The 72089-nt window shown below is 38.5% G+C and overlaps 1 protein-coding gene across 3 annotated transcripts; it reads right to left on the bottom strand.

Moving 5' to 3' along the window:
* Positions 1-26803: 26803 nt before the first annotated feature.
* sfswap (splicing factor SWAP) lies at positions 26804-63203 on the bottom strand. 3 transcript variants are annotated; one of them, XM_077542233.1, is made up of 19 exons: positions 62851-63203; positions 61575-61738; positions 58549-58680; positions 57773-57852; positions 56673-56898; positions 56478-56578; positions 55806-55956; positions 50658-50907; positions 50328-50486; positions 50095-50188; positions 46949-47009; positions 45744-45847; positions 45526-45655; positions 43326-43522; positions 37742-38085; positions 36259-36390; positions 32562-32699; positions 31533-31605; positions 26804-27305 (listed from the first exon to the last, which is right to left on the bottom strand). In XM_077542233.1, the coding sequence occupies exons 1-19, from the start codon at positions 63045-63047 to the stop codon at positions 27240-27242; spliced, it is 2799 nt and encodes a 932-aa protein (XP_077398359.1). In that variant the 5' UTR covers positions 63048-63203; the 3' UTR covers positions 26804-27239. The 3 variants fall into 3 exon arrangements, with proteins under 3 accessions (XP_077398359.1, XP_077398361.1, XP_077398360.1); XM_077542235.1 differs by having other exon boundaries at positions 37742-38010; XM_077542234.1 differs by having other exon boundaries at positions 57773-57849.
* Between the last annotated feature and the right edge of the window lie 8886 nt (positions 63204-72089).

Genomic DNA, 72089 nt, shown 5'->3' with positions numbered 1-72089 from the left:
CTGTCACGTCACGCTCCGTTCCAGTCATGGCGACCAGTCTACTCACGTCCTGTCCAGTCATGGCGACCAGTTTACTCACGTCCTGTCCGGTCATCATTGAACAGTTTTTTTTTGTACCACCTATCCATCCATTTTATCTAGCATGCATCCTTAGTTCGAGCCCATCATACCTGATTTTGGGCAGTAACTGATTTTAGCATGTTAACTAAAGCCTTTTGCTTTTTCTGTCTGCGGTCCTTGGAAGAAAACGTAAACTAGTCAAAAATCAATTTGCAACAAAGTACAAAGAGTCATACATCAAACAGAGGCTCATGATGAGAGCGCACCATATATGTAATTATTTTGTCAATATACCCATTCATACCGACAAAATGACTGCTAAAAAGTATTTTTCTTGAAAATGTCATTGAATGTCAAATATAACTGGACGACAGGGTGTTGTTTGTTTCTCAGTTCAATCCCTCTGCAATTTTTTTTCTCTCTTGGACACATCCTCTCTTTCCTCTCCGTGTGTATCCATCCTTTCACATCCGTCCAATCTCTAGAATTAATCTGGTTAATGGGCCTGGCCTCTGTGCAGTCGTGTCAAAGACGAACACGCACCAAGCTGCTAACATGCGTAGCGCGCACACACAAACATATCACCATTAGAATGTAGCTTTGCAGAAAACGTGTTAACAAACGTAAGCGGCCACATCCTCTCGCCGGCCCGGACCTTATTTTATCTCTTGGCTGAGCCGCCCCCCAAAGGAGAAGGAAGTGTTTGATTTATGACTCCACTGATTTGATTATGTAATGCTTTAGGTAGTAACCAGTAACTGGAAGAGGCGCGGAGCACCAGAAGTGACTCAAGGCGACGGGAGAGGGGCACAGTTGGGGCTTTTTCCTTAATTGCACTGCCAAATAGAACACGTGGCCAGCTGTGAAGGGTGTCAAAGAGCAAGTGGAAAACAAAAAAAAAAAAGACATCATTGAGATTTTTTTCCATGAACTGGCCTTTTTTATCATCATGATGTCGCTCTTTTCCTATTCGTATGCCCCAATGAACCTGCCCCCAGCAGACATTTTTAGGTAATTGGGGTCAAACTCCCTGTTGAATGTATAGCCGGGTATAATCGCAAAGGTCAAGAGAGGATTCCAATCCCCCCCCCCCCCCCTCCCCTCCCTGACGGCAAATAAGGAAAGTCACTCAATGACAAGATATTCCCCCGAATGTGAAATGTGATTAAATACCCAGCGGGGGCAGCAACATCTCTGACGGGTTGGAGTGGCTGTCTTACAAATGGATGATGGTTCGTTTGACTTTCGGTTGGTCTGGACACGTCTAAAGTACAGTTAATTGTTGTCAACCGACGTACAATACGTACGCACGTACGTACGATACATATGAAAGTGCCACCCAAGGCGGCAAAATAAATAAATTGTACACCATATTTAATAGCACAACACACAATAAATTCTACTACAAATAAAACAAATAAAAAAGTATGCCCTTTACTATTTATTTGTTTACATTAAACCAGCACACAATTCTTATCTTGAATAAATTAATGTAGTTATAGTAATCAAGTTACAAGCAACCTAGCTAAGAAGCTAACGCTATTTTTACGTGTATTTTTTTATAGACAATGATGATTGACTGACATGCATGCCTCTACTGGGCCCGCTTTCTTAATGCAGCACCTGAGTGCTTGGACCTTTTCATTGTAAATGTTTTTTTTTTTTTTATCTTTAATTTTTTTTGCCCTGCTTTTTGGCACCCCCTCCACTAGAAGGCGCCCAACCTAGTTTGCCTATGCCCAGGGCTCGGGCCTGCATATGTCCGTGCCACACATCTGCCCATCCATCCATTAATACAGTTTACTCTCACATACGGACAAAAAGAGAAACAATGATTCGCATTAACACCTAAAAATTGTTTATAGTCTTCATTTTATGGAAAATGTACTTTTTAGTAGTGTTTTTAATGCTGTCAAGCGATTACAATTTTTCAACCAATTATTCGCATAATTTTCTGTAATTAACACATTTTTCTGCTTCTGCTTTTTCTTCAAAGCTTGTAATAGATATTTACTTGAGTAAAATATTGGAATGAGTAAAATATTGGAATGAATGTAAAATCATCAAATGGAAAGTTTATTTAGAATCAAAGACTGTTAAAAATATCTTTCTTTGATCCTTGTATAGAATACTTTACTACATAACAGGAAGTTAAATGCTTGAAATGCTTGAATGAATTGAAAGTAATCTCCAAATAGTTAACCCTTTATTTTTGACAGCCCTAATTGTTTTATTCATAGTTTTTTTCCAGTGTAGTAGTGGTTAAATAGTAAAATCCTAATAATATTTGCATACGTTTTGTATTGAAGTGATTAATTGATTATGTGTCCATTTGACCACATTACTTCCTGGTTTCCTTTTATTGCTGTGTTGGAATTTGAATGCAAGATGAACTTGAGTGTGGTCTTCCACACGTTGACTATCTGAACTGTCCTCGGCCAATTTATGGAAGTTTGTCTTATTGCCGGTGGCATTTTCATGAGTAAATGAATATTTGATTTGAAATTCATCAGACTTATTGGACTTAAATGAACTTTCAGATGCAGAAGATGAACCGTGTGTGTGTGTTATATACTGCAGTTAGATTGGTATAAGTGTGAACGTCGGCTTGTTTATAAAAACGTGAAGCAATAAGAAGCAATAATGATTTGATTTGAATTGATTATTTGTCACGCACAAAATGTCTTTTGATTAAAATGTGTCAAAACCACAAAAGAATTTACAAACAAAGAAAATGTGCCCTTGGTTGATGATTATTGCGTGGGCCATATATTTGTCAAGTCTTATCACAAAAAAAAAACACGTTCATGTCTACAGACAATTAACTCATTCACTCCCAGCCATTTTCACTGAAGCAACCCCCTTCGCTCCCCGGCTGTTTTATTGGATTTTGACTGATTTTGCAAGGCCAATATTGTGTTCTATTGCTATAAAAACATGGAACTTACCAAAAGAAATATTAGAGTCTCTTTTTTCATCAGGAAAAAAAAAGTATATTTCTATCTGTTTCCATTTTGCAGCAATTAGCATTAGAATTAGCATTAGAATATAGCTACGTTTGAAAGCACAGGGGGAAGGAGCCTTTTTGCAACATGGCCCTGATTGATCTCTGTTATGGAAAACTGCCGGCCCTTTTTCGTATTAACTACCATTGCTTTAAGCGTTCTCTTCAGTTCAGAGGCTGCATCAAAGCCTTCTGTACACTCTAAAAACATTTGGGTCAAAAGTAACCCAATTATGGATCGATCCACTTTATGGGTCAATTTGACCCAAATTTCTGAGTTGTTTTATACAAAATGACCCAATTTTTTTTTTTACTTAAGTAAAGGATCTGCCCAGTATTTATGAGTTGTTTTACACTAAATGAGCCATTTCTTGACTAAAAGTTGGGTCAAATTGACCTAAGTAGAGGATCGGTCCATTTTTTACCCATAGTTGGCTTATTTTTGATCCAACTCTTTTTTATAGTGTATTCTCCAGCATAAAAAAACATTAAGAATATATATAACAAAAAAAATTAATAATAATAATTTTTTTTAAAAAAAGAAATGTTTTTGGGACCATGGCAATATTTAAAATAGAACGTTTTTATACGTTTTTGGGAGCAACTGAGTTAAGAGTCTTCAATTAATTGTAATTAATATTTTGAAATGTGGAAGGACAATTGAGTACCTGAAAAAAAAAAAACTGTGAGGCACACATGCTAACCGCTAGTCCACCATGCTGCTTATATAACTCAACAATAATAAAAAAAAAAAAAGTTTGAATTAGTATGGCAACGATTGCCAAGTAATAATCTGGAAAACAGCTGCCAGCACATACTTTTGTGAATAATAGATGTGCGGGGTCTCAGCACCAGTTTAGCCTCACTGGCAATGGGAGCAGCGACACGCAGATACAAGAAAAAAAAGAGGAGCTTCAACAAACGCTCCAACAGCCTTTCCCCTTATCTCTCCTTCCTCGACAATGAAATACGGAGGTGATAGTCAGATCTGACGAGTGCAAGCTTGGCACCGGCCGGCGCAGGGTTAGGAGCACGCGTAGTCAAAAACATGCTATCAAGCGCAAACACACAACCTTTGAGCCCTTAAGCCTTTAATCCGGAGATGAGTTGCAGCCTGCTCGACCGGACGGCTTCTTTGATTTGCGGCACGTGTCAATGATGTGTCGGCGTGCTTGTTAACTACTTGACTTTGACTACAAATAAGCAAGGCCCCTGATTACGTCTCTCTCGGAACGTCGTGCACTCCGCCGATATTGGCAGCACCGCGAGCGGCCTATTTTGTGCTAATTTCGTCTTGATGAAGTCCTTTTGTACATGCTGCGCGCTAGTCTGGCTTCCAGCTGCAAGAATGAGTGCAAATCACTTACTGCCACTTTTTATTTAATCACACATGAATTCCCTGAGAATTTCTTGTGGTGAGCTTTCTGTTTCAGTCAACACAGTGACTATACTTTTTTTTTTTTTTGCACCATTTGGCAGCATACCCAATTAAGCTTTTATCTAATGTTTGAAGTACGGTAATCCCCCTCCATTACAGGGTTACATTCCAGACCACCACTGATGAAATCCACAATATAAAAATACCCTATTTAAAAACTCCCTATGCATGTTTTTATAGCATTTTTTGTTAAAAGGATTAAAACACACTTTTAAAATACACATTTAATCACATAAGGGCTGTCACGTGATTTATTTTTTTTTTTAAAGAATCGATTATTCTATTTATTATTTATTCCATCAATTAATGGGATAAGTTAAGTGTATTACAAAACCTTTTTTCCCCTAGACTACTAATTATTAACCAGATATTGTTGTTTATTTGGATTAATAATAAAAATTAAGCAATAACACCAACTTTTTTTTTTTAATTTATTCAGTTCATATTTTGGTCATTATTTTTTTTTAAATAAAAGCAGATGTTTGCAAATGTCTAATGCTAGTTGCTGAATTTTTTTTTGGGGGGGGGGGGGGTAGTTTCCATGTTTTTATAGCAATAGAACAGAATATTCTGTGGGCCTTGCAAAATCAGTCCAAATCCAGTAAAACAGCCGGGAGCGAAGGGGGTTGCTTCAGTGAAAATGGCCGGAGTTGTTAAACAATGATTCTAAACAATTACTCGATTATTAAAATAGTCGTCTATTAATTAGATAATAATTACTTGTTGATTAATCAACTTTTTTTATTTTATTTATTCAGTTCATATTTTGGTCATTATTTTTTTTTAAATAAAAGCAGATGTTTGCAAATGTCTAATGCTAGTTGCTGAATTTTTTTTTTTTGGGGGGGGGGGGGTAGTTTCCATGTTTTTATAGCAATAGAACAGAATATTCTGTGGGCCTTGCAAAATCAGTCCAAATCCAGTAAAACTGCCGGGAGCGAAGGGGGTTGCTTCAGTGAAAATGGCCGGAGTTGTTAAGCAATGATTCTAAACAATTACTCGATTATTAAAATAGTCGTCTATTAATTCGATAATAATTACTTGTTGATTAATCAACTTTTTTTATTTTATTTATTCAGTTCATATTTTGGTCTTTTTTTTTTTTTTTTTAAATAAAAGCAGATGTTTGCAAATGTCTAATGCTAGTTGCTGAATTTTTTTTTTTGGGGGGGGGGGGGTAGTTTCCATGTTTTTATAGCAATAGAACAGAATATTCTGTGGGCCTTGCAAAATCAGTCCAAATCCAGTAAAACAGCCGGGAGCGAAGGGGGTTGCTTCAGTGAAAATGGCCGGAGTTGTTAAACAATGATTCTAAACAATTACTCGATTATTAAAATAGTCGTCTATTAATTCAATAATAATTACTTGTTGATTAATCGATTCATTTCGACAGTTCTATGCGTTCCTGAGTTTGGCTTTGGGACTCCTAGAATACATTATACATTATTCTCGTAATACACACGTTTGCAGAAATAGGTGAGGCGAATCATTCATCAGCTATACCATGAGGGCAACCGGCTGGTTAAAAAGGTCGGCCGACCGACTCAAGGCATGAACCCGAGCAAAGGCATCACGCTTGCCTGTGAGTAAATGCACTATCATTAATAAGTGTGAGCATTTCATTTGACCTCAGCAGTAAACAGAACAAGCACCTATTCATTTTCTAAAATGCATCGATCCGTCCACTCCCAGCAGTCGAACCCGCTGATCAATGAAGAAGTCATTGAGGGTTATTCCCTCTAAAGTGATCCTTTAAAAGATGACTGCAGGACATCGGGGGAGTACGAGGCATCATTTCCAGCTCAGTGGGAGCTGCTTAAGTGAGTGATAGGAGGGGAGGGCTAGGGTGTGTGTGTGTGTGTGTGTGTGGGGGGGGGATAACAGGGCACTTCGTCAATTAGGGTTAAGATGAAACACCGATGGGATCAGCGTAAAGGATTGGGCGACGCCCCCTGATAGAGCAGACAAGAGCCGTTGTCAAACGGGCTATTAAGCAGTCTCATTTGCAAGGGCGGTCTAAGGACGACACGTGCAAAAGAACTGCATTAAAACCAACGTAGTCAGCTCTGCCCCCCCCACCTGAAAAAAGAAAAAAAAAACTTAATTTAATGCTTAGTTCCAAGAGCTTCCTCTTCTCATAAAACTGTTTATAAGTCAATTTATACGACGACGCAATTAAACCGCTTCACCTTGAACACAACATTTGTAATGTGTTCATCATCGTTTGATTGGATTTGCTTTTAAAAGCGAAAATGATTACAAACTTTTTGCCTGCCGGCAACCGAAGCCAACTCTTAAATGGAAGCAATCTTCCCATCCCCGGTGATGAGATAGACATTTGGGATGTGCGTTAAGAGTTGCAACGCACACTCCCCCCAAGAAAAAATATAATAATAATAATAATAATAAATAAAGAGAGCGAGAGCAATGATGATGACATGTCAAATCGGTAAAATTACCGGATGAACAATACTGAGCTCTCCAGAAAAAAAAATAATAATAAAAAAATTAATTAAAAAAAAATAAAAAAATAAAAGAGAGAGAGAGAGCAATGATGATGACATGTCAAATCGGTAAAATTTCCAAATGAACAATACTGAGCTCTCTAGAAAAAATAAATAAAATATTTTTTTTTATAAAAAAAATAAATAAATAAAAGAGAGAGAGAGCAATGATGATGACATGTCAAATCGGTAAAATAATCGAATGAACAATACTGAGCTCTCCAGAATTTTATTTATTTTTTTAAATAAATAAATAAAAGAAAGAGAGAACAATGATGATGACATGTCAAATCGGTAAAATTACCGAATGAGCAATACTGAGCTCTCCAGAAAAAAAAAAAAAAATAAATAAAAAAAATAATTAAAAAAATAAATAAATAAAAGAGAGAGAGAGCAATGATGATGACATGTCAAATCTGTAAAATTACCGAATGAACAATACTGAGCTCTCTAGAAAAAAAAAAATAATAATAAAAATATGCACACAACGCAGTAGTAGCAATTTGCCATTTGTAAAATGACAAAACTTCATATTTGACATGCAACTAAATTATTCCTGATCCGAACTTCATGCATGGCGCATTCAGGACTGCAAGAGAAACGCTTTGGTTTGATATTCTGCTGAAATGAGAGGAAGAGTGTCAGGAATCGTTGAACACATTGCAGTCTCCGTGGACGACTGTGCTTGGAATTGTTAGATCCAATAGGTTCCCTGTAGAGTTCTGTAGAATGTTGAGGATGCAAGACAGTCGTGTTCCTTTTGTTTGTTTGTTTGACCGTAACGCTTTGAAGTGGCCCTGGTGAGCTCATATTGGGAACTTTCTGGCTTCTCACCGGTCTCAAGTGTAGCATATGACCTAGATTACTTGGCCAATTGAAGTGAGGCTTGTTTTCTGGCTAAATATGTTTTGGGGGTTCCTGACTTGCCCCACGAATGAACTTAAAGCACATAAAGTGAGTCAAGGTGAGAGTTCCATCCATTTCAACAAGGTGGCACATATGTTGTTTAGTGAAAAACTACTATGGTGAATATTATTTTTAAAAGTTAGTAAATTTGTAAAAGTAAATTTGGCTACTAGAGGGCAGAGGCAGTAAATAACGACAGGAACCGAATGTTAGTCCTTTTTTCCACTTAGCATTAGCATTGTGGCTACTGCTAATACTAACTTATGTTAATGCTAGCATGTGTTGCCAGGATACAGTTTTTCTGTGGATTTGGATTTGTTTGTCTGGTTACAATTATTAGGCAGCAAGTTAGATAAATTTAGACCCCAAATTAGGTTTAGAATGTGTTGATCTTTAGACTTTTAACTGGTTCGGCAATATCAGATTTTTTGCTGATTAAATAAAGCTTTAAAACAAGTCGTTTTCAAGATAGCACACTTTGATGGGCACCCAATTTTAGAGCCCCCGGTTGTTTCCTTTAAGCGTAAACTGCACTTTTAAGATTTCTGTCACAATCAGATGGGCTCCTGCAAATGTTACATTCTCGACTTTCGATTAAATGAAACTCTTTCTCGAGAGGGCTGATGTTCCCGTTGTCCCCTTTGAGACAATTTGTACATCCTCTCCAATTGTATTACTTCAACTCCAGACACTCCCCTTTCAGTTCCTCAAGAACCCTCGCAGGGTTCGTCTTAACGCTGCTCCGCACGTGTACATTTTCTTCATTGGCCACTCGTGTTAAGTTGAGACTGACATGCATTCACAATCACGCGGCCTATGGAGATCTCTCTTACCCCGACATGTGATTGGCCACTCGTCTTGTGATGAACTGATCAGTCGGCTTCCCCTCAGACGCGTCAGCGGAGATGGAACCTTACCACTTGATCACAGCGGCTCCTCGTAGCCTGCAATTTGTGAAGACGTTTGACAAGTTCCATACTCTTGGGGAAGACAAAAAAAAAAAATCATCATCCGGTATACTTTCAATTTTTTTGTGAATTATTTGCAGTGATGACTAGTGATGGACAAATGAAGCTTCATGAAGCACTTGTGATATTTTTTGACTCCTCTAGATGGCACTATTGGTTTAAAAAGGCAGTGGAAATGTAATACGTTTTCATTGCACTAGCCTTTGTAATGGAACCAAGAGCACCATCTAGAGGAGTAATAAAAATAGTAAAAGTGCTTCATGAAGCTTCATGAGGCTTCATTTTCCCATGATGACAGTAACTCGTTACTCCAAACGTGCACATTTTTGCGTGACAACTAATTTAACACATTACTTTTTACAGTCAAACAATCTACACTTACTCTTATGATATCACAAAGTATTACTTTGCAGACTGCTTTAATTTCCACAAGCAGGTTACATCCGTTTTTCTGAAAGTGGCATCTTTCACCACCACAGGCAGTTTCAGTTAAACGCCTGCGGGATGCAGCAGTGACAAGAATTGACGAGACATAAATAAACAACACACGGTGCCTCCCTCACGCACAGTTAATGAATAAAAAAAATATAGAGGACACCTATTCTTAACACTATAGTATGCATTAGCCACTAAACCATTATCTATACATTACAGAAAACTGTGATATTTACCGTTTGAACGCGGTGAAATGCATTGTGGGAGTATTCCAATTCATATTCCTGTCTGAGAGAGAGCGACATCGTTGTTTTCAGCGCATTGACGATTCAAGCGCTCATAAACAGCAAGGGGGCCAATAAATAGACTTTAAAAAAAATAAAAAATAATTATGAGTCAAAAAGGTTGTCATTTCATTAAAAAAAAAAGTTATTTAAAAAAAAAATATATATATTCTTACCAGCTTTCATTTTTATGCTAAGTACGGTTGTCGGTATCTGATAACTATAACTATTAAAATAATTTAGTTACTTTTAAAATTACATAATCAGAAAAATAACTAAGTTACTTTTTAAAGGAAGCAATTAGTAAAGTAACTAAGGTACTTTTCCAAGTCTTAGTCGTCTGGGATAGGATCCAATTTACCAGGGAACCTAATGAAGACAAGCACAATAGAGCAAGAATGGCTTTTTTTTTTTGATAGCTCAGTATGATTTATTCGACAGCCTTCCCAAGTCAACATGTCATGATCATTGCTCTTTTTTTTTTTTGGTGCATGTGCGTGTCTGTGCGTGCGAGCTTGTGCTCTTCAATTCACCTGCAACCTGTTAAAAATCCCAAACCCTTTACCTCAACCGGATAGTTCAGAGTCGTGAAGTTGTCAGGAGACCAGAGGAAGGACCAAAGGAAAGAAAGATGAGAAAAAAAAAAAGTGAAATCCAGCACCAACCAGACACCCCCTACCACCCACAGTTGCAAAACCAGAATCTTTTCACCAACCCTAGAAACATCTAAATTCCAACAGATTAGGGAAACCTCAAGAGACCGTTGAAAAGACTAAAAAAAAGGAACGGTTCTTTTTTTTCTCTAACTTTCTTTAACACTACTTATGTACTAATGGGTAGTCTAGCATTTGACTTATAAAAACATCTCATAGCGAAGATTTTAGAACGTAAAGTTGATCTATGGCTGTGTTGATAATGGCATGCGATTATGACCAATATCTGTTCCATCGACAGATTTTGGGAGAATATAGTACAGTTTACAGTAGCATGTGGATATACTCGTAAATAAGAGATTTAACAGGGGGGGAAAAAACAATTTAAAAATATAAATATAAAATATAAATCTCATGGAAATATTAATGATGTTATAGGGCAGCAGAAAATTGAGTTGTAATTCAATTTTGGTCATATTAAAACGTCTCTAGAGGAGGTTATGGTGGTGGTGGTGGTGGTGGGGGGGGGTGGGGTTGACATCCTTCAGCAGAAGCAAGACAATTCACCCTAAGGTATTTTTCCAAATGATTTGCTTTTGTCTGGCACATTCACATGAACCGCACTGTGCACTCCATCATGCTGGTCAAACACTGCATGTAAAAAGACGGCGCTGGTTCAGTCGGGCCCACGGAACTGTGACTCATTACACACAATATTAGTCTTGTGGACCACGAGGTTACAGTAGAGGAGTGCTATTTAAATAATGAACTCCTCCATTTATGATTTATGATTCGGCTTCGAACTCTTATGCCAGCTAAATGCAGATAAAAGTGAAATATTAACGTTGCAATGCATATATTTGGGCAGTTTATTCTCGCTTCACGGTTACCGCCACTGGCACATTGACGGAATAGTCACGGCTGCACTGTGTCATTTATTGATGGACAAGAAGGAACATTAACAGTCAGGGCTAAATTTGAAAAAATAAATAAATAAATAAGTCTCAATAAGTGTTACAAAGATAAGAGAAGTTGAACATTATGTTAGATAACACAAGAGCTTTTTTTTTTCAGTTTTGAGAGTGCAGCCCTGTCTCATAAGCAACCGGTAACCATGCCCTACTCTTCTTCTTGCCATATATGGACACAACATGGACATGAGTAGTGATGTGAAAATGAAGCTTCATGAAGCTTCATGCTATTTTTTTTTTTTTTACTCCTCTAGATTGTGCTCTTGTTTTAAATATAAAGGCTAGTGCAATGAAACTTTATTACATATCCACTGCATCTTTAAACCAAGAGTGCCATCTAGAGGAGTCAAAAAAATAGCACAAGTGCTTCATGAAGCTTCATTTGTCCATCACGAGACATGAGTTGTCATTGCGCCGAAAACGATGATGTTACCGTCAGACGGGAACGCAATTTGTTTGCTCGCCTGACAATCCCGCTTAACGATTCTTCCTGCTAATCAAGTGCTTCACGAGAATGCAGACATGACGTAAGTTTTTCACTAACATAATATGCAGACACTTCATCAGGAAGCTTCACCACCAGCCGGGGACCCGTTGACCCTCAGACGCGCTGTTCGTATGGCCTTCGGCATGTTTAACAAGGAACATGAGACTCTTCTTTTTGGTCTGGCGTTCTAATTAAGCGCCACCATGGCGGTTCAAGTCTCAGCGGTCCTGCTCATATGAAAGGCTGCTCTTGCTGCGGGGCACTGATAATACCTCGTCTCACTCTGAGGACGTCTCATGAGGAGATTAGACAACAATATTGTGACTGCAGACGTCATCATCGCTTTAGGTCCACAAGATGACGTATTGCAATCATTTTTCAAAGAACAAATTTCCAGCACCTTGAATGGTGTTTTTAAAATTCTCTCTCTTTTAACTGGAACACACATTTTCAGGATGTAAAGCATATGCCAGAGCAACAGGTGGCACTGTATCCCAAGTTGTACCTTATCTGTGTCTACCTTACTCGAGTAGTCATTTTTTTCACCACTTTTTACGTATAGTCCCGACATTTTTCTCACCACTTTTTACCCGACATCTGAAAACAAAACAGGGCATGTTAAACATTTTTAACCTCTGCGGATAACGACACACTGTTAAAGACGTAAATAAAGAGAGGGAAAGTGGTATGAGATTTTGACTAGTGATTGACAAATGAAGCTTCATGAAGCAATGGAAATGTAATCAACTTTCATTGCACTATCCTTTATATTTAAACCAAGAGCACCATCTAGAGGAGTAAAAAAAAATGGTGCACGTGCTTCATGAAGCGTCATGAAGCTTCATTTTCCCATCACTTATTTTGACTGACATTAGGGATTTATAAGCCGGGTAAAACAGGGACAAAAGCAACATGGCGGACCATGATGGCATTATGATGGCAACAGATTCAGAAATGCAATATATTGCCCAGTGATATAATCTGTAATAAACACCTATAAGTAAGGTGTCATTATCATTCAGTTGTCATAGAGGTCTTATTACACTCCCTAGGCATGTTTTTTTTAGGACATTTAAAATACCTTTAAAATAATCATCCCATATTTTCCAAAATAATAACCTTATCTCTAAATATACATCAATATTCATGCTCAAAGATGTACATCATAATACAAACCTAAAGCCATCACTTTCTGTAGGCATAAAAATCAGGATGGAAGAGGATTTGACACAGCAAAATCTATGCTGACTTCAAATACTTCCTGTTTTCATTCTTTTTTTAACCGCCAAATTTACAGTGTCAAATAAAATATTGTCGACAGTTGAATTATACCCCATATAAATGGGAGGCCGAACAAAATAGAGCTATAAAATGTACTGAAAATTTTTCTCTCCAATAGCAGGACCAAAAATGCGGTACCTGTGATGGATGAAGGATTACTGTTTTCTGCCCCTTAAAGAAACCTTCTGATGTTTGAAAGAAGAAAATGTAATTTTTGCTGTTGTTGTGGCCAAGTTACCAATACAAGTATTGCAGAGAATTGACGGTAAAATTTTAATTTGACCTTTACTGAAGTACAGGAATTTAATCAGTACTTCTATATTTACCAGCCTGTTGGTTCACCTCTGTATAAATTAAACTAATTTGTAGGGGGAAAAAACAGCATTACAAGTGGTATTATACATGTGGACGAATAGCGCCGTTATTCTACACCACACTTGAATATAACGGTACCAAAAGCTTTGAATTTGTGTGGCTTTAAAGGGACAGCAGGATGTGAAGCAGATCGACAGCTATTGACAAGTTACAGAAGTAAAAAAAAAAAATCCTCTCTGGGTATTAAGCACACAGAGGGGCGTCGGTGTCACGTCTCTCTTATTGCTTTGCCGCCTCGTAGGTGGCAGGTAAAGCCGCTATTGACTCATATTGCTGCTTGGTCAAAAACATCAACATACACAAGCCTTTCTGGAAACCCAGCAGGAAGGTAATAGTCACCTGTTTGAATGAAATACAAATGATGCTATTTCCTTCATCTTTGGTAAATGGGGAAAGATGCCCGACTGCAATACGCCACGGCGCTGTGTACTGACATTTGCTTTAGATTCTCTCGGAATTGCATTTTTTCTTCCTTCCACTTTAATTCCCACAGAGAAGTGACAATCATTTTTTTTTTCTCATTAGTTCACCTATTAAAACCTATTAAAAAAATCCCATACCGTTCACCTAAACCGAACACTTCCAGCCAGAGTCGTGAGGCCGTCAGGAGACCCGAGGAAGGACCAAAGAAAAGAAAGGAAAGTGAAATCCAGACAATTATTTTTCAACCAATCAATGGACGTGTATGACGCTCCACCAATCACAGCCTAATGCTACGGTAAACAGTACACGAGATGTTTCTGGTGGCGCGTACGTGACCGTGGGAATGTGTGTGAAACATTGCCTCTTTCTATAAATAGCCTGTGATTAATTACTGACCAGTCCATAGTCCAGATCAAGGTGAAGTCTGCCTTTTTGCCCAAAGTCAGCTAGCTGGGATGCACTCCAGCTTCCTGTCACGCCGAACGGGATAAGCATTGAGGATGGACGGATGGGTGGACGACTGACTTTAGTGCAAATACAAACGAGGCAAAACCAAAGGATTGGATGGACATTGCGGAAATGACTTGCTCGCCAAAATGAATATTCTCGTACGACAATGCCAATCTGGTCCGATCCGAAGCCTCCAGAGGAGAAAGACAATACCGACTTGGAGGCTTTAGCTCAGAGGCCCGTGGTCAGCCATTCAGCATCGCTCATTAGAGGCTTTACAAATTACAGTGAAGCTGCCTGTTTCTTTTCCAATGTCACACTTATTCCAGAGGCTTTTGTTTAGAGAGCTGTGCTCCATAGTTTAGAGCCTACTGGGATGGATATGAAGGATTTTACGCTCTCAGGGAACAATGGATGTCCTTCCCGGAGTGGAGAGCAGGAGGAAACAGGGACGGCTGCCTGTGAGAAGAAGCCAAGAGACCGAATCAGACAGCAGCAGGACAGAGGATGGACGCAGGCTTCAAATCACAACAACATTGCAGCTGTTTATCTTGCTGCCGTATTCTCACCTTGGCAAAAACCCAAGTGTTTCTGTATTCTCGTAGAGAGAGAGGAGAAGAAGGAAGACGATAAGGAGAACGACAACAAAAAAATTTGCAGCAGGTTGGTATCGGGCTGCGACTGTAACAAGAAACTTTAAGATAAAGAAAGCGCCGCAGCAATAAATCACAGCGAGATGGATTGGAATGCGTCTGCTGTTGGAATACAAAAGGAGCGAGACTAAGGTAGTGAATGATGCGATGGTACAGGAAAGTCAAAGTTCCACACAGAAACAAATAATCAGAAAAAGGGGGCGGGGGCGGCAACAAATAGAAAAAGGAGACAAAAGTCAGAGGCGTTAGGGTGCACGATAAGACAGAGGTTCATTCATAAGAGCTCGACAAAGGCTGAATATAAAAGGTTGAAAACGTGTTTGTTTGTTTTTTTTTACCACTAGCGCAACACACTAAACCAGGGATCTGCAACCTGCAACCTTAGTCTCTTTACTGTGGCTCCCTGTGGATCTCTAAATTAGTAGAAATTATTTTTTGTACATATTCATTTTTTTTTCTTTTTAGGTAAAATATTCTTTAAATGAATTAATGAATTTGATTTAAAAAAATAATAATTATTATATATTTAAAAAATCCAGTCAGAGTCCAAATTTGTAAGTTATTTGTAAGGGTTTAGAGACAAAAGGTAGATGAAATTTTTTTTTTTTAAAAACTAAAAATGTCCAAAAAGGAAGAGGAGAACAGAACATTACCACGTACAGAAAATTTACCCCCCACAAAAAAAAGTTAATTTAAAAAAAAAAAAAAAATTAATGCAGGAAACAAAATGTTCAAAAAGTAACCATAAAATGTCCAAAAACAAAAGAAATACCATAACATGTTTTTGTAATTGCCCAAAAAAAGTCAGAAAATGTATTTTAAAAAGAAAAGAAAATGTTCAAAAATTAACTTTTAAAAGAAAAAAATCCAGAAAATTACCGTATAATGTACACAAAATTGCCCAAAAAATGTCAGAAAATGTATTTGAACAAAGACAGAAAAGAAAACATATAAAAACGTAACTATAACAGCCCCCCAAATTACCATGAAATGTCCGCAAAATTGCCAAAAATGTCAGAAAATTAATAGCAAAGAAGGCAGAAGAAAATGTTTAAAAAAAAGTCATAAAATGTCCCAAAAAGGAAGAAGAGAGGCCGAAAATTACCATATGTCCATGAATGTATGAAAAACTACGTCTGAAATTTTTGTTTAAAAAAATGGTAATCCAAAAACGGAAGACGAAAGGTAGAAGAAAATGAATCTCAAAATACTGTATTGGATGCTGCACATTTTCTGTTATGTTAGTTCTCTTCCCTCAGTACATTAACTAACACAGACAGATTTTTTGTCATTTATTTGGCCTTAAAATGGCTCTTGACAGGAAAGGTTACTGACCCCAGGACTAAACCAACCAAGACACTGTAGTTTCTACGCGTTTACATTGAAATTGCATCTCATTCTCACTACTTCACAGAAGTGTGTGTAATATTACAGTGGCCTTAACTTTTCTTTTTTTTTTTTTTTTAAATAAAGCACAGTACATTTGAATTCTAAAATTCAGGTGCATTTTGGTGACTCGTAGGCGGACATTATAAAACTGGCATGCAACCTAAGCCAAAGTTATCCTGCACCTCTCCCAAAAGAAAGTGACAGGCGCAGCATGCAAGGACACCCACATCGCCAATCCACACCTCAAGAAGTAACTGCCGTGTCCTCGCAGCAGGAACGAAGGAGCCCCACTTTGCTGGCAACTAAAGGCATCATCAGCGCTGGGGATTGCTTCATGCTTCAGGTAAGCAAAGCTGCTGGCTCCCCCCTCCCTCATCCGAAAGTGGCTTTGGGGAAATGAAAAGCTCTGTGGGAGGGAAGGATGGCAATCATTGGCTCCATACCATGTGTGTACTTTTTTTTTGGGGGGGGGAGTTCTGAAATCCTCACTGAGTGACAAGGATGTCACCTCACAGCAGACGCTCCCACCGGCTGACATCTGGAAAGCAACCGCAAGTTGGATTTCACAGCTCAATCTATGTTTGCGTATATAATTAGATGAGTGATTATATGTACTGTATATATATATTAGGGGTGTCAAAATTCGTGCGTTCATTTTCAAGTTAATTTAAAGTTCCTTTAATGCCACAATTATTTTTACCTCACGATTAATGACCGCCCCATACTTGGGAAGCCCGCAGCAGACACGTCCACGTCAAAATTTAGCAGCAATAAATGTAACAATAATGCATATACTTGGGGAAACTGGGGTAAAGTTGTATTTTACCATTTTTAAAATGTGCAGAATTTTGAAGTTACTTCATGTTAAAAGATTAGATAGCTCTTAATATGAAAATAAAAATGCACTGAGTGACTGAGCTGTCACCGTCTTATAAATACAATTATGCCATCTAGTGGCAGAAAAATGACCTCAACACAAATCAATATCTCACTCGTTTTTTTTTTTTTTTACAGTAGAGTACATCTTTTTAATTTGATCTCAATTTGATGAATTATTATGAAATTACTGTATCAGTGACTAAAAGATGCAGCCATATTTCTAGTAAACATTTTTTCCACTTTAATGTTAACAAGAGAATGAAAATTTCTTGGATTGTACATCTAGAACAGATTAAAATTTGTGATTAATCATGAGTCAACTATTGAAGACATGCGATTAATTATGATTAAAAAAATAATCACCTGACACCCCTAATATATATATATATATATATATATATATACATACATTCTTGAGAATTTTTATCTAAAATGGCTGTTGTGGATTTAAAAAAAATCCCTCACTCAATCCAGAAAGAGCTTGGCACAAATCTGCACACAACTTCAAAAGATAAAAAGGCAAGCACTGTCCTTACATTGACAGCTTTCAAAGAAAAAAAAAGTTTTAGCATTATAAACATCCATGCAGCAATATTAATAAATAATGAAGTGGTTTAAACTTAACTTTTGAAGAGCTTCCCAATAGCGGGCAGCCTCGGGTGCCTCCGGGTGGGTGCTAAGAGGCGTCTGTCAAACTCATTTAAATGGATATTTGACCAAAATAAAAGGCGTTTCCCAACTCAGTCCTTTTCAATTTGGCTCTCGAAAAGTCTCTTTCTGTCTTCTCCATTACCTCGCACAATGCCTAGGGTGCAACCGGTTTTATAAGACTAATAGCAGCCAGGATATTGAGCAGCTCAGCAGCGGGACCTGAGGACAAGCACATCATCTGGGGACCAGAAGTGTCATTATTTCGACCAAGTCCAACAGTGTAATATGAGGATGTTTGATTCGAGTCACAGTTTTCTTTGGTCAGAGGAAGCAGGTTATAAAAAAAAAAATAAAAAAAAGAACCAATAACATCCACCATTTATCCAGAGCAGGAACCCATGCACACATAATTGCTTCACGTTTTTTAAATGGCAACCCAGGATTGCCTAGGGTCAGTCAGTCAGTTTTATATGATAGTTTTATATACGCATTCCTGTTCTGTCACAACACGTTGTAAACGCATGTTTTTAAAGGTGCAATATGAGTGTATTAAGCGAACAATTAAAGGTCTGGAGTTCACCCGTTAAGTGCTTTAAATGATCAGGTATGATTTGATATGGATGGCCGCATTTTACAAGTGAATTTTGCCCTTAGAGCTTCTGTTAACTAATTCCCTCCCAGCCATTTTCACTGAAGCAACCACCTTTGCTCTCAGCTGTTTTACTGGATTTTGACTGATTTTGCAAGGTCCACATAATATTCTGTTCTATTGCTATAAAAAAACATGGACCAAAAGAAATATTTTGTATCTGTTTCCATTTTGCAGCAATTAGCATTAAATATAGCTATAGCTTTCATCATTATTCACAAACCTGTTGAAAACACTGTCACGAAAAGCTTGTTGCAACATGGCCCTGGCTGATCTCTTATACTCTGCTGCCTGTTTCTTGTAATAACTAATGCTTTAAGCGACCTCTTCATGTCAGAAGCTGTATCAAAGCCCTCTAGTTCAGTGTGCTCTAGCATAAATAAATAAAAACGTATAATTGTTTTTGGAGTCAAGGACAAAGTATTAAAAAACATATTTATATGTTTTTGGGTTTGAATGAGTTAAAGCCTCACATCACGTTATAATTTGACCTGAAAAAAAAAAATGCCAAAGAAACTACAAATAAGAGATGAATGAGCAGACAAACCAACCAACCTGCACAAATAGATGAAGCACAATATTCCGCGCTACTTTCATTTGCGTACACGAAAACAATGGCATATTTTTTAGCTCAACATGGATATAGAAAAAAAAAAACTTTCAAATAACCTTGTCCTCTCAATACACATCCACCTTGGTATACAATTGATTTTGCTAACGAGTGTTATATAAAGCAGGCATCCCAAAGACAGATCGAACATTCATTTTGGATCCCGGAACCCAACAATTTCAAGGATGAGGTATCTTCAAGTGTCAAACTATCGAGCTGCAATCTTCTGCGGGCTGTTGTGAAAAGGTCAAACATGAGCTGAATGTTGGGGGCTAGTGTTTTAATAAAGATCACCTGCTGCTCAAGCTCAACAAGACTTGCTAAAAAGAGATGAATTGAGGACTAGAAAGCTTTACACAAATCACAGTAGTCGACACATAACATGAAATACCGCATTGCACCCTGATGTCTTTCTTTAGGCAGCATAGCCAAATCTGGGCACGGGTGTGTTTTCAGACAATGCATTATTGCCAGATCATTTGTTATTTTTAGCATTAACAAAGTAGAAGCAGCAAAAAACCTTGGCCGTGACTCCCATCTGGGGACGGCTGTAGCCGACGGATGAGTTAAGACAAGTGAGCTGTAAAGGAGTTGACACTGACAGTAGCTGCTAACTGTACGTCCCCAATGGAGCCAAGATTAGATCTAAGGATTTAGGACACAAGTCAATTTAAGGTAATAAACGCTTTACAATCCAATGATGAAAGCCCTCCAAATCCCCGACTCAAAGATAAGAATGGAGACTTGGCACACATTGCATTTTGCTATTTTCAGTCTTACCATCTAAATAAAAGATCTGTTTGGCCCAAGAGGCTGTCATGTTTCTGGAAGACGATTACAATATATAGATGGCAGAAAAACTTTGGTTTGAATTCTTTATGATCATTCAACAACAGACAATACACCACTGAGCCCTGGAAATAACTCGGATCTGTTTCAAAAGTCTGAAATTAATATGATAGCGGGAGATCATGTATAAGAGCGTAAAGAATGCAAATAATCTGCGTTATCTGCTTCGACATTGGGCCATGACGTTTGAGGGTCCTTATCAAGGAAAGCAACTATTAGCTAACAAAATACATACAACCTTCATTTAGGGAAGAAGCACGATGGAGCACAGACAATGACAAAGTGCTGCAATTCAAAGCAGTGCTCCCGGGACAAAGATGAATGTTAGCCCGTTTTGGTGAGATGATCATGGATTAAGAGTCTGAAGCGACAAAGTTATGGATGGCTTGGCTGGGCGGGTTTGGACAGTTCAAGTCTGGTGTCTGTTGGTCACACAGATAAGTAGGCAAGGGTTTGTTGGGTTAGTTGGTGTGTTGGAGTTGGTTCGGCAATGGTTTAACACTTAACTCATTTGCTCCCCAAAACGTATAAAAACGTTCTATCTTTAATATTGCCATGGTCCCAAAAACGTATTTATACGTTTTTTAATGCTAGCGCATACAGAAGGTTTTGATGCAGCCTCTCAACTGCAGAGAACGGTTGAAGAAATGGTAGTTATTACAAAAACGGCCAGCAGGTGGCAACAGAGTATAAGAGATCAACCAAGGCCATGTTGCAACAAGCTTTTCCCCCCCAGTGTTTTCAACAGGTTTGTGATAAATGATGAAACTTGAAGCTATATGAAGCTATATTCACATGCACAGCTCTTCCTTTTTGGACATTTTTAGTTAATTCTTCATCCACCTTTCATCTCTTTTTCTGACAACTTAAATTATTATTTTTTTTAACCCTTAATCAATTTATTTAAAGAATATTTTATCTATAAAAAAAAGTAAGTATGTAAAAAAATAAATAATAATTTCTACAATTTTTTTTTACATACCCACATGGAGCCACATGAGAGGGACTTTAACTCTTTGACTGCCAGACGTTTTCAGAAAAGGGATGCCATGGGTGCCAGCCGATTTAAGCATTTTGACTGATCTTTTGACTGATCTTTCAAGGTCCACAGAAAATTATGTGTTTGGACTATGGAAACACACATACTACCAAATGAAAGATTGGACTCTCATCTTTCATCAGAAAATAAAAGTTGTTTCTACCTTATTCCGTTTTTGAGTAATCAACAATAGAAAATGGTTAGTTTCACCTCTGTTTTGAAACAAACGTCTTTTAACGTCTTTGGCACTCCTCCATAGGATTTTACTAAACGTTATTTAACGTTTTTGGCAGTCAAAGAGTTAAGAGTCCCATGTGGCTCCAGAGCTGCAGGTTGAAGACCCCTGGTTCAGTCGAGCTGACTTTGTTTGTTGACGAAGACTGGACAGTGAGACAGTAGGTAGGTTGGTATGCTTTTGTATAGCCGGTCAAAGTATGTTAATGCTGTGTTGATTATGGATGTTTATTCATCAAGACGAATAGGAATTCAAGGGGTCCTTTGGGTTTTGCTGAGGTAAGATCGGTCACTTAGATAAGAAATTAGGCAGATATTGTTCACGCAGGGATCTAAGCGTCCTTCACTGTGGACTAAATGTTTATCTCCCCTGTAACTACTTTCGAGAGTCACTTCCCTCGGCAAGGCCAATTCAACCACTCCGCCTCCAGTGACTTAACATGCACGCAATCTCTCTCTACGCTCTCCAAGAAGTTAATGAAGTTGCAAATGTCAGGCACAATTGCATCCTGAGTCGCTTTGTGCAGATGCGATGGGATTACTTTCATTACAAATAAAACTGCGACTTAATATTTGGCCCATTGTTTTACGATCAAAGAGGGGTATAACCAGGTAAGGTGTGGATTAGGACTTTTTAGGTAAAAGAGCAAGACATGCAAGTTAACACATTACTGGGCCCCTGAAGGGTCAATGTTGCTCGTGTTATTCTACTGTTGCCGTTTGGTCTCTGGATAAATGTCCTAAGCGGTTCGGAAGCAAGTTTATGGAAACATTTAAAGAACAACTTAAAAAAACAGAAATTACTAAAGCTGTTAAAACTTAGCAAGTTATGTTTTCTAAGAATGTGACAGTGATGGAAACGTATTGGTTTTCAGTAGTGATGGACAAATGAAGCTTCATGAAGCACTTGTGATATTTTTTGACTCCTCTAGATGGCACTATTGGTTTAAAAAGGCAGTGGAAATGTAATACATTTTCATTGCACTAGCCTTTATATTTGAACCAAGAGCACCATCTAGAGGAGTAAAAAAAATAGTAAAAGTGCTTCATGAAGCTTCATGAGGCTTCATTTTCCCATCACTAGTTTTCAGCATGATAAAACAGTAAGGGAACAAAAACATTTTTATGGCACTGGAAGTAATTTGATCAGACACTGTTCAAGGGTTGAGCACTTAAAAGAATAGTCATAAGTTAAAAGTCTGACACTGCCATAATATATCTTGTTTGAACAAGCGGGCCTTAAATATTACAAACCGCCCTCACTAAAGAAAAAGCAGACATTATCACATGACTTTACCTTTTATTTCCAAGTTCCTTGCCATCTCCGTACACTTATTTGACCATTTGCCTCTTCTTGGGAATTCTGTTATGAGAATCTATTAAGAATGCAGAGCAAAATCAAGTAAAGCTGATCCAAGACGAGCAACCAATGGAACTGCAAAGCAATCTGCGGATATATCTCAAATTCATACATCGGTCCAACTTCAGACACTTTCATCAGCAGTAACAATACAAGTGGCTTCTCTTAGACGTTAACAGTTCCCTGAAAAGGTCGAACTGAAGAGGCTAACAAGTAGAAAAGTCACCAAGTATTAGTATGCGGCAACAGAGACTTTGCTGAGTCATCAAGTCCACCATGCAAGCGGCAGAGGACCTCTAGGTGGTTTTGGATCCCACTTCTACCAACCCTGAGTTAACCAAGTTTCAACAGTCAATCCTTAACTTCAGTAAAAATGTGAAACTAATGTGAAAACGCTGTGTGGACTCCCGTCTTTTCAGCAGGGTCAGAGTTTGTTTGGCATGTTTACATTATGCGTGGAAAAATGCTGATTTAATTGCTTACCTGAGCCAGTAAGTGCGCTGACAAAGCCAGAAAATGGGAGTTCAAATCTCAAAGATAACGGGATGTTTGTTTAAATGGCCTTGATCTTCACTTTGCCTTCAAAACACATTTTAACCGTGCAGGTCACTGCATCTTATTCATACTTGCAGCTATTATTAGCATGCATTAACATGCCACTTGCATAAACAGGAAAAGTGATATAACTGACACTTTTACATGTTTGAATTCTTAAATATAGGTGAAAACAGAATATTCCAGACTTTAGATATACTTAACCTTGGAGAACCCTTTTCTTCTTTGGAAAATTATGAATTATACATTAAATGACTGCTATAAGTTCACTGAACACCAAAATATATGTTTTTTCAATTTTAACCCTTTTTTTTAAACTAGCTCAGAGTTGCTAATTTATCAAAATATGTATATAAAACATACTCCTAGGCATTCTGCAACATGATATGAAATAGATTAACAAAAAAAAAAAATAATAATAAATTTACCATCTGATGGCTTGCTGAGAAGATGGTTTCGTTTGGATTGATTTCCAGCTCAACAAAACAGCATGTTGCCAGCCATCTTGTCACCACCACTCTGGCTCATGTAAGCGCAATATTCATCCACTAGATGGCCCCATGCAGGGGTCAGAAGAGGCACTCTGGACTTTTGAAGTTAAATTTGTAAAAAAAAAAAAGGTCTTTGTTATCTGAGTGGCAGAATTTATAGGGGCCAAATTTGACCCCGGGGTTCCCGGACTCCAGGGTTAAAGTGTGTGCTTGTGCTGTATGCGCTTTGCTAATAAAGAACTATGTCTCAATTCCATGTTTAAATCTCTTACTAAACTCCAATAGTGTCATACTTAGGGATTCCTCCATAGTGGCAAACAATTAGCGAATTTGAAAAGAAGCTGCATAGCTCTCCTTATCAAAGCTGGTGCAGCTCTACAGGCAGATAAAGGCCAAAAATAATCAAATAAGTGCCTTTTCTTTGTATTGGCCCAGATGAAGTGCTTGCTGAATTTTTGACCCACATGCCACACTGCCTCAAGGGAAGTCTTTTGCTGATCTGAAGAGAAAAGCAAAGCAAAAACCTGAACCATTTATCGGCACAGAGCCGGATTAGAACTGCCTCGCCTAACAAATCTAGCAGTCATCCAATAGATGGGCTTCATTTGCAACCTGCTCAACCTAGCCATGATAAACATACAGTATTTGGGGAAACATTTATGTGTACATTAATTTTTTTGTGGAAACGCAAGTTTGTTAAGTACACTTGCCTTTTCTTTCTTTTCTTTTCTTTGGATTTCCTTTCTTTTCTTTGGTCCTTCCTTGGGTCTCCTGACGGCCTCACGACTCTGGCTGGAAGTGTTCGGTTTAGGTGAATGGTATGGGATTTTTTAATAGGTTTTAGGTGAACTAATGAATACACACACACATACACATACTCACCCACATACAAAAAAAAAAAGAAAGCAATGATGATGACATGTCAAATCGGTAAAATTACCGAATGAACAATACTGAGCTCTCCAGGCAGGAGAGGAAGGAAAAAAAAAAGTACACTTGCTAACTTTCTTTCATTCTGAGCCCAAACATAATATACTGTACTATAAAAAAAATAAAAAAATACAGCCATATATACAGTGCACTGGAAAATAAAGCCTTTCACTGCTGTTGAATAAACTGTTTCAATAGTGGAGACTTCTCATACAATATAGTTATTATTGCCCTCAATACTTTTCAGCTCACCTTATTTAACTGATGGGGGGCTTTTCATTTCTTACAATAGAAATGCTTGGAATTGGGTCAAGAACTCAGGGACGCATGGGAGACAATCTTATTCTTAAAAAAAAAAAAAAAAAAAAAACTGCCCAGAAATGAAAATCCTTGAACCTTTGTGAGAGACAATAGTAAAATAATAATAGCGTAATGGTGAGAATATGCGTATTTCCACAAGCATAGTACACAGAAAATGAAAATCAATTACCGGTAATAGTTTATATAGAAAGTGAAAACTAACCATAAAAAAACCAGCATGAGGGTATCTCTTGTGTACGGTCATTCTAAGATATCTGATGTGAAATTCCTCTCAGGATTCAGTTTTCTAGCAGACAATTTGAAAGTGAAAAAAAATCCCTCCATCTTGACTAAAGCCTGTTTCAGCCGAGAAAAAGGGGGGGAAAAACAAGCATGATACTTGTCCTATATTTCACTTTTGCTATAGTGTTGTTTTCGCAGCAAACATACATCTTTAAATTACCCCATTAAATCTTAGCTCACGTGATTTTGAGAGCCTTCATGTACTGTATGTTTCTGTCTTCACTGAATGTTATACTGCAGCTAATGCCTTACAAATGACTTTGTACCCTCCTCCAGACTTTTCCAAGCTGTATTACAGTCCCAGGTGAATAACTACGATGCTTTACTGTACATAGATGGAGACTTGCATCAATAGGTCAGGTCAAGGTTCAGCAATGTTATGTGAGGTCCAAAAAGGGGGGGAAATCCGGCGTTCTGACTAAACTACAGAAGTGGGCATTCCGTCATTATTGACGGAAGGTCTGTCAATGACGAACGCCCATTTTCCTGACGATTAACAATTGACGAGAAACTTAGAAGAATGGATGGACGAAGCGTTGCCTGATGTGAGTTTACGTTTGTCAATGTAATCTATCAAAAATAGGCATTACCTCTTGTAAATTTTTCATTACTGCTAAGTTTACATGAAAGTATTAGTTTAGTGCTCAGTTCGTTTATTTGACATTAGGCACGCTATTAAGACAGCCATGGGTCTTTTGGTGCATCATTTTAAGTCAGGCAAGTTACTGAACAGCTAAGTTTCCTAAAAAGGGGAAGTACTGAGTCCGATGGCCGTGTGCAGCAGAATTTTGCGGCAGTTACGAACGTGCGCACGTGTCAGCAAAAGACACATGACGAAAACATTGGCCATTTCGCTGAGACATTGACAGATTGACGATTACTATTTGGTTCGGCTCAAAAATATTGACTGTTGATGATTGACAGACGCTCAAAATTCATTGATGCGTCCACCTCTAGTAGTTTCTGTGGCCTAAACTGTTAAAAAATAATAATAAAAAAAAATTTTAAAGGCATGGTTACATAGAAATTGGTCCAATATTTGTTTACAAACTGCTTGCTGAAGAACCATCAATGAATGTGATGTATTAGTGTAAGATGGTCAATAATAATCTCATGATAGTTTAATTGAATAAAAATATATTTTGGGAGTTGTAAAAACAGGAAAACGCCAGTGTGTTGCTGGCAGACAGACAGCACCACATCTGTGTTTTAGGGTCTCTTTATGGCTTGTCTATAAGAGAATTTATTGCTGATCATCTTATGGCTCTATGGGGTCTTAAACAGGCTATCTTTCGGAACATTTACTCTTTTATGAGCTTATACTCTGCCTGAGGTTGTTGAGGAAAAGTCAGAAAAAGATTTCTGCACCCCGGTTTCACTGCATAGTTGGCCACCAGTGCCATCTTAGACCCAAACACCCGGAGGACAGACAATGAATGGATTGGCTTGCGGGGTTTTATCCCCAACATCACAGTACAGTTAATGATATTTAGGTTTAAAGGCAAGAAGAATGAAGACAATGAAGAAACCAACCTGTGGTTCGGTTATTTGAACCCGTTCCAGCTATAGATATAAATATGGACAGCAGCCAACAATTAAAAGACAGTCTGCACCACACAAAAGCCTTTAGTTTGGGTTGGGATGAAGAATGAAAACTCACTTCAAGGCTGGGCAATGACAAGAATTATTCAACTTTATTAACAGTTTGGATCAGGAACAGAAATACAAGGCCACACAAACACTGAGGGTAAGTATAAAATTAAAATATAGAAAGGTATGTTGTGGAAGTGACAGATGTGAATACTTAATATCCTTCATGGAAGGAGCTTCACAACTTTTGGATAAATTCCAACGTAAGTACTTGCAAAAGAACAAATTTATTTGATACTGGGGGGGGGGGGGACTGTGGACATGATCCATCAACGGCTGCTGAGCACTTTCTAAAGTAGGCGGTCAAACTAAATACTTCATCTTCAGCAGGTGACTGTGGGCAATCTGACTTTCAAATTAAGATGAACCAATGATAAACAAAAAAAAAATAGCTCAAACAGACTCCAGCTGCGTAATTTCCTGGAAATTGCTGGGTGTTCTCAGGTTAGCAGACGTCTTCAGGAAGTGGGAGGCTGGAAAACCTTTGACGAGGCAAGCATAGCACGTACTTTTGCCATTAAATCCTAAACACAGACAAACAGAAACAAAACAAGGTTTAAGCTCAGTGAGGAAAATGTCTCCAATAGCCTTGGCATGCTTATTTATAATGAGGGCAAAATAATGATGTGTGCCTTCTGGGGCTGGCTTGGACCCTCTTATGCATCTTTCCACTGCAAAGTATCTGCTCTGCTTAAAACTGCTCTGCTTAAAACTGCTCTCCTCTATTGATGCTTTCCCACTGCTGGTTTGTCAATCTATTTGCTGTTGTCGCAACATTGGAAAATTTGAAGATACAAGATGATGCAGGAAATTACAAAAACGACCATTCATGCTAACGTGCTAGCTTACCCTGTTGCTGTGCCTTAGCCTTGGACGCTGCACTCCGCAGTCTTCATTTTTCTGCAGTGGTCCATTTTCTTGCTGCACTCATATCTTTCTAACCTTAACCAACAGCTACGTGTCGAGAAGAAAATATAAATGGTGCGCCTCCCTTGTATTTTGTCTCTTTTCAATGGAAGCATTCTATGCAATGTTTTTTTTTTCTTGGCATTTCCAGGGGTTATTATGTTGAAGTGGAAAACCATCTTCTGGATTAACGGACAAGTAAGAGATCCGGAGTCCTGCAGGTTTGAGATGTTTCCGCCAACCAACACACCTGATACTAAAGATCAGGCTCGTTATCAGGCATGCTGATGAGCTGATTATATGGATCAGGTGTGTTAGTTGGCGGAAACATCTAAAACCTGCAGTACTCCGGACCTCGAGGACAGGAATTGGTGAACCCCAGTCCATTCATTTTAACCATAGACTGCCAAAAGATAAAGGTTGATAATCATCTAATGATGCATAGTATGTATGAAGACGAGTTTATACAGAGTTTTTCACAGTTACAACTTGCCCACTGAAGGCAAGCATAAATCTGCTGTGATGGAAATTAATTTGACATCTTTTTTTTTTTTTTAAGCCGTGTACGTCTTGGACAAGCTCCACTTTCTCCTTAAAAAAAAAAAATTAAAAAAATTATTTGACATCCTTAATGTAGGAGCTCTCTTGTCAACAGTCTACCAAGTTTGGATGTCCTTGGCTGTTGGACCTCCTTCCGGACAAAGCTTTGCGCAAGCTAACTGGGCTTTTACCAAAATGGATGTAAAGGGCAGAAACACTCATATTACAAACGTGCGAAGCACTTCACACGCCAATGAGAGACATGTTTTTACAGATGTTGCCCATTTCTTCTATTGGAACGCACTTCCTGCCTTTTTTGAGGCACACACAAACATGAATTATGTTCCCAAACCCTTTTATAGACGGCTACCACATTCACGGCAGTCAAAAGACTGGCTTTAGTTTGCGCTTTCATTTCCCTTCCTCCGGGGATGCGCTAGCTCACTTCCCGGGAGTGATTCATTCACACATGGACAAAATATCCACCTCATGAGCTCTGCTGACAGAAGAGACAAATTAACAGCTGTAATCACACAGGGGGTGGAACTGTCAAATCACATCACTCAAACGGCTATTTCATTTCATTTTTGCCCCCCCGTGACTAGAAATGTACACTAAACACACACTTGTCAGTGATGTCTCGGGCTGACATGGTGACTGTGCAGCGCCTGTAGCCACACTTTCTTCCTCTCAGTATGAGCGCTCGGTGTCGAGGTGTGCACGAGTCAGGCCACCAGCCACCGTTAGTCTGCCATAAAGAGCTGCTTGCAGGCTTTTATATTCTCATTCCTTATTCTGCCTTTGATTATCATTTTGCCTACGCCTGCAGCTGGCGCCACCTCGACAGTCGTCTCATGTCACGCTTCAACCTTCTTCGCCGGTTCCTGGAAGATCTGATTTATATTTGCTAGAATGCTTGAACTACCAATTGTTGACACGGTTTAAGACAATTGTTGAGACATATCACAAAGTTATTAGGCTATAAGGCAGAGGTCCCCAACGTGGTGCCTGAGACACCAGATAGCCAAGGAACACTTCAACACTTGGTTCCCAAATAGCTCACCAGTGATATTTCTTAGGAATGTTATAAAAGTGATCATTGGAAAATCGGCAGATTTAAAGAAAAGTGTTGCATATTGATATTCATCTGTTAATTATTGTGAGGGAGCATTAAAATGATCAGTGTCTTCACAAAAATGAATATCCTTAATTATTAATAATAATACTAATTAAAGGTAATTTGAGCAAATCAAACTGGTGGTAGCCCTTCACATTAAAAGGTACCCAATAAGTAGCCCTAGGTTTCAAAAAGCTTGCTGACCTTTAGAGGAGCAAGGAATTTGGTTCCTAAAACTCGAGTCACTATGGGGGCATTAGAAGCCAATTGCCAATATATGACAAAGACTAGGGATGGGTGAGTACTAGCGACGCAACGGATCACAAAAGTCACACGCACACACACAAAGATTACTTGTGGGGACCCTGTAAACTCTGCTTATCAGCCTGATTAATAACTAACAAAACCACCAATTCTGTCTGAAAGGCGCAGGCGAATAAATGTCGGCTCCACTTCTCGCGTCTCTCGTGCCAATTTAGCGGCGAGCTGGTGTGAAGAGGTGTGAGAAGTGAGGTTTCTTTAGGGTATAGTTGTACTATAACAACAGAGACTCACTTTGTGATAACGATACATAGTTTGTACACCAGCCCAGTTCCTTCTCAACTCATTAAAATCCTGTCAAAACACCTTTTTTTTTTCCCCGTTCACCAGCCTGGCCTTAAACCCAGCTATGTCAGGGATAAAAAATACTCTAAAAAGGAAAAAATAATAATAATAAAATTGATTAAGTGCTGCGCATGTAAGACAAAATGCTGCAGGATGGGTGCATAACACTGTATATGAAACAAACTAACAGCAGAGAGGATGAGCAGAAGGGAAAGGAACGGCAAGCTCGACAGCGACCAGGCAGGCAGGATGAGCGACTTAGCAACAAGGCTATTAGAAGGTGTTGAATTATTCAGGGTGTGTTTGTAAAACATCACAGGTGGGGGTTTAAGTTGTAATAAGTGGCTGTGACTACAATCACTCGGCAGAGAACAGCAGGAGTTAGGGAGCCGTGGTGTGATACAGGCAAGAGGAGCGCTGAGTTGGAGAAACAAACAAATGTGTTTTGCCTCCATCAGTAGGCCTGAAATGTGTGGTTTTGTAACAGTGTTGCAGCTACGCAATCATCACCCAAAACGGCGACATAAACGCCCAACTAACCAGCTACCCCTTTCTCCCCAGCACGCATTCCACTTTATAGCCTTTTACAATCATACAATACATTTTTCTTTCAGGAACGATGCATGCGTGCGCATCCGATTATGGAGAGCAGCTTGATGAGCGCCATAAATTTGACACTGTAATGTTAAACAGGGCGGAGAGGAGCGAGTGTTGACCAAGGTCAGAGTATATTTGGGTGAGTGAGAGCGCGATTACACTGACTAATGTGCTGTGCTTTCAGAGAAGGACTATAGTGAGCATTACACGTACACAGAAAGTTCCACAATTTAAAAGATGCCCGTTTCTAACGGAGCTTTTCCACCGGACCGGTTCCACGCCGAAGCGTCATTTTTTTGTCTCCGGATGTTCGCGTCTCTATGGGACTTTTTCAGGGCTGAGCGGCATTAGTGAGGAACTCCCCAGGTGATATGTTTTCCTTAGTGATAGAGTGGTAGCCGAATATTCGGCCACCGAAAATGTTCGGTCGAAAATGGCAAAAATGTGCATTTTCAGCATTTGGCCGAAATAAAATTCAAGCCGAAAGAATATGTTGTGGTGACGTAAGCAAAAAAAATGCTTTGTAAAAATGCTCATGCTAAATGAACAAAATATTTTACTATAATATTATAATTGTAATTCATTATAATAAATGCAATGATAATTTAAAAAATGGCATAATTTTTTTTCGCCGTTTCGGCCAAAATATGTCATTTCAGTGCATCCCTAGTTTTCTTGTTAACATTTTCTAACTATAGGAAGTGTAAGTGTCACTCTTGTCACTATTCCAATGAAAACAATGCCCTTGATAAAACCATTCTATAGGTGATCAAGATTTATGTGAAGCTTCGTGCCACTAGATTTAATCAAACCAAGAGAGAATCCTGTCCAAACTCTGTTCAGCTTTTTTCCCACAGCCGAGCTTCGGCAAATTTGTAGAAAAGGACGTATGAGTTTAAAAATGCTCCAGATTGAACCAAACTGGATGTAAATTAGAAAGGAAAGGTAGGTGGCATAATTAAGATGAGAGCAAGGAGCACAATACCTGAGTAATTTTGGACTGTACAGCAGATACTATGGAAGAGGACAACACGGGCTCTTTCTCCTGAGAAGCGCCCCTGCAGAGAAACAAGAGGACAAACTTCGTTTAACAAAAGCAAAAGCAGAGTGGGGAGGAAGAAAAGGAAACCAAACGGGTTAACAGGAGGAGTCATACAATATTCATGATATGTTCTCAAATGTTCAAAGCAATACAGGAATCTGGAACAGTCAAATGAGGAGACAAATAGTAGAAAGAAAGTATCAAACAACACTCAGCAGCAATCACATCAATAGTGGTCAACATTTCTCAGAATATCGCCACACAAGCAGTAAAAGTGCAGATAATTGTTGAGTTTCAAGAACAGGAAAGTGCCGTGTCTGACAGTTTAAACTGATTAGACCAGTGGTTCTTAACCTGGGTTCGATCGAACCCCAGGCGTTTGGTGGAGGTCAAGACACACACCAGACTGGCCATGATTGGCTGCAGGTGATCACGCTACATTGCTTGGCCTATCTGTGCTGTAGGGAATTTAGTGAGCTCAGTAGTCGACTTGTGGCTGTTGTGATGGCATGTCGTGTGATTTCTTTATTACTGTAGTCCATTCTATGCTGAGCGAAAAAAAAAAGAAAGTATATAGAGAAATATGTAGAAGATATGGTGTTCCACAGGGTTCAATTCTGGGGGCCTCTGCCGTTTTCATTGTATCTGCAGCCCCTGGGTTCCACCTTAAGAAAACTGCAGTGGTTGTTTTAAAGTGCTCTATACGCATTGAGTGATGTAGTCAGCTTCTGAAATGTACACATCTATACATTCACAATTACACTGCCCGGACCACATTCATTTGTTTATTTATTTATTTAAGCTAGCAATTCCACTCAAATCAAATCACGATTGTTTATACACTGCATTACGGTAACACACCTATAGCAGAGTTTTGTCAGATAAGACAACAATAATCCATTTATAATGAATTCACTGGGATTAATGAGAGAAAGCATTTTGTTTATAATACAGACTAAACGACGTGCTCACCTGGACTGGGCGAGGCTGGAGGCGGGGCTTGGTGATGGTGACAAAGCTCTATTGGGTGATATGTAAGGAGAACCAGAGGAACCTGCCGTCTTCTTGGTTCCTAAGGACACGGAGCTCTTCCTTTTTACAAGTGGAGACCTGTGTGACATAATTGTGACACAGAGGGCTCTTAAAACAGTTTTGAACATAGACCGCAATAATTCATCTAGGAATACAGATGGGTTTAAATGTTCAGGAGACTGTTGCTTTCTAAATTAATGCTTGGAAAAACTGTCAGTTCCAGTTTGCATCAAAGTCTTGTTAGCATGTTGACAAAAGCACATTACACACGGCAATGTGTTGCGAACATGCACTAATAATAGCTGTCTGTCAAACGTTCCCATTATTTCAGTAAAACCTTGACAAAAAAAATATTAAAAATTTATTATTGAACATCTGCTCATGACAGTGCTCCCGCTCTCCAGAAAACAGGAAGCTGTCTACCACTGTGCCAAGGGCATACATTAATAAATACTTCATATGAAGTACTCTCATTGGTTTGACAGTTGTAGGTAGTTGGGATGTTGTTGTCATGAGCTGATTGTTCCGTTTCCTGACGGAAAAAGAGCTGAGAGGGTTGTACGAGTGACTTAATTCATCTACACTTGTGATTGAACCTGTTTTAATTGATAAACTGACCCCTTCATTCATTGGTGCAGAAGGCAACACTAATTAGCAATGAGAATCACATGCATCATTAAAAGACCAACGTAACCCTCCCAAGATCAACTGACTTGCCAGAATGAAGGATTAGAGATAAGAAATCCATCTTGCCGTGCTTTAGGATTGAGATGGCCCAGCCTGAAAACATTTGGACCAACGACTAATCTTTCCTTTCTTTACAGCAGTTTCAACTGCAAAGGCAAGAGTACCATAGCACAAGTGCAATCAGACTTTACGAATCAAGAAAAAAGTGTGTTGTTTTTGTGGTAATTACTCTAGTCCCAATCTGCCTCGCTCACTGCTGCTATGATTTGACGGCAAACCAACAAATAAGAAGACGTCATAAAATGACACTACCACGCCCGCATAGTTACAAGACAAAGCAAATGCCAATTATGCATATGGCCTCATGGCCTCATTTCCTTAGCTACGATCGTCAGCACTTCCTTTTCCTCCCTTTTATTCATGGTTACTAAACTGAAACACTTGGCGGCAAATGCTAAATTTTGACACACTGTCACCATGCCAACCACCCGGAGGTGGACGCACACTGATGATGCAATGACTCTTCAATCAGATCCTGAATTAGTAGTTGAAAATCACTCACATGCAAAAATACATGCGCCACCAAAGTGGGAACATTAAGTAAATGAATGATCTGCCCATTTTAGGTCATAGCGCAAAGTGCCATTATGATTCTGGGAGGTGGAGCAGTCCATTGAGAGCATAACGACGCAAACGCCATTTTTCTACATCACAGTACTGACTCAGCTCTATTTGCCTCAGTTTGGGGTGGTTGATTTCCTCTTAAAAAACATGCTGCACTTAAGCACCAGTTGAAAAAGACACGACACGCTAATAATAAAACATTTCCAAGGATTTTTTTTGTTTGAAAATGGCATGCACAGTTTAAAATTCAAAACCAGATTCAGGGAAATCATTTCATTCATTCAACACAAAATATCTGTTCCACTGGTGTCTAGGTGGTCAAAGGTGTTTGTATGGTAGGCCTGTTTGTACTCTCCGGTGGTGCGATTGTTGCATGGTAAGTTTGTTGATGTGATTGGCCTGTAATCGATGTGCCAAACATAATCTTTGTACTATTTCCTTTCCAAGATTCTATACAGATTGCCTGCCTTTCTTTCCCAAACAGTTTTAGTTTTTTCTTTCCCCAGACTGGAGAAGAAAAGAACCAAAAGAAACTTTACTGCAGCTTGTCAGGTTAAAATACACCCCCCCACGGCTGCCAGTTGTTTCAGGCAGGGAATGATAGGACACATCTTTGCTCCGCTGATGAAAGTCACAACGGAAAGTTACGCTTATTATAGAGCTGCCAGGCAGTGAAAGAAGTGTATCAATGTCTTTAAATGGGACACCCAAGGCTACGTTTGTACAATTGATTGCTTCTATTGATTTAATGTTGATTTTAGCATGAAGCTAGTTTCCCCTTTGAATTAATTTGATGTGACTGTTACAAAGGCAAGGCAAGGGGTACAACAGTGCAGTCTCTGCACAGTGTTTAATTACCTTTCAGTCTTGAGGTGTCTAACAGTCAGTCAGTTGATCAAACAAAGGATTACTCATGAGTAAACATGTAGCAAAGCATTACTTTCAACGTTACAGCGAGTCTACAATTGTCTTGGAGGTGCTAAAAGGGTTTCCGTCCATTAACTCTTTGCCTGCCAAAAACGTTAAATAACGTTTAGTAAAATCCTATGGAGGAGTGCCAAAGACGTTAAAATACGTTTTTTTTTTCAAAAACAGAGGTGAAACTAACCATTTTCTATTGTTGATTACTGAAAAACGGAATAAGGTAGAAACAAACTTTTTTTTCTGATGAAAGATGAGAGTCCAATCTTTCATTTGGTAGTATGTGTGTTTCCATAGTCCAAACACATAATTTTCTGTGGACCTTGAAAGATCAGTCAAAAATGCTTAAATCGGCTGGCACCCATGGCATCCCTTTTCTGAAAACGTCTGGCAGTCAAAGAGTTAAAAATGTGTAAATGACATGAAATGACTTATGCTAGAATTGGGTGTCTTTTTGGCCAATGGAAGTGGCACCTCTCATTCCCTGTCAAAGCAGGAGAGATTCATTATCTATATGGCAAAAGCAAAATTGACTCAGTGTAGTCCAAGCATGTGATCAGCATGGTAAATTATCTGTATACTATACACATTTATAGTACATACTCAAAACAAGTGATTCTTCATCACATTAAAAAGAGATGATATGTTTTATATACAGTTAGATGAACATATGTTTCCACCTCAGAGAAAACTAGTCTTAAAAGGAAACCTGACTATGACAAGTTTGCTCTATATTATTTATTTGGTTGTTACTAAGATACATTTCTCAAAAATCAGTTCCAGTTTACATTTTGTAGAAACTTAATTTGGACGTACGCCGCCACTGTGATTTACGTCGCAACGCATTCAGTGCGTAGTAACATAGAATGGCGGCTGGCTTTCTGCCGAGCAATGTGAAACGCCCATGAAGAAAGCAATGTAAGCCTCTGTAGCGTTCCTAAAGGGACGATCAAAACGTCTAGTGAATGACGAGAGCACGGCGTGGGGGAGGGTGACTCTCCCGATCGCATGTTGTTTCTTTAGGAACGCAACGAGGCTTACCTTGCTTTCTTTATTGGCGTTTCACATTGCTCGGCAGAAAGCCAGCCGCCATTCTAAGTCACGCACTAAATTCGCTGCAACGTAAATAACAATGCCGGCGTAGGTCCGAATAAAGTTTCTACAAAACGTATTAAACTGGAAATGATTTTTGAAAAAAATAATCTCATAGTTATAGTTAGTAACCACAAAACAAAGAATATAGAGCAAACTTGTCATCACAGTCGGGGTTCCTTTTGTTGTTAAAGGAATGAGCACTTTTCAAACCCTGAAAAGCCGAATTCCAACACTGAGTATTTATAGAGCCCCATCTAATAAATTGTTCAGGAAGTGTACTGTATGTGTAAACTTTAGACAGTAATGTCACCTGGATGTAGAATGCTCCCTGGGCAGGCTGGAGCAGCTGCTGTGATGATGGGAGTGGCGATTCTTGACACCACGACTCCGTTCTGGTGACGGACCCTCCCGGCGCCTTCTACTCGGGGAGCGTGAGCGGGATCTTGTCAAACACACAAAGACAGTGTAGGATAGAGCTCGGGAGACACTCAGGGCGGAAAAATACCCCCAAAGGATTTGATTAGGTGGCAAGAAAGAGGCTACGAGCAAGTAAGAAACCAAATATACAGTACATTTACGAAAAGTTAGTCATTTGCTTTGAGAATCTGAGGGTACATAATAAACTGAAAAAGTGAAGAGCATATTACATAACAGCATATTCTCTCAAATTATGGCCATTAGTCTAATGGACATGGTGCCCCTATTGTTGGGCGTGTCATTATTTAAGACAAAAGCCTCACTCAGCCTCAGGGATTATGAAAAAAAAGTGGTAACAATTATCTCAGTTCAAAATGGCTACTGTTCACACACAAGCATTGGGGAGTCAACCACTGAGGCCATTTGAACTTTGCAACAAACCAAAACCGCAGGACCTGCCGATGATGGTCATTCAGCAGAGACGCCATCTTTTCCAATGATTAGCATTGTAGTAGATATTTATGTACCGCAGTAAGTTTCTGTTCTTGCCATTTCTCTGCATTTTTCCATAACAGTGCTTATTATTTTGTTGTAAAAACGACTTTTAATTGTTTAGTTGGGTCTCTGGAGTGCCCACTCATCAAAGTGTGAAATTACAGCCAAGTGCCTATTTGTGTCTTTAAGCATACGGGGGATGTGTCCACTGCAAGCAGATCCTCACACTAACTGACAAGTGTAATTTGGCGGCTTGGTGATGAAGCGAAAAACAATCAATATCTTTATGGGCCGCCTTGAGTCCTCGTTACACTATCATTTTCACCTGAGAAAAATTCTGCTTTGTTGGTCAAGGTAAGGTAAATCTGTTCTTGCTAATTGGTTTAGCATGCAGTGAAAGGTATGGCATATGTGGCTTACTTGAATGAGAATTTCTTGAAACAGTCTGATTTCAAATGGATTATTACAATTCTTGACTATGGGTGTTTTTTTTTTTCTTGTCAACTCCTTCAGCCTCTTAAAACAAAATTTGTTCCAATTGGTTTTCGTCTCTGGCAGACATTTTAGTCTTTTTTTTTATTCACTGATGGAATAAGTTCATCTATTTAGTCAACGGTTTAGTCGTAAGTTATCGTTTGAATTAGTCAGGGGGGAAACGTCATTGACTACAAGCGTGATGAATATTTTTGGCAACAAATATAACATTGGTGGGGGTGAAACTTATATGGAGTGATTTGACTTAAGACAAATAAATATGTATGCAGAAAGTAGATGAAGGCCAAATCCAAAGGTCTTTCACTTTCCGCAAAATATGAATAACAATAAATAAAGTCCAAATAAATGAATTGAATGCATAATGGAAGAATTTTAATGGCGCTTACCGTGACCTGTGCGACCTCCGACGTGGCCTTGACGTGGATCTCGACCGTGACCTCCTTTTGTGCTTTTTCTTCCTTTTGTCTTTTTCCCTTTCCTTGTCCCTATTTCTGTCTTTCTCACGCTCTCGATCTCTGCGTCTCTCCCGATCACTGTCTCGGTATCTTCCTTTTTTGGAGTTTCTGTCTGTGGCTCGGGATGTAGAGTAGTGCGACGAGGACGGTGCCTCCCTGCTGCGACGGCTTCCTCGACTCTCCGTGTGAGACCTTTCATCCTGAATATATGCAGGTATTGCAGAGGACGTTTGCGACAGGGGTACATCAGACAGAACAGAAAGTGCCTCTTGCATCTAGAAGGACAACGAGAGCATGTAAATTCAGTAAGGGAGTGCTCTATTTTGAGTCACAATTGCTTTGAGTTATTTTAGTAATTATTCAAAAGATGAAAAATGACTTTTCATTGATTGAATTCGACAGTCTCTCTGTCAATTTGATGTTGGGCAGAGGGAACGAATTCCCAGATGCCTTATTTCTCTGTATACAATCAATAACAGGGTCATCCATTTAGCAAGATGCAAGAGATTACTGTAAAAACAGTGTATGTACAGTGTCTATAAGCCCCTTTACACGGTAGGGACAGAGTCACAGTCATCCAGTGCAATATAACGTATAAAGAAGCAGTTCTGTATAAGTGGGACAGGCAGGATAACAGGCCAGCTTGATGTAGAGAGTGGTGTTATTAGAGGATTATCTCAAGTCAAATGCATGTGTTAGTTATGGTTTCACAAAGCCCATTCAAAGGAAATACATGCCATACATACAGCTGTAGTCAAAGCCATCATGATCAAAGGTATCATGGGCTTGCTGTTTTAGGAATTTTCCTAAACAGTCTACATAATACACACAGGCTTGAATATATACATATACAGACGCTCCCCTACTTACGAACATTCGAGTTACGAACAACGGTACATACGAACATGTCTGCGCGTACAGTATGTCGAAAAATGTTCGGTAAGTTAGATTTTGTATGCGCGCCTTTTTCCGAGTAGTGCTTCTTTCCGCCGCTAATACCGACGCTTGGCGCTGTGAGAGCTCACCCAGCATTGGAGGCTCAGCAACGTGTCGAGGAGGAAGTGGAAGAAACGCCTGTCCCCATGAAGGAGGAAGTAACTTTTAAAGCCCATTCCAGCGACGACGAAGACCCTCTCATGATATAAAATCCTCCTCTTCCTCCTCCTCCTCCATCATCTCCTTAAGCATCGAGTACCTCTTCCAAATGTAAATTAAACTTCATTTTATTTATCTTATTACGTACATGTACATACTGTGTGTGTCTCTCGCTCTCTCTCTCTAACATACGTAGTAAAGTACAGCACTGTACGTATTCTCTCCATTTTATTAAATGTTTTTTTCGGTACAAACCAATACAGGTTACTTATACAAGCCTTAAACATACTTATATAAACCTTCAATATACTTATATAGGCTTTAAACATAAATTATAATACAAAATATAGCACTGAAGCAACTTACGAACGAATTCACCTTACGAACGATCGCTCGGAACGTAACTCGTTCGTAAGTAGGGGAGCGTCTGTAGTCACCAAAATATTTTAGTAAGTGGTGTTGAAGGTTCCAGGATGCCTTAACTTGGCAGGGCAAAGCCCTCTAAAGTTCAGTGCCCATGCTTGACTGCAGAACAAATTCAGAGTCTTTTGGAGCCGTTTGTAAACCAGTGCAGATTCTAGCTCATCAGTCCATATGACATCCATGCTCATGATGAGTTTGGCAACTTCTCACCAGATCTGCATCAGTACAAGGGAAGAATAGCTAACATCTCCTGTTGTTTTCATTTGAGCTGTCAGAGCCAAAGATTGAGCACTTTGCAGCACTACAAATGGGAGCATGGATATCAAATGATCTAGTTAAGACAAATGTATAACTCCAAGTGTCCTCTGTAACCTCTGACCATTGTTTACAGAACAATTTAATGGAGTTGCCTGGCTAAGATGCTTCTAATTACCCCAAGTGTCGCCGTGTCTGTTCACATTAGTTTGCATGGCTGTGGATGGATGCTGAAAAAATGGCCTCAGTCCATCAGTGGATTAAACATGACCCAAAATCTTGCAAGGTCAAATCTCATCTTTCAGGGTTAAGGCTTCAGTTGCTATTGGGGCCCTCCCATTTCAGAAGTGCAATCTGAGGGCACTACTACTTCTCCTACTACTTTACATTTTCAATTTAAGTTGTCCACTCCTTGAGTCAATTACTCTCTCTCTCTCTCAATCCCTACTATTCCCAATCTGGTAAAATACTGTACAGTGGAAAAGGAGAGAACATTAAACAATAGCACGGGAGGGATGAAGAAAGCAGATGAAAGCAGCAGGCAAATGAGATAAAGGGGCAACCTCTGCAAAGTGGAGTGCTGGGCGCATAGGACAATCAATAGCAATTTAAAAAAATGTCAGGAAAGTCGGGAGAAGAATATTTATCACACCTTTCTGTTGGCGCGTTATCGGGAGTCAGTGCTAAGGCAGAGATAATGAAATGACGGGAAGCAAGGTTTGTTTAAAATTAGGTCTGACTTATGGTAAGTTTATCCCAACACCAGGCTAAAAAATGTCAAGTGTCTCACCTGCTTGGGCAAGATATACTTAAATTTGAACACTAGCAAGAGGAACAATAAATAATGAATGTTTATGGTAAGCATATTATTATAGATTAGGAGTGTCACAGCCTCAAGAACATATGAAAACATCTTAGCTTCATATAAAATACTATATGGTAAAATAAAATACAATTCACATAAAGATTCACAAATCCTCAATCACACACTAACTTTCTTAGCTTTAACATTTGCTATTAACGTCCATTTAATCAATTTATTACAATCCATTACAGTTGGCATTTAGCTCACTTTCAACTATCCCTCGGGAAAAGTTGGTAAATAAATGACACGTATTTTAGTACAAAATATAAAGGGCAAAACAAGTTTGGCAACACAAAGAACTGACAAACATGGTCTTGAAATAAAATCAGTTTTACAGATTCGCAAAGTGTTGACAGATGCAGGGGAAAAAAAGGCAAATGATTGCTTCGTTTCTTCCACACTGTCTAATTTGGCAGACAAGATTGTTATTAAAATTGGCTTGATTAGGACAACAGATGCCACTGAATGCTAACATGTATATAATAGCATACTGTCGGATGCCTCTGCGCCTCCACTTTATCTCATCATTTATTGATCATTCAAGTTTGATCGGTTGAAGATCACGACTCTTGTTTGTGTGAGTCAAGTGTTTGCACACCATACTCATCCAAATTGTTTTGGTGCAACTGAAAAAGGCCTTCGCCAAGTTATCTCGCTATGCAGACAAAATAGGTATGAGTTTTGAAACGCTAGTTGGCTAAAATTTCGCACATAGCAAATACATTTTCACAGTGACTAAGTGGATTATTTTTTATGCCTGCTTTGATGGCCACAGTAGAAGTCACTGAACATCTGTTGAGTTGCAACAGAAATTGCACCATAGTGACAGAAGTGCCCACACACACCTGGCCTACAAGGCAGCACGCCAGCTTTACACACATGCAAACCAGTGGACTCACACCAGGAACTGTCATCCATCAAATAAGACAATTTGCACATCAAAAGGCTGCCACTAATTGCATTTACTGTGGTCAGGATTTTCACAGTTTGTTTGACTGCTTTTAAATTTTAGAACCATTTCAGCACTCCTATGAAAACTTTATGACTAAGAACAGAGTGACCTACTATTTCTACACCATTGTAACTATAAAATGTATATACTACTTTCGAAAGCGTACCACAATCTAAAAATTGGTTCCATCTAGTTTGAGTGTTCCTAGTATACGATTGACTGAGCTGGTTTTCGTAGTAAAATAAAATTTAAAAAAATGCGGCTATTAATAAATCACATGAACTCACCTCAGTTTTAAATCACTTTGGACAAACTTCTTACTTAGACATAAAATAAGATCTTCCCACGGGTACTATTGATCCTAACAAACCAGCTGGGGCTTTCTGAACAATTTTACGCATAAAATTGATTGGAAGGTAGTTAAGCAAAATAATGTATTTTTTGTTGTTGTTTTTTACTTTACATTAAGAACTTAAGACGAGGAAGCATGACTGAAAAGTAATCCAAGTACCAAGTCAGAGTTACTCAAAGTCACTCTTTGGCTATTTCCACTTTAAACACACCTATCCAACAAATAATAATTTAATGAAAATGTTATATAGTTAATAGACATGGTTTGGGAGCTTGCAAGCTGTGAGTCCCCCAGCCACGAGGCATTAACATGGAGCCCCAAACTGTCACCACAGCTGCTTGTTTCAAATGTTAAGTGGCATGCACTAGGTATGCCTGTCACACCCAATTATCTCTGCTGAATTTTGCAGATACAAACATGCTAATTGAAGCATAGTGTCGACCCCCAACTGAAGTGTTGTTAGGTAGCTGAAACCACTGTGGAACCTCAACTCCTGAAGGAGCAGAGTTTCCAAACTTTCCATGCCAGGAAGGTATATCAGCTGGACCACTCACTGAGGTCGTGTGCTGACTGAGTCGGTTTCCAAATAGACTAATGATTGTCCCAGCCTCTCAACCACTACTGTTGGTCTCAGACACTGCTAACACTTTGCTCGCATCACGGCTCTCTACTTTATTCAACCTCAAATCCATGAAAACCCAACAGATGGCAATAAAAACAAGTGGTTAATGAATATTGCTTAACTCATCTTTCTCCACATGGTTTGTGTCACACACACAAAAATTTGCCATTTCACATAGCCGCACTTTATGTTACTGTCCTCTGCCATAAACACAGTGACAAAGTGATGTCTTGTTTTCCAGCAGTTTGACCTGCTGCTGTACAGTGTTGTTTGCTATTTAGGTCTGCGATGAGGAGTGTTAATAGTGTTGATTTGTGAGTTACAGTCCAGAGGTGTCTGGGGACAATAAAGACTATTGAACCATTTTTTCTGCATCATACCATCAAAATTAGGGTTGTATCATAAGAATATTTGGGCTTTGTCAGCACCATGTCCTAATGATTCGTGCATGTCTTCGCTCACTGAGAGACTTTTTTTCCCCCTTCCAATGTTTGAATTTGATTTGCATTTTGTACCAAACATAGCTTGCCATTTATTTAATTTTAACAATGATTGATTACATTGGGGAAAAATTGGGGTTTTTGAAAAACGTTCAAGTTCTAGAGCTGATGACTTGAAAATTATGCTGAGTTCCATTACATAAACAACTTCAAAAATTCAGAGAATAACATCATTTGTATAACGCAGTGTATTTGACATGCGAAAGAAATGTATGGCGGCTCAGGAAGAAAATAACTTTTTCCCTCCACGTGTACATCCGTAGGAACAAAGAGGCATTATGTGAGAAATTTGGACTACCACTGGTTCATTAAGGTGCCAACAATTTGTTCCTTTAAGAATTGCTTAGCCATGATTTCAGGAAGGGTGAGTAGGTTAATGGTCCAGTTAAATTATGTACGAACATGAACACAATGACAATTACAGAAGCTCCTTTATCAAACATTTATCTACCTCAAACTGTGTGGATAAGTCTAGTTCAGCTCTCTTGGCCTCTGGCTCCCCCGTTAATGGGTTGCGTAGAGTTTGGAGAAATAGCGCTGCCTTCCTCTTCCTTTCTGCCTGTAGCTGTTTCTCTTTGGACTCTTTGCATGCCTGCGCCAGCTTTTCTCTGGCTGCAGCTGCTAGACGATCTTCCAGTTTCTGTTTGGCTGTAATGAAAGGGCGAAGACGGTTACATTTTCACAAAATCGTTTTTTTCTCTCCACTGTTAAATACATATCTGTTAAATGTTGGTGAAGGAGGACATAAATAAGACACTTTTAATGCAACCTTGGCATACCCAGAAGGAATAATGAATAATGGACAACAGGACGATTGTAAGCTGCTCTGAAAAAGTAGGTAAAAGCGAGGAAAATACACAAATAAGCAACAATGTGAAAAACACTAAAAAGAAAAGAATAAGATTTGTTTTCCACACCCAAACAAAAAGTTGATGTTTCAGTTTGATCTTTCCTGCTCTTAATGATAAGAAACACCCTGCTGTGGTGTCAGATAATCTGAAGCGATTTCAGATGGCGTATAAAACGAAGAAGTAGGCATGTGGGAAGAGGCGCGGAGAAATCTGCATGACAATGGGGGTGGAATAAATTCACAGCCCCGAGAGCTGAGAAAAGGAGACAGAGTGACAGAAACGGGTACAAGACTATGTGAACAAGCTCAGAACGGCGAAAATAAGACAAGACAGAAAGGGATAGAAAAAGCCCATGTGGAAAAACAAGCGCAAGATATAAAATGTTAAGGGTACGCTTATCAAAGAAGAAAATGGGCAAGTGGATCCAAAAACTAGACAGATAATGATCTTGGTGGACTGAGTTATACTTACAATGGAGCTTTTGCAGCTGATGATAATAGTTATGACATGATCAATGATGGCCAAATAGATAGTTGACAAAAAAAAAAAGGCTGTTGTAAAAGCACAGCTTGTTTTATACAGTGGACCCTTTTAAATTGTACGCAATGCATTTCAGGTGGTTGTTTTCACTTTAAGAAATGCTGCACCTGCAGTACATTATGGAAATAACCGATGGATGGAAATAACCGAGGTGCAATTCTAAGCTGCTTTAAGCCATATTTTTACCGTTTACAAGGAAATTGCGTTTGTATTTACAGTGTACAGACTAAATGTTGTCTCTAGCGATCCATACTGAGCTATTAAGAACACTTCTATTAACTATGGAGTACTACTGCACCTTCAAACACAGTGAAACACATGGACATCTCAGGGAAATACTTGCAGTCCAAAGAATTGGAAGTACTTATCAGTGGAAACCACTTTAGGTATATGTGGCTGTTTTCCAGCCCACGATACCGATTAGCATTCAGCTGTCTGCCATTGATTTGCTTGTTACAGTATCTGATCAAGTTAGGCCCGCTGACCGACGGCCACTTTGCCATACAAGCAAACTCAATTAGCAATTTATTAGGGTTTTCAAGCCTCTTTCTTTAATGGTCTGTCAGCCCAGAAAAGAGACCATTGCACTTTTGAGGCTTGCCCGATGAACCTTAAGTGGACCTGTCGGCTCCCTCGATGTTGAAAAGCATCACATTTGTCTGAATGGTCTGTGTGTTTGTCTTTCCAGGCTCTAGTTAGCGTCCGTCTTTATGATCTAGGGCAGGTTACTCTCTTGCTTTGCCCGTTATCTAATAAATTCTAAAAGCAGCCTGTTTAACTATGTAGACTGTATTTAGATACACTTAACTTATTCTCTTCTTGCAAGCCATCAATTAACTGTGAATAATTATATATTTATTTAAAAAAATACTAGTTCAAGCAGAGAATTGCATTTAGTACTTAAATATTAAATGTCAATATACATGTCTGTGCATAGCTTAAATATATATTTGCCAGTCAGTGTTATGTGGCTGTTACAAACAGCTACGCCAGCGATACAATACCTGGCATGAGGACTATTGACAAGAAAAACGGTGTCTTTTAATTAATCAAAATTTTCAAAATGAGTATTAATTAAAAAGGACATTGTTTCATTGTTGTCCAAATTGTTTCCATTTAATGCATAAAGTACAGATATGTTTAACACATTTAAGACCATAATATAATAGTAGATTTAGTACTACATAATTGTAAAAAAAAAAAAAAAAAAAAAAAAAAAAAAGAATACAGTACATTTCAAACTGTTTATTTTTATGTTACCTTGTTTTGCCTCTAGTTCTTGCAAACTGAGACATCTCTTCTCCTCTGGTGCACTGACTGGTGGAGGCTGTTTTTCAACCAGTTCTGAACCATCACCTACCACTCCTTGGAGTCTCTCACTTTCGAGCAACTGTAAACACACGTTCATTTGTTAAGGCAAACTTCTTCAAATCACACAGCAATGAAGGTTTACATTTCTAACCAACACAGAACAAAACCTTGTCCTCATCTGAGTCGTCATCCAACCTCACTCGGTTTTTCTCCAGTGGCAGCATTTCAGTTTCCTTTGGCTTAATGGCAAAACAAATTGGCGCAAAAGAGGCTACAACAGAAAAGAAAAAGACAAAAATTATTAAGAACTTAATTTCTTCCACTTATGTGCCAATAAAAAAATATGAAGCACTCAAAGGGTTTTTACCGGTAAGTGGTTAGCAAGCTTTAGTGCACAAGAGGATTTTTTTTTTATGCAAAAAAAATCTATAAAAATGTAAACTTGTTTATTTCAAGGATAAAATGTTCATTTTTAATGTTAACTTATATTTAATTGTAATACATTTATTTAAAATGTATGCACATGTGAAACACTATTTTTGCAATAAAATCTCCATTGACATTTATTTTGCTAAACAATGATTTAACTAACCAATTATATGGGGGGGAAAATGGCTAAAAAGGCAAATTTGAAGAAACAAAAACTTTGTTTCATAAAACTGCTTATTTTTAATCAGTGACATTTAAATTTTAATTATAATTTGATAACCAATTATTCCATTAAAATGTTAAATTCATATGTATAATAAATAAAATTATCAAACGAGATTAAAAACAATATTTTTTTAATGAATCAATATGTTTCAATAAACCAATTTATGGTAAAAACATTGAAATGTATGCAATAAACTTTACAGGACATTAAACATGAAAATGCTATGCAAGCTAGATTAGAGTAGCATGCCGCATGTGGCCCGAGGGCAGTAGTTTGGAGTGTTGTGATTATTACAACGGAAACAGAAAGACAAACAAGAACAAGGCCGAGAAACACAATCATTGACTTTTGTTCTCAAAAAAGAAAGTAAAGCTGTATTCACACAAGAAGGAAACTTCATATAAGACCTTAATGGTTCCTATGTAGGGTTGGTCATTCTCTTTTTATTATCATCAGCACTGCAGCTATTCATATTTGCTGGCCTGCTAACGTGGCCTGTTGCCTGTTGATAGCCTTCGTGAAATACGGTCTTCATTTGCAACACGCATCAAGTTTTGGCCGACTCCAGATATTTTTACCCTGATACTACTAACAAAACAAAACAAAAACACCAACTGTATACCAACTGACTTATGGAAATACAAAAAAAACAAAACAAAACAATGAGCACAATCCTACCTACACAGGTAGAAATGGTAACAAGGAAATAGCAAATACCTTTGTTTGTTTTGGAATCACTGCCAGACTCATCCAAATGGAGATTCTCACCTTCACCCATCTAAATACGGGACATGAGAAGAGTCGTAATTACAAAATTGTTTTACAATTTTCATAATGGGTAAGAATGTGGCAGATCTCAAATGTGACTAAACAAATGGCTGCATAGTAACCTGTTGATTCTCCATTTTCACGATGACAAGTAGGAAACAGTTAAACCCCAATATGCAAAACTCTGTATTTTTAAAGAAATATCTGCAAGTGTTTACATTTTTAGGCGATCACTTCTAATCATTAAGGAAATCACAATGTCCATCCCATCACTGGTGTGATATTTTAGGTGTTATAAGCTTGACATTCTATGTCATTGAGGGTTTAATTCAATGTGGCAATGCCTGCCTTGTAACTTTACTTTATTAAAATATTTTTAACTGAAACTTTTTTTCAAAGCCGCCACCTGCATCTTGGGTTCCAGAAGAGTTACACAAGGCCTGCAATCCTCTAATGTAAGTGCAAGCTGCATTTTATTATTAGAAGTTTTTCCCTCAAGTAGGGCAGGATGTTTTTTTTCCCAGTTTACTGAAAGTCAGAGCATATTTTAAGATATTCAATTTCATCACAAGAACACTGACTACACACACCAAATCAGCAGCAGCACAAGATACATTTCAAGTAAATTAAACATTTGCCCCTCCCCCCCTTAATTAAAAAGTACTTAAAAACACCTGCCCGAATGTGGTGATACCTGCAGTCAAATGCACACCACCCAACCTTGTTTACTGACAGAATAACAAAGCAGCTACATCCTGACTTCTGTCATAATGGATCACACTCCTTTGCACTCAGACAAGCTAATGAATTAGATTAATCAAAAGCAAATGGCGCCATAGAAAAACTTTTATTCGCTCCTACTCTTCTTCCCCACCACAAGATTAACACACGCATAATGAACACTGCAAAGGTGATGTGCTCCTGATGAGCAATATAGAATAAACAGCAGGGAGGTGGGGGATGTGTAGGTCGCTTGGCTTGAAGGCATGAACACTCATCTTGGCTGAGGGCTGAGACTTTTCTGTGTCTAGTACCAACTAAAGTAGGCAACAAGCCAGCCTGTTTTTAAGTCATTTCTAATAAATATTAACTGGAATTACATTTTTATTCTAAATGAGGAAATACAACTAATGTGATACTATGCTGGTTGCAGAAAACATTTCTCATTTTGCTCATTTGCACACAATCTAACAAATTCTGAATAATACATTTTTTCAATTCAAATAGGTCTTTGGGATTTTAAGCGTTTTAAGGATGGTCTTCCTTAATTGTAATAAATTGCAAAACATCTTTGAAGACAACCTTGCTCATCTAATGTCGAGAAATTTGTCAACGCACTACAAGGTTATTTTAGTTAACGAAAAAACTAACTAAAATTAAAAAAATAATTTCGTTAACAAAATAAAATAAAAACTAAAATGCTTTAAAAAAACGAAAACTAACTGAAACTACATTTTATGTTTACAAAACTAACTATAATTATAGCGAAAATGTCCTTCATTTTAGTATTTGGTAATTCATTGAATACATGAGCCTTTGGGGATAATTTTAAATGTGATTTTAAGTATATCTATTTCAATATTAATCGAAATAAAGACGTTTACAAGTGTGTCACACTGAAGTGATGTTTTTATTTTACCATCGTGTTTATTAAAAAATTGTGCACAATAATACACATAAAAATAAAAAAACTAATACTGAAACTAAATAAAACTAAACAAAATCTAAGCATTAAAATTTTTTTTTTTTAAAAATAACAACCACCCTGAAAACTAATTAAAACTAACTAAATTTAGGTAACAAAACCATAATAACCCTGATGCACTATGCGATTATTCTGAAGCAAGATCGGCTTAGAACAGCTGATAATTCATAACTAGGGAGAGAAAAAAAACTTTTCATGCATATACTCTTTAAAATGCTTATCTTGTATGTTAGTCACAGCGGTCAGTAGAGAGACAGGGCGGACAGACAACCACCAACCACAGATATTTTTCCCCCACAAACATGATTTATGTCGAGGAAAAGAAATGAATTAAAGATTCGGACTGCTTGAGAGAAATTGCCTCCAGTCTGGTGAGTGGCAGGGGTTGCAAGATAGTTCAAAACATGACTCAGCATCCCCTACCATGTTTGCTATACAAAATAATTGCCTGTTGCAGCCTCTGGGAAGTTTAGTGTGTATGTGAGGTCGTTAGGGAGGGGGTCTTGTTGATTGTACTTGGACTTTTAATGCTGGTGAGAAATTGGCTGCTCTGCTTTCAAGTGCACAAATGGTAAATCCCAGGCCGTCTGGGTTTGTGTATAGAGGAGTTGAACAGAAGTGTAGGCCCTTCTGTGCACATGTGGAATTGTAGACAGATTGTTTGGATTGTGGATCTGAATGCGTAACAGATATTTTTGAGTTTTACCACAAAGTAGAGTTCATGCGTAGTTCATTCTTCTGATACCAAATATGCATTTCGGTTATGATGTTCACCCAATGTTTCCTCACAGCGGAGACAACCGTATAAAAATACCTCGCTCACAAAGACATTTTCAGAAATAGGCAGATAGCTAACGATTAACTTGCCTGTTTGATTTCTCGCTTTGTGGGTGGGCAGAAACACGAGAGATCAAATAATTTGCATACAAACATAAGAAATTACATTCTCCATAATATGTCCCCATTTACAATAACTCCACCTAGTACGGATCTGTCAAAGAGAGAGGAGAAAACAAAATACCCACCCGTTTGCAATGTATTATCTGCAAACAAACAGATAAACAAATATGGTCTTCAGTATTGTTTTCTTGACTTATGTTCACAGTTGGGACTTGTTCGAGGTCTTTCTGGTTGTGCCAATCTAGTTTTGTTTTGTTTAGATGCAATTTTAGCATCCCCCCCCCCCCCAACCAGTATCTATCACAATATCAAGAATGACTTGAGATAGACATAACTGAAGTGTGGAACTTGTGACACACAATAAAGATACATGCATTGTAGGCAGCTATGTGAGGGCAGGATTGCTCAGTGGTTTGAAACAGCTGAAAATGGTACTTCCTTGTCAAATCGTACACCAAAGACAAGCAGTCACGTATAAAGCTTATAATACCTCTGGCAAGCTTTTTCCTTCTTTCTGCATGAAGTAATTCTTCTTATACTCATAATAGGTGTTGTACTGATGCCAAGACTGCAGAAAGTCAAACCTATAGTGGACAGAGTGAAGAACACAATTTCACTGTCTTGAAAAAAAACTAACAGCCAAAGCCAGATGAAGTGCTTTTTCGTTATGAGAAGGGAAAAGCAGTAAAAGCAATAATGTTTACTTGTGGTAAGCACACTCACCGTGGATCATTTTTGGCACGGACACTGGATTCGAATTTGAGCCCGTTCCTGACGACGTACTCTGCCAGCTTGTCGATGACGGCCTGGATGTCCACTGGTGGGGGGATTATAGCGGGTGCTGTCGCCGCCGTGGCGACTGGAACTTCAGCCTTGAAATTGCTTTCAGTAGAAGGGAAAGACGTTCAACAAGTTAAACCCATTAGTGAGCTGCGTACCTTAAGCATATCGTGACTCAATCTAGACACACATTTATATTCAAACCAAGGCCCAATTTATTTATTAGATCATATCATGATTGTTCTGTTCCAGATGCAATCGATCATACTCTACCTGATTCCTGTAATGGCAACAGAAGCGGTGACCTGAGAAGGGTCAACAGTTGGTGATACCATGGCAATGTTTTCCGAGATAGTGGATGTCGCTGAATTTAGAAATGCTCCAGAAGCAGTCGTGGGGGTCAACCCAGATGAGGACACACTGCTATAGTAGGAGCTGGCATCTACTCCTGGGGGAGGTGGGGCTACGCAGTACGTTCCGTCAGGAAGCATGTAATAGCCATAGTACACGGCAGATGCATTTGCTGTAAACAAGGGATGAGTACATGTGAGAAAAGTGGAAGAAAATGCAGCTATGTCGATAGTCAAAAATTCAACTGTCAGCACTGTAACTGTAATGAATGTTTACAAGAACAACAACAAAAACTCATCCATTTCTATGCAGTGCTATAATCTACAACGGCGTATACGGGCCACGTATAAATGTTTTTTTGTTTTTTTTTAGAGGGCGGGGGCAATATCCCGAGAGAGAAAAAAACTCGCAAATTTGCGACTTTGGCCATTTTGCGAGAAAAAAACTCAGAAACTTCCGAGAAATACAAGTAGCGTACTACTCGGATGTTTGTGCCAATACTTTTCCGTCTGGTTTTCAAATAAGGAGATAGTAATGGCTTTAACTATATCATGTTAAAGCATTCACACTTTGAAGCGTTGGATGCTGTCAGCGACAACGACGCCTAGCTTTGCGAAGGTCCACACCCTGAGGATTGAGCATTTAAGTTAATTTGTTAAAATTTGTATATACATTTATGTTTCCAGAGTTATTTACACATTCATACATTCTGGTGTTTTTTTTGTACAAGTAGCTAAGTTGTGTTGAATCTGCTGCTCTCCGTCATTCACTTGTAATTACCTAAAGTATGCTAGCTTCTGATTGGTTAGTGTTTAGTCCACTGATAAAGGATCAGGAAGTGTCTTCGCTTTAGCTGCCGTGTATGACGAGTAAAGTTTAAATAAAAAATGAATCTGTCTCCATCCTGCCTTTTCATTTCGCATTAACCATCAACGAATCCTCACATTAGACTATAGCTACGCTACGTGTATTTCTCGTTAGTTTCAGAGTTTTTTCTCTCACAAATCTACCAAAAGTCAAATTTGACACTGTATAAACTCGCAAATTTTCAAGTTATTTTCACAGAATATTGTCCCCACACCCAAAATTATTTATACTCTAAAAAAATATATATATACATTTATACGTGGCCCTAATACGCTGTCGTAATAATCTGAATTGTTAACCAATTATTTTACATAGAAGGGCTTTCTGTGTCCCTGCATTTATGCATTTTTTTAGTTAGTTAAAGCAATTTAAATCTTGATGAATGGAAATAACCACAAAATATTAGAAGAGACTTCATGAGCCGCAAGTAATATTTTTCACGTCCCAAATTTTTCACTCATTCAGCTCTGATGTAATCGCCAGGAGCAGAAGGTCAATTTGCTCGAATTTTAAAAACAAATTTCACCAAAGGTAATAATGACATAAAAACAATCTGTTCCAGAGTCACTATGTGCCATCCAAGAGTTTGAATCAAACTGCAGCGTCATCTTAAGATTTATAGTTGTTTGGTAGATGGCAGAGAGCATATAAATGGTGTTGAGCGTAATGGAGTCGAGGCGGTCGTGTGAGCAGCTGCATTCAAATTGGTCTCCTGTGAACAACACATCAGTACGCTGCTTGTGTTCAGCCCTCAAGAGTAAAAGCAAAGCAGAGGTGTTCATTATGAGCCTGTGATATTTTCACTATTGCTAAGGCTTGCTTTGTGGGATGCGTTTTATTGTTCATTGTCATGTTTTTTAATAGTTTCACAAATACAGTGAGGAAAATAAGTATTTCACCCCCTGGTGATTTTGTGAGTTTGACCCTTTACAAAGAAAGGAACGGTCTATAATTTTCATGGTAGGTTCATCTTAACAGTGAGTGACAGAATATTTAAAAAAATCCCAGGAAATCACATTATATTAATTTTAAACATTTATTTGTCTTTTATTGAGGAAAATAAGTATTTCACCCCCTACCAACCAGCAAGAATTCTGGCCCCCACAGACCGGTCATGTGACCAGGAGGCACACACATTAGTCCTCTTACTTAATTGGTATTCCTAATTAAGTTCCCGTTACCTGTATAAAAACACACCTGTTCACAGAATCAATCAATGCATCAGATTCCAACCTCTCCACAATGGGCAAGACCAAAGAGCTGTCTAAGGACGTCAGGGACAAGATTGTAGACCTGCACAAGGCTGGAATGGGCTACAAGACCATTAGCAAGCAGCTGGGTGAAAAGGAGTCAACTGTTGGTGCGATAGTTAGAAAATGGAAGACACACCAATTGACCATCAATCTCCCTCGGTCTGGTGCTCCACGCAAGATCTCACCTCGTGGAGTGAACCGGATCATGAGAAAGGTGAGGAAACAACCCAGAACTACACGGCAGGAGCTTGTTGATGATATCAAGGCAGCTGGGACCACAGTCACCAAGATGACCATTGGTAACACACTACGCCGTAATGGATTGAAATCCTGTAGTGCCCGCAAGGTCCCCCTGCTCAAGAAGGCACATGTACAGGCCCGTCTGAAGTTTGCCAATGAGCACCTGGATGATTCAGAGAAGGCTTGGGAGAAAATGCTGTGGTCAGATGAGACTAAAATCGAGCTCTTTGGCATCAACTCGACTCGCCGTGTTTGGAGGGCGAAAAAAGCTGACTTTGACCCCAAGAACACCATCCCCACCGTCAAGCATGGTGGTGGAAACATTATGTTTTGGGGCTGTTTCTCTGCTAAGGGTACAGGACGACTTCACCGGATCGAGGGGAGGATGAATGGGGCCATGTACCGGGAAATCTTGGGTGAGAACCTCCTTCCCTCAGCCAGGATATTGAAAATGGGTCGTGGATGGGTGTTTCAGCATGACAATGACCCAAAACATACAGCAAAGGCAACAAAGGAGTGGCTCAAGAAGAAGCACATCTGCGCAAACTTGGTGACCAACTACAAGAAACGTCTGACCGCTGTGCTTGCCAACAAGGGTTTCTCCACCAAGTACTGAGTCATGTTTTGCTAGGGGGTGAAATACTTATTTTCCTCAATAAAAGACAAATAAATGTTTAAAATTAATATATTGTGATTTCCTGGGATTTTTTTTAATATTCTGTCTCTCACTGTTAAGATGAACCTACCATGAAAATTATACACCGTTCCTTTCTTTGTAAAGGGTCAAACTCACAAAATCACCAGGGGGTGAAATACTTATTTTCCTCACTGTAAATGACGGCCACAAGAACTAATTTATATACAAAAAGGTAAGGAACTGTGACTTAACATGCAAAATGTGCCTCATCACCCTTTTGTTTTCCTGAAGAACGTGAGAATGAGGAGTAAGAGACGGAAATTCATGGTCAGTGTCAAGGAGGGTATGGTGATATTAACACATTAGTCACTAAACTAGTTAACTTTAATGGCAAATCCAATTTTCTCTAATCAGAAAATGGAAAAGCAACACTACGAGACGTCATTAAAAAAAATGTGTGTGTTATTGGTGAGATGAAGACTTTTATGGTGAGGAACAAAAAGGCCAAAAGGGATTTCGGTGATTGTCTGGCCAAATAGATACGGCAAAATGGAATACCTCCTCAGCTTACAGAGTGGCAAATTAATTCACTAAACTTCAAATTGCATGTAAATGCTTAGAAATTCTGTCACCAAATCAGATTTCTAAAAACTGTTCAGAAATCACAAAGGAAATTAGTAAGGATCCAGATTTGAGACTCGCGCGGGCACATCTCAGTACCCTGGTGTCCTAAAGGACTGTTTGATTATAATTGCATGTAAACTCTTTTCTGATGTAAAAAAAGAAGAAAGAAGACAAGGATAAATAGTTTCAAAACCTTTTCCACCATTCATGTGACCCATTATCTGTACAACTTTATAAAAAAAAAAAAAAAAAAAAAAAAAAAAATCTTTTTGAGAGGGGAAGTAAAAAGAAACAATTGAAGCAATATGTGTACACCCTCCTCTAACTAAAGATATGCCCATGTTCAAAATTTAAAAAAAATCAACCAAGGACATAACAACCATAGAAATAAATATTAATAATAAGACTCGCTGTGTGGCGCATGCTTAGAACTGTAATATTTCAACAATTTTCTGCTTGAATACAGAAAACGAAAGACAATCACTGAGCTCAAGAAAGTATTTCTATATTCCAGAAATAGTTCACAACGTGACAAACTTGCATTTTATCTTTTGATAGAATTCTGAGCCAACCACAGACCACAGTGTTTATTCATCATCTCAAAATCCATTCAGGACCTTCGGGTCATAAAAGCAAGTGGAATAAGGCTAGGCTATTAATCAATTTAATTAATAAATTCACATTTACGGCACCGAATGATTTGTTTAACAGCTTCTATAGCTCAAAGTGTGCCGTCACTGATGTGCATTGCACGCATGAAAAACAGCTGCAAACAGTATAGTTGTACACTGAATTGACAAAATCAACATCACTGATCACTGCCTAAGACATGGGGCACATTGACACGGGGCAAAAGCAGGGATTTGCCGACACGTAGTCATGTCTGCCTATACGCGCACAATGCCAGGGTCTGGATTTCCATCCTGAATTTATTTTTATCCAGCACATTTTGTATATCACGATACATATATTGATTTATTGCTTAGCCCTATTGTTGTCCATTAACTCATTCACTGCCATTGACGGCTATTGACGTCAAAAATTCATTTGAACTATTTCTATTAGTTAAACATTTTTTCCCACTTTTGTTAACAAGAGTATGAAAACCTAGATTTTTTTTTTTACTGTACATTTAGAACAGATATCAAATTTAGGATTAATCGTGAGTTAACTATTGAAGTCATGCGGTTAATAAAAGTGGGGAAAAAAATTTAAACTAATAGAAATTGTTCAAATGAATTTTTGACGTCTATAACCGTCAATGGCAGTGAATGAGTTAATATAAAAATTTTAAACATCACTATGAGATGTGATTAATCATACATTTTTGCTTTTATCAGACAAAGTCTCAAAATAGCAGTTAGTACTTTCTCAAGTATATTTTAGGCTAAAATATAGACCAACAGTGGTATTGCTTCAGAAAACAGTGCAAGTTACGGTAATACTCACGGTCAGTTGTGTACTGCGTTACTGCGCTGGTCACTGCAGGGTCTGACACTTCCTGGGCACTAGTTTGTAATGCGGCCAAACCATTTCTTTCCTCCTTGGCTTTACGCACCAATGCTGCAAGGGGATGGTCTGGGTCCATCACTCGAAGTGGCTGCAAAAGGGTCAGTTATAACAGTCAAATTGTCAGCTAAGACACACATTTGACTCTTTCATCAATACCCCTGACTTGAGGGAGACAATGCAATCCACAACCTTTTAACATGAGCTTGAACGTGATTGGTTAATTCTGAACACAGCCAAATTCCCAGTTATGAGAGGGAGAAAACACTTACGCAACCACATGTAACTATGATTATTTTTTCGTCCCTTCTCTGAAAGAGAATTGACTTGCACAGGTTGTGGGTGAGTGGAGAAGGTTTAAAATGATTCATCGTGAACTCATTTTTGGTCATGAAAATCTGGGATTTGACAAAATGATGTGGACTATGTCCACTGTTTGTCTTTAATTGACCAAAATGTTTAAATCGAGTTAAAACAATTTGATCATGCTAAAAATACAAAATAAAGTCAACTAATTCGATTATCAGAATGCCTTTAATTATTTATTTATTTTTAATTACTCAAAATTAAGCGTTTTTATAAAATGTCTCACTTTGTCACATTCATAATTACCTTCATCAGCTCCTCCAGGCGCGAGCATTTTTTAGGTGCAAATAAACTGGGATGAAGGTAGTTTCCATCCCCATCGTCATCTGAATCATCAGAATTGGACTCTGCAGCAAAACAGTGACAAGAATAAAATTGGCATCGCAGTTTGTCCAAAAGTTGAGCTTGCAATGGGTGTTGCTGGGAGACAGTATATCTCACCTTCTGGTTGCTCTTTTTTGTTGGTGGAGGGCAAATTGTACCGACCTTCCTTCATGGCCCTCAGGATGTGTTTGTAATAAGGGTTCAAGTAATGGTCAAAACGAAGAAAATCAAACTGGGAGTTACCAGACTGCTTGGCTTTCAGCACGATCTCAAACTGAGCGCCCTGCTGACATACAAAGGTGGCTGTCCGCTCCATTATGTTATGAGTCTTGATAGTTGCCGGCTAAAAAAAAAAAAAAAAAACATAAGAAAAGTCAAAACAAACTGTTGTATTAAATTCTGAAATTGTCAACCTGCATGAAGAATTATAACTAAAAATCCTTGGGTGGTTGATGTCTATGAAAACCTTGTACTGATATCTCCATTTAATAATGATTTTGAATTTAATATTTTGAGTTCTTTAGTCCCCATAACAATCAGGCTGCACTGGCCGTGACAACAACACTTAATATCAAGGACATAAGCCCTTTTTATCTCCCAGGCATTGCCATGCAAAGCTCATTTTGATCACATAAATTCTAGACACACATGGGGTGGAAATCAGTGGAACAAGAAATGGTCTATCATTAATTCATTATTGTTCCCCATGTGTGCTTTCAATGATTAATCTTTGTCATTACCTCGAGAGCACATAGACATGCAGAAACGTCCGACAAGACACAGATCTCATTGAGACGAAAGCCATAATAAATACAATTAAAGACTCCGGCCAAAAAGATGCCAGGGTCAAACAATGATAGTCAATTATGGTGCTCTGAGCTGCCAAGGATTTTGAGACCTAAAAGGACCCTACATAATCTCATTTGTGAACTTTTGCCAGACGCAAAAATGTGTTATCTCATACTCTTACAGAAATGCTTACGCAATATACAGTAAACCAAAAAACTATGCCTTTCTAAATCCAAAAACAAAGGGCAACATATGACTAAAATACTAATAATAATCAATTATTAATGTGGTTTCAAAACCACGGCAGGATGTGTAAGTTAACTTGAAATTTGTTTTGGAGTCATCCATCCATCTTTTTAGTTACATGGAACTCAATGGCAGGTAATCTATCAATTTTAACAATTGATGGGGTTATAGTTAATACTTACTAGTTCTACATCAGGTGGGATCTCAAGTCCTTCGGGAGCAACAAATGGTTCTTCACTCTCTTCAGGCTCCGCCTCTTCTACTGAAGTTCAAAATGTGATTAGTTCTTGAACATAGGTCACAATCATCCTATATTACAAATTGGCACTATATATTACACCATTTCGACTCTGTAGGGAGATTTCACTGTAATCAAGAGTACACTCAGTAGGATTCTCAAAATTAAGAAAGTTGTAATAATGTAATGTTACATAATGATCTAGAACAGAATGCATTTTATGGATTGAATTTGTGAAACACAACCAAGAATTTTACAATGTAAAAACTATTTATTTTACTGCTTGGCAGCTCATCTAATGGAACTGAAACAGTCCCTAGTTTGCCAATCATCTGTTTTGGTGACCAAAAATCTACTATTTCAACAACAATGGGGCAAGAAGACAGACAATCCTCGTGCAGTGTCTAATGGTAATAATAAATGGAGGAGAATCAGTAAGGGCAACACAACCAACATATGACATGTTTTGACAGATGGCTGTTAATTATACTGGAATTAAGCTTCCGGCGATATGAGACCCTCTCCAATTTACCTGCAATTACTGGTGATGACAATTTGATGCATGTCATTAAAGGTGTGTGCGAATGTCAGACCCCCCCCCCCCCCCCATCATGGGCAATTCAACTTAATAGTGGTCATGTTTTATTTATTTATTTTAGTGTCTTTGTATTTGTTGAGAGGTTAAAGTACACTGAGTACGACAAACTCCTGATTTCTCACCAGTGCGCTTGTTAGCATCCTCTTCCTCTGTGGGCTGGGACGGGTCGTAGTATTCCGCGGTGTACTTGAAGGCCACGGCATTGTAGGTACCTTCATCGGCTAGTGCCTCACTCAGACGTTTGTATTCCTCCTCTGTGGAAAACAACGGCTATGTCAAGAATCATGGGAAATTATATTACAGTTATTTACACTGAACCCATAGAAGTCAAATAGTTCCGAAATTCACAAAGTCCAGAACACCAACAAAAAGACAAAGCATTAAAAACATAATTATCTACTCTACCTAATGTCCCAGGCAATATTATTTTTTCCCCAGTATCTTGGGTAGGCATAACCATTTCATAAGATAAAGCTAAAAAAAGAAAATGGGCACTAATGCTAGAGCAGGGGTGTCCAAATTACATCCTGTTGGAGATTTGTGGCCTGCAGCATATTTGAAAAAGAAAAGGAAACACAACCCGCATCAGAGCATTATGAAGGTGGATTACAGCCACACTGGGGGGAAAAAGAAGAAGAAACAAAAGATTACGAGAAAGACTCTAAATGTCACAAGAAAAAGTTGAAAGGTTAAAGATACTGGGCTACTTTCTTAAGAAAGAAATGAGAAATAAACAATAGTGAATAATCATGACTGGTTTGACCTAAAAATTGTTAAAGACGCAAGGACAAAATTCCCACTAAAACTATCAATATTGCTAACGCTCCAGCATGGTCTCTTTAATGGCCAGATGGGTAATAACCTGAATAAATGGGAGTCAACCTCCCAAATTCAAGGTCAACCCAGTCTTAAGGGATGAACCCATACATATGAGCAAGTGTGACATCAATCGTTAGCAAAGTCATTCTGTCCTGTCAGTTTTGCGCATAAGACACCATATTTCACTCAATATGGTGGCTTATTAATTTAATTAAGTCACTCGGTATGACTTTCAGACGGGTGCTTTGTCATCAAAATATCCTGTTTCATTAGAATGTCAAATTAATCAGATGTGAGAATTCCAGTCAAAAGTGATTCCTACAGAAATTGCTTGTGAGCTGCACTCCAATTTCTTTATTTTTGACTTTCACCCAAAAAAATTAAATTCGTAGAAAACAGAAGCGTTCATGCTAAATTATTTGAAAAGATATGGTCACATATTGAGAACTGTATAGATTTGGGCATTGGAGAAAAACAACAACCCAATTTAGCCTCAATTCAGCACAACAAATAACTGAAATTCCTTGCACACATCATTAGCATGAATATCCAAATCACCATTAGAGAAGAACATCCCCATTATCAGTGGTCTATAATAACTAGAATTGTTTCATTATAGAGAAACAACAGCTGGGCGTGACATCAGGACATTTGCTTAGACAAAACACCATAATGACGACAGCTCCTCATCATACATCTAGAATATATCGACAGTAATGGAACTATTATGGGCACAAATCCAATAAGTCAAAATAACAGTTGCCATGTTGTCATAGAGCATATAAATAACTGATTATATGAGCAATTTAAAATAAAAAAAAAGAGCGAATGTGTTGTCACTAAAGAATTATTAGCAGCAATGCATATTGAGATGGTCTTCTATCACAACTTGAATGGTGCCCAAAAAAAGAAGAGGGGTGCTGACCTTGGGAGAGTGGTAATTATCTGTGGGGATTTTAGCATTAAAGGAGTAGATACATTTATTTGTGGAGGGCCATCTGCTATAATTAAGCCTCACTTCCAACAAGTAGAACTCTTTCATGTCTGCACAAAATCTTTTGCATTGTTAAAATGCAGCTATGGCTATGTATACGATTGGGCAATTCATCCATTTTTAATTTATGTATTTACTATTTTTCCGACTACAAGTCAAACTTTTTTTTTCATAGTTTGGCTGTTCCTGCTACTTTTACTCAGGTACAACTTGGTATTACAACACTGGCATTGGGCCAAAACCTTGTACCTCTAAAATCGTCACTTTTCAGGAGACACCAAAAAATGTTCGTTGCATTGCATCATCAAAGAGAGCAAGCCATTTTCAACACTTTAAATTGGTCAATAATTCGTAAAATTGACACCCACGCACGTGGACCGAACATAATAAAGATTTTGACAAATTACGAAATTTGCTACTTATGAGGCTTCGGCCCAATGCCAGCAATATTAAAATGAGAGCTCAGACTGGCACCGAAAAACCCCTTTCCCTAAACGTGTTGACTTTATTTGGGCCGTTGGCAAATACTTTTGTTGCATTGCTGACGGTGGCCACCTTCTTCAGCATGCTAAAGAATGTGGCTGTAATGCACCAAAAATATTTACTAGAGGTGGCTGTTTATTTTTTACTTTTAGTCATGTATTTATTTATTTAGTTATTAATTTATTTATTTTTTATTTCAGTTTTGGTCCATACTGTCAGGACGAAATGTTATTCAAATGAGGACCGCCCCCTCATTTGAATAACATTTTACATAACATTTGAAGGAAGACCACATTTTCCATGAGGACAAGTGCATTGCGTCGATTTTGAGCTTGCACACATTCAAATTGACTTCTTTGTAACAAATGGGGAAAAGGGGAAGTGATGTAGTCCATTAAGCAGTCAGCATATTTGTAGTTTTTATGTGTGGCGGTGTTCCTACCATCCTCCTCAAAGTTGCTTATTGCCAGTAAAAATAATACACCCCCCCCCCCCAGGCCCTGGCAAAGGTACCATTCAACTAGTTTTAAGTCGATGTTTCATCAGAAGAGTTATGGAAATATTTTATTCAGGTTGAAAAGTTTCTTAGTGCTTAAAGTACCAAGTCGACACAAAAGCTTTTGTGAACGAGTCCTGTTTTGTCGTAACTTCGAGTATAAAGCGCATAGCCTTGTGAACAGAGCCTTGTGTCTAGAAATCTCAATTGAGACTCAATTCAGCTTTACTTTACACAAGAATAAACAGAAGACATAAGGCAAAATACTGTACAAGGTCTAATGAACAACACTCAAAGCAAGTATCATAAATTGATTAACTCATTGTCTATGTAGAGCATAGCGTGTCCATGCCTACCTTGTCTCGCCTCCTCTTCCAACATGTCGGTGTGAAAGGCCAGATATCTTTCTTCGTCGCAGAGTGCCTCGATTCTGGCCTCTTCCTCCGACAGCTGGTAGGATGTGTTCCACGACCCACTGTCATACTCTGAAAGGTCATGTAAGTGACCACGCCCATCATATCTGTTGAATGAAATGACGCATTAGTGAGAAGGAATTTGACAAAAACTTTTATCTACATAGAAGGCCTACTTACCAGGGGCGGGTAGTCTATAACACCCCTAACTAATATACAAAATATTCTGGCAGCCTGCTTAAAGTGAATGTGCTTGGAAAATGCTACAATGTTCCTCTGAAGGCTAACAATATAATTAAAACCAAAAACCATACATCAAAATAAAAGCAACTCCCCTTACCTTACAGGGTTCCCCCTGTAACACTCATCAATACTTCTAAATCTGTAAAGAGAGTTACATTCACACAAACCCGGATACATAAATACCTATCCGTAAGAACGCAAACGGACGACATTTTCCTGGGTTCGTCCCTCTACTTCATCGCTCAGTTGTAGTTTCTTCAGGAAGACAAAGAAATGGGGTGCTGAGGTTGGCTTTCAGGGTTTGTCGGGACCCCTTTAGCCTACCTTGCTGTGGAAAGAACTGGGTTATGTGATTAAGACACACATACAAAAGGCTGTACAGATGAAAAAACTTGGGCCACTGTGGGTCAAGGTGATTCAAAAGAAAGGTTAGAGTGTGTGTTGTGAAAGCCTCGTAGGTAGGACATGCTCATTGACAGGTATTTTAGGTAGAATTTAATTGGGAAAAGAACAAACAAATTAAAACATTCACAGTTTTTACTACATCATAGTCAGCGGAAATATATGCAATAAGAAGTTAACATTTCCAGAGGAATTTCAATTCCACCAAGCCAAATGTTAAGCCCAATTGATAGTAAAACATAAAGAGTTGGATACCAGAAGTAGAATTATTTGTTTGAGACAGGAACAATAAAATAATTGAGGCGTTTACAAGTGAGTGTCATAGGAGCTAGCAAAAAAAAAAAAGGTGGGATTTTCACATCACTATGTTACTCTGGAAATGTCGTTTCCTTTCTTTTAAACGCATTGAAGAACGTCCAAAAACACGATTGCACATGGAGTAAACATTCTCGACAGTTTCAGGCATCCCCGGGCTTCTGCAAGACTAACTCCAACCAGTTCCGTCAACTTTGAAAAAGGCTAACCGATCGGATAGACGGTTAGCATAGTGTTTCGGTTAAAGTGTTCAACCGACCTATCAATCATGATGTTCTTGTCCCCCATCCATGGAATTAGATGCTTTCCACGTTCGTGGTAAAGAGCCCTTTCGTCGTCTCGGAACACTTTACAGGCGTAGCCGAACACCAAAAGGTCGGCGTATTTTTCACTGTCACTAGCTTCTGTCGCCGGTTTGCTGTTCGGGTCCTTCTTTGATGTCCCGCGACGATACATCTCCAAATAAATGTTAAAAATAGGTAATATCTGTATCGAAGTAGTATTTAATGAGAAACAAAGGCTGGCAACGGGTCCAGATGAGAAGCTAATCAGTGTTTCTCGGGCACAAAATGCTAGGTAGCGTCGGTCGCCATGTTGGAAATAAGTAAATGTAGCTTTGTGCCTTGGTCGACACTTTCGTCATATCTTTGAACGCCATATAATGCGAAATAATAATCACATTTGGATTTAAAATATATATATATTTGTAGATTATGTAGTATGATTGGTCAGAAACGACTATTAACCGCACTTTTTTTTTAATGTCCGTTTTTTATATGTGGCAAATGTGCGAGTGGGAAATCACAGGCTGTTCGACTCGACTGTGCGTGTGTGCTGTAACAGAGCTGAACCGTCTGATTATTTTTATTTCCAAGTTGTAAGGATGTCTCTATATACACTACTTCCGTTGAGGTGCATTTGTGCATTCTAAAATTAGTGTTTATTTAATATTCGTTATTGTACAGATTAGTTTAGAATTCTTCACTGCTATATTTACATTGTACAAAGTATATGTACCATATTAGCATGGATTTTGTTTTGTTTTTACATTTAATTTAATGAGTTTAAAAAAAAAAGCCAGAACTTCAACCACACTGCATAAACACACTTCATTTGGACCCAGATCTCAACTATACTTTTACAAACACTTACATTTTGAACATGATGTAACAATATAATGTTTAAGGCAAGTAGCACATCAAGGTTATAGAATAAATTGAATAGAGTGTTGGTCCATAGTCAAAAATGGAGCAAAGCTTTGTAAAGCTTTTACCTCCCCTTCTATTATTTACTAGCTTTGCTCATGCTTTGTTAAAATCTACCCATAGGCAAAGGCTGAAACCCTCATTTATGAAAGTCGTGTGAAAACAAGGTGCGAAGTGACTCCGATTTTTTTCTAAGTCTGCCTTACTCAAATGCACAGTGACTCGGTCCGTGGCTAGAGTATGCTCACAGCTATAACCAGGACAAATGACACACTGTATCATAATATCCTCTGCTAAGTGAGTTGCCTGTCGCCTGTTGTTGTACTGTTGCAGTTGCTCATCAATAAAGCAGGTTTACAGAAGGAAATGGACTGTTAACAGGCCATTAAAAGCCTGTTATGAGTCGTAATCAGGATAATACAGTACATATGAGGCAATGGGGCCTATAATATAATGTAAACTCCATACAGAAAGGCCACAGCCAAAATTAGAACACTCACCCTCAGAACTGCTGTCTTCGATGTAATATGTTACATATATTTACGCAAATTTTACGTAACAATGGAATAGAGTAACTTTTAGTCCAGTGGCATTTGCTTGATAGGTTAAGATTTTTGACTAATTCAGCCACCCAACCCTTGAGCTTGTCACCTAATCACAACCACTCTCCAGGTTGTGTAAAGCTGTCCACTGTGAGACTGTTGTTGTTGAATCAAACAAAACCTCATAAACAGTAAGCCAAAGAAAAGCAAAACACATTTTTCAGATTTCAGATTTTTCAGACACAATATGCTGACGTACTGTGAAGAATGTGAAAGTCTTTAGTGCAATATAAGAGGAAAATCTCTCTCGATCAAAATTCTGACTTGTACAGTCACAGCAAATCAACTTCAGCGGTTCCATTTTAAACATATGCCACACGCAACATCTTACAAGCGCCATACAAAGTTCATTTAGTACAAGTTGAAGAGGAAAATATTAATTTTGTCCTCTTTGCGTGTTCCAAAAATGAAGATAGATTTAATGTAAGAAAAATACACCTTTGCAAAAATGATTTTTAATTAATCAGAGATCTCTGGACAGATAACAGCCTCTATCATCACTTAAACATCGTGGGATTCAGAGCGTCAAATGTGTCTCTTCCGGGTGTCGAACGGCTTTTATAATTTTAGGACCTCCTCTCTTTTATTTGTAGACAAAACATATCTCTGAGTACTTTTCCATGAGCAGATGGCGTAAACAAGGTCAGTTGGGTGTTTTTGAGACAAATTCTAGTTCAAGGGCTAAATGTGTTTTCGCACAAAACGCTGAGAAGGAACTTTTTTAGACTAAATAGTATGTCACAGCTTAAGGTCAAATTATACCGAGATCAACACCTTCTGCTCTACTAAGGACACAAAACATTTCGACAAGGTTAATATAAAGAATTGGAATGTTAATAATGGTTAATAAAATAAAATGAAGTATTAAAAATGTTATAATATCTAACAAAGTGCACTTCAAGTTTGCCCTCAAAATTGTCGGGATGAGAAAGAAATGGGCCCTTGTTACAGCTTTGGTAACAACGGATCATTTCACCTTTACAGGCTCTCATGGACTAGTACCGATATCGAGTTTCCCTCAAAGGCATCGTAATACATCAGGAGTTAGTAGGAGCCGACTGCCTGACTGAAAGCTACACAGCAAAGCCCCCCTTATGCCCAAGGCTTTTATGAGTATAATTTATGTCTCTCCTGCTGACTGCCACTTTTAATGTGCAGATGTAGGTGACAAATGGGTCTGGCCTGCACGATTATAATCATTCTAAGGTAATTATTTTACACACTTGAACATTTCCGACATGTTCGCCTCCCACACACATTTCTACCCATTTTACAAGAGGTATAAATATGACGTCTTTCAATAATAACCCGTTAGATTGCCTGAAAACAGGCAAAGTTTTCAGTTGCATTTTGTTATACTCTTTTAAGAAGTCTGTACAACCAATGTCAACAAATTAATGATAATATCTGATGCTGAGACATTGGTGTAATAGAACTTTATAGCTTTTAGCATCACCATGCATTGTCACTCGTTATCAAAGCTAAGGTAAGAATGTTTTATTGTTCCACAGTTAACATTTATTTCTTTTTCTCACCACAATGAGGCTAATAGGAAAATGGATGCAGTAAACTTTATGCAAGAAGGCCAGTACTGAACACATGCTATACAATGTTTTTTAGGAGACAATTTTGGCTGTCTACAAAACTGCAATTCTCACCTTTGACAGTCACGAGCCAAATAACATTGTTAAAAATGACCTCCTCAACACCTTTACAGAGCCAGTGGACGGGTGACACGTGAAAGGTTTTCTTCAAGACGAGTTCCCTACAATCAGTTTTGGCAAGCCATCTCTTGATTGGCATTTGGGATAGGATGGAGCCAACAAGCACAAATGCTCTGCTGCCGCAACTGTCACCATTATTTAAGAGCAATACAAATCAAGTTTGACTGTTTTGCTGAGGGAAGTCCATTTATTGGGATTAGTCAGCCTCTTAACAGGACCAAGATTTCAATTAGCAAATCAATTTTTTTAGAGCCCAGTATATGAAATATTTTAAGTTTGGTGTCTTTATGACTGTTTATTTACTGTTGTACTTTGAAGAGGGTCTTCTGCCCAGATTTAGTCATAACTGTTTTAATTTATTTATTTCCTCAGTAGAACTTTTATCTGTGGATGTGTCTTTGTGAGTGATGTCGCAATTTCTGCTCGTGCCGGTTTGTCTGTAGGGCCTCCTCTATTTCCACAACAATAGACCATTTGTCTGTGGTTGAAGTCAATGTGTATCGAATGATGTCTGTAAAAGTCTTATCTCATGTCTGGTGAACTCCGGGTGGGCTGGGGGCTTGGGGGTTTTGTGGTACCGCCCTTCAAGATAGTATAAGAATGATATAAGTGCTCTGAAATCTTCGCACTAGTGAGAGGCTGCCGCCATTGTCTGGGAACTCACTTGTGCCCGGAATATTCTGTAGAAATAAAAGCTTCGAAGTGACTGTTCATCGATCTCTAGCCTGCATTCGGATAACCAACATTCTCACTACCCGAAAGAAAACGAACACGCGGAAGAAAAGATGATTTTCTTCAACAACTTCAAGAGTCCAAACCGAGGATTTACACAATCTGTTTCTGTTATGCAGCAGGTCGTCATATCTCTGTGTGTGTTTACGGTAAATTCAATCCTCCTATCTGGTTTACATTTAATTCAGTTCATCGTCATTTACAGTTCAATGTATTGAGACCTGCAGCTCGATTGTAGCTATAAAACTGTCTTGTGCTTAATATGTAATGGATCAATATGGTTTGCAGAGAGTAGCAAACAAAGCTGGTCCTGTTTTTATGTAACACCATGTTCAAAAAGAAAAGAAAAATCCATCCTTTGGACACTCAATTCCTAAATATCATATCTGGAGTTGAATAGAGAAATTACATTACTGTAAATTCTCCAAAATGTACACTAGTTCAGTTCATCACATTTGGCAAAATAATCTAACCTAACAGGTCAGGGTCTGTACAAAAATGTGTTTCTTCCAGCCCGGCAATCAGCCAAATTCTTTTACAGACTATGATTACTGTTAATTGGTTGCTGGCATCACTAAAAGCGTGCTTTTAAATTGCGAAAGGGCTTTTATTAATACAGTGATGCTACAGTATATTATCCAGTTTGTTCTCAGGCCAAAAAGTCTTTAAGACTCATTAGACACTTTCTCAACCGCGGCGCCTGCGAAAGAGACAAACAAGACCCCTTAAAACACGTTTTCCATCAACTCCAGTATAAGCTAAAGCAGCATAATACTTTTGTACAGTATGTTTGCCATTTCTGTATATCTGCATTCCAACTACAATAACTTATTCCACACATGTTCATTGTGTGAAGATACAGTATCCGTATGTACTGTATATAGATTTTGTTGATTGTTCCTCTTATTTGTTTGATATAAACAGCTTTACTGAGGATATTGGTATCCAACTGTATTTCATACTGTTGTAAGAATGTCCTTACACTTACCAAAATAACACATACACATGATCTTAAATCAAAATTTGGGTTTTGGCAATGATAAAGTTTTTTTTTTTGGGCAACCATTTACATTTATTTAATCAATAGAAGCTTCCTTTCAGTAAATTGACCTTTTCTTATGGACCCTTCACATGAATAATTGATATCCGGAGTGACAGCAGCTCTTGGCAGAATTAAATTAGTGTGGCATGGAGCCCATTTTATTGTGACCACTGCCTCGGAGTGTACATGCTTTCATGAAGGCCCAGACTTGGCATTTTACTTGCTGGGCTGCAGGTTCGAGCTATTCAATCACAGAAAGTACCATTGACGCCTCGACTGAAATCACTGAGGGAAGCGCCTGAGAGATGGTATTCTCCTCTCTACAACATTAGTTGGACATGGAGTTCATGTCTAAATATAATATCATGCACAATTTGTTTTTCTTTTAACGATATTTGGTATCAACATGTGGGGGAAAAAAAGTTGAAAGTCAATATAGAAATACAGTATATGACTAAGTGAAGATTACATTTTTAGAAGTATTTACTGAAGAGGGTCTTCTGCCCAGATTTAGTCATAACTGTTTTAATTTACTTATTTTCTCAGTAGAACTTTTATTTGTGGATGTGTCTTTGTGAGTGCTGTCGCAATTTCTGCTCGCGTCGTCACAACAATAAACCATTTGTCTGTGGTTGAAGTCAATGTGTATTGAATGATGTCTGTAAAAGTCTTATCTCATGTCTGGTGAACTTTGGGGGCTTGGGGCTTTTGTGGTACCGCCCTTCAAGATAGTATAAGAATGTTGGAAGTCCACTGTAATCTTTGCACTTGCGAGAGGCTGCAGCCATTGTCTGGGAACTCACTTGTGCCCGGAATATTCTGTAGAAATAAAAGCTTCGAAGTGACTGTTCATCGATCTCCAGCCTGCATTCGGATAACCAACATTCTCACTCCCCGAAAGAAAACGAACACGCGGAGAAAATATATTTTCTTCAACATTACCTATAGTAAAGTCCAGGTTGTAACCAGTCTCTTGTCAAGACAACTCAATTTGGATAAGAAGTAACATTATGAAGATTAAAAATGAGTAGGTTATTAGGTTAATTGAGGACTCTAAATTGCCTGTTAGTGTGAATCTGAGTGTGAATGGTTGTTTGTCTTTTTGGTCCCTGTGATTGGCTGTCGACCAGTTCAGGGTGTACTTGATCAAAGTCAGCTGGTGTAGGCTCCAGCACACCTAGTGGGGATAAGCCATATAGAAAATGGATGGATGGAATTCAGAGACACAAAACAGAACAAGAAACAAAACCCTTATGTCCCTACTGCACTTGTCAATGAGACGAAAATAAAAAAAGGAGAATGGCGAGGACTAAGAAATAAAAAGAGAGAAATAGCAAGCGACAGGCGGGGAGATGCCAAAAGCTGATCACCAGGCTGAGACAAACCAATAAACGGGGAGACAAACAGCCGGTGGACAGATCTAAGGGAAATTTGTTTTTTTTCCCCCCCCTGTGGGGAAATCTTTGAAACGTGTGAACCTTTCCTTGAGTAAATGATGTATAGCACCATTCAGTGCCAGTGACTGTGGCTGTGGTCAGTGCAAAGCAAAAGCCTCATTCATCTTGGGAGTCGGTAATGGAAAAGCAAGCTAAGAGACTTTGACGGGTAGAATACACGAGGGTAGACCTGTCGGAAAAAAACCTTGTGCCGGACATCAGCGTGAACAATTAGCATATCCTGTTCATGGCTTCATCAGGTGCAAGATGACATCACAAGCCAAGTATGCCACAATCAATCGAATCAAATGTTGGTTTTGCTGGTTTAAAATTAGCATGATTTGATTAAAATAGTAATGCGGCAATGGACTGGTCTGATCAATAATGGCGACACATACAGTATACTATCCCAGAGAATGATGTTGGGACAACCGACAGACTTTTTAATTGAAGCATGCTGTTGTATTAAGCCTGAATAATGGAGTTCTGCTCATGATGTCACAAGCGGACAACTTCTTGACCTACTTCTAACCGTTTCTGATCAATTTAACAATTTCTAATGTGTCCCGATATATAAAGACTCTCAAAAAATTTACAACTTCAATTTAGGTTGTTATACATAAGGGAGGAAGCTGAAGAAGGAAAATGTAGCCCAAGAGGTTAGAGAAAATTTTACCCTGTAAAATATAATAATATCACAGGAAGGCTTTGCTCTAAGGATTAATAAATGAAACAGCATCTTACACATGGCTCTAAAACAAGCAAAAAAGTGTTCATTTTCTTAGCTATTCTAACAGCTGCGCAAATAATAATTTGCCAAAGTCCAACATCTTCTAAGTTCTGATAGATCCAAGAACGTGTTTGTGGTCTTTCACAAAACATTCAAGTATGGAATGATGTATCTTTGTGAGTGTTATCGCAATTTCTGCCAGGTGCAGTCATGACTGAATAACTCCTCTATTCCTCAAATGGGCTTTGCTCTGTGTTTGAATGATGTCCTTGAGTTTTATCTAATTTTCGGTCAACTCCGGTGGAACTGTTTACCGGAAATTGTGGGGTACCGCCCTTCAAGATAGTATAAGAATATTGTAAGTCCTCTGTAATTTTCGCACTTGTGAGAGGCTACAGCCATTGTCTGTAACTCACTTGTGCCCGGAATATTCTGTAGAAATAAAAGCTTTGGAGGAACTGTTCATCGATCTTCAGCGTGTATTCAGATAATCAACATTCTCACTACCCGAAAGAAAACGAACACGCGGAGGAAAAGATCTACTCCACAACATTGCTAAGTGCCCATCAAAAGCTATTTCTACTCTTACCGTCTTACACTTAAAACAAAATAAAAATTGCCAACTCATTGCTGCAGAGTCCACAAGTAGACTGGCAGTGAGAAAAAAAATCCATTAAGCCTGTTCCCATCAGGAACTTAATTAGGTGACAATATATTCTCCCTGCTGCATCCTCAAAGATTTTCTCTCTAGTTATAGTTAGCTTTCTTGATGTAAAAAAAGAACAGAAAAAAAAGTTTCCCTCCAGTTCCTATAATTAAATATTTGAGCTCCACAGTGTAGAATGATGTTTGAAACAAGTTTGGCATATGATTTAACATTACTTGATGTCAGAGTAAACTTTCCCTGACTTTCAGTGGAAATGAGGAAAGGCCTTGAAGCATGACTTGTAATGTCACAAATAGTTTGGGTGCCAATCTTGGTCAAATATAAGCATTCACATATGAGATGAGGAAATTTGATGCCTCCAGCTAATACACATTATACCCTGCAATTTTCACAAAGGAAAAGTAAGTTTGGGGAAATGTTAAGTAGATCCTGTGCATGACCTAAGACTGAAATACTGACTAGTATTTATAGCCTCTTTAATTAATTATGCTATGATCGACCGTCGCCAAATAGCCTTCAAATTCTTGTTTTTACAAACATGAAATGCGATTTTTCTTCTTCGTCCTTTTATTTGCAGTCTGCAAGCTCCTTTCATAACTTGAAATTAAACATTTTTTTGCTCCGAAACTTCCATGTTCCAAACAGGTACTTTGTTCATGAATGCTTGGTTTAGAAAGGACCACAAGGTTGACCAAAACGAATGTCAAGCTGTCACAAGATTGAACCAGTAACATCTTCATCGACCTATATTGACCTACAGTATGTTCGAGTCTAATCGTGGCGCATGATTTGTTTAACAGCTTGTCTTTTTTCCCCTTCATGTTTCCTGCTTTTGTGGCCTGCAATATTTATCTGTGTGTGTGTGTGTGTGTGTGTGTTGTTGAGAGCATAAATTCATTCATCCAACCCCCTTGTTCGTATCGTCTTTGCTGTGTTTTATGTCTATTCTCCTTGCGGTTTAATGTTAAATAATTCAAGGCAACGTACCGCAGTATATCATCAGTGATGGTATGTAACCCATAGGGGAAGCCATCAATCCCACTGGAATTGTTTTTGCTGTAATAGAGGAAAGGACGTGAACTCTTAGCTATTCCATTTAAGTCTCAATTTAAATCTCCAAAATTATCCTCCAAATAGGCTCTTCACATTTCTTGTTTTGTTAGCATATTAACTTTTAATGATCAATGACAAAATAGAGATGTACAAAAGTAACACTAGTTGGCTTTAGGTATTGATTTCAAGTTTTGTAGCTCCTGGGTCTGGCACTGGTCTGAATACAAGGGAGACTTGGTGAGTGTTTACAGAAGAACCCCCCCCCCCCAAGTTCTCATCTTGCTCATTTAGCTGATCTGTATGCTCT

Source organism: Vanacampus margaritifer, chromosome 14, assembly GCF_051991255.1.
Source record: "Vanacampus margaritifer isolate UIUO_Vmar chromosome 14, RoL_Vmar_1.0, whole genome shotgun sequence".
Classification (NCBI taxonomy): Eukaryota; Metazoa; Chordata; class Actinopteri; order Syngnathiformes; family Syngnathidae; genus Vanacampus; species Vanacampus margaritifer.
This window is presented reverse-complemented; position numbering and strand designations above follow the sequence as displayed.

What these genes read in the sequence shown, in the direction of transcription:
- sfswap (XM_077542233.1), bottom strand. Translation starts at nt 63,047, where the DNA reads ATGTATCGTCGCGGGACATCAAAGAAGGACCCGAACAGCAAACCGGCG. An exon ending in AGAACTAGAGGCAAAACAAG is followed by an intron (nt 43,523 to 45,525) that starts GTAACATAAAAA and finishes CTTTCATTACAG; the next exon opens with CCAAACAGAAACTGGAAGAT. An exon ending in CGGAGGTCGCACAGGTCACG is followed by an intron (nt 36,391 to 37,741) that starts GTAAGCGCCATT and finishes GTGTTTGACAAG; the next exon opens with ATCCCGCTCACGCTCCCCGA.